Source organism: Lolium rigidum, chromosome 3 (assembly GCF_022539505.1).
Source record: "Lolium rigidum isolate FL_2022 chromosome 3, APGP_CSIRO_Lrig_0.1, whole genome shotgun sequence".
NCBI lineage: Eukaryota > Viridiplantae > Streptophyta > Magnoliopsida > Poales > Poaceae > Lolium > Lolium rigidum.
Window position 1 is genome coordinate 304,492,245 of NC_061510.1, and position 72,089 is coordinate 304,564,333.

A 72,089-nucleotide genomic window follows, 5' to 3' on the forward strand; every position below is an offset into this window, starting at 1 on the left:
ATACATTCCTTGCCAGAAGTGTGTATGAAGGATGTATACTAGATACAACCAAGAGTTTTTGCTAGTCCGTGGAATACTAGATAGGTATACAAACTTCAATTGGATGAAGTGAGTATCACGGAGTTGGAATCTTCACCGAATGAAATAGTCAAAGAGTTTTTGATTTCATTAGAAACGATGAAGATGCTTGCATTTGCAAGAAATTAAGTGGGAGCGTTGAGACATATTTATAATACTTTATGTAGATGACATATCGTTGATTATAAATAATGTAATTATATAAATGATTAAAAAAGGTTTCATTGAGAATTAATTTCAATGAAAGGATATGGACTGAAACATATTTAGTGTCAAGATCTATGAAGATAGATTGAAACACATAATAAATTTAAGTCGAAGTACATAGAATGAATATTGAAGTAGTTCAATATAAAAATGTTAAGAAGGTGTTCTTTTCCATGTGAAGGTTTAACAAGACTTGAGTGTATTTGACACTCAATGAGTAAAAACACATGAGTGATTTTCGATCATGAATAATATGTACAAAGACAGATGTCCTGTGCTCTAAAGTGTTACGAGCATATACCAGAATGATTCATGTAATGATCATTGGACAACGAGTAAGAATATCCTTGAGTGCTTTAGAAGAACCAAGGATATATATATTTTTATATGGGTAATGACAAACAAATCGCTGTAAAGTGTTGCACCGATATTAGTTTGGTCACATATAAAAGTAAAATTTCAATCTCAAATAGGCTAAGTGTTGTTTAAAAGGTAGCACAATGAGCTAGAAGAAGTCTATGCTAGATTTAGATCAGTTCTAAATATTGTGACGGATTCTACAAACGAAGGCAGAGTATGTCATTGTTTTGACAATGACTGAGGATGTTAAGTCGAGGAGTTCTTTGAGAACTTGGTGCAGTTCCGATAGTGTCCGAACTTTGAAGCTATATTGTGTATGACAATATTAGTGACTTATTTTCAGACCGCGGAATTAAGGTTCCACCGGAGGACTAAGCATATATGCCGACTCATTTGGAAAATGAGTGATGCGTTGAGACGCAAATGAATTGCACAATACATACGTTTACGAACAGTCGGATCCATTGACTAAAACCTCTCCCGTGAGCAAAACATGATAAGCACCCGAAGGCCAAGGTGTTATATCTTTATAAATGTAAACTAGATTATTGACTCTAGTGCAAGTGGGAGACTGTTGGAGATATGCCCAAGAGGCAATAATAAATTAGTTATTGTTATATCTTAGTGTTCATGATAAATGTTTACATCCCATGCTATAATTGTATCAACCGAAACATTGGTACATGTGTGTTATGTAAACAACAAGGAGTCCCTAGTAAGCCTCTTATATAACTAGCTTGTTGATTAATGGATGATCATGGTTTCGTGATCATGAACATTGGATGTTATTAATAACAAGGTTATGTCATTAGTTGAATGATATAATGGACATACACCCAAATGAGCGTAGCATAAGATCAAGTCATTAAGTTTCATTTTCTATAAGCTTTCGATACATAGTTGCCTAAGTCCTTCGACCATGAGATCATGTAAATCACTTACACCGGAAGGGTACTTTGATTACATCAAACGCCATTGCGTAAATGGGTGGTTATAAAGATGGGATTAAGTATTTGGAAAGTGTGAGTTGAGGCATATGGATCAATAGTGGGATTTGTCCATCCCGATGACGGATAGATATACTCTGGGCCCTCTCGGTGGAATGTCGTCCGATTAGCTTGCAAGCATATGATTGGATCATAAGAGATGACATACCACGGTACGAGTAAAGAGTACTTGTCGGTAACGAGGTTGAACAAGGTATGGAGATACCGATGATCGAACCTCGGACAAGTAAAATATCGCGAGACAAAGGGAATCGGCATCGTATGTAAATGGTTCAATCGATCACTAAGTCATCGTTGAATATGTGGGAGCCATTATGGATCTCCAGATCCCGCTATTGGTTATTGCTCGGAGAGGAGTCTCGACCATGTCTGCATAGTTCGCGAACCGTAGGGTGACACGCTTAAGGTTCGATGTCGCATAAGTAGATTCGGAATGTGAGATGGAGACCGAAGTTTGTTCGGAGTCTCGGATGAGATCCAGGACATCACGAGGAGGTACGGAATGGTCCGGAGAATAAGATTCATATATGGGAAGTTATTTTCCGGGGTTCGGAAAAAGTTTCGGTGTTTGACCGAAGCTTCTAGAAGGTTCTAGAGGGCCACCGGTGGGCCCACCACCCCGGGAGGGACCACATGGGCCAAGGGAGTGCAGCCTGGCCTAATGGGCCAGGGGCACCTAGCCCTCAAGGCCCAGCCGGCCAGCCCCCTAGGGATAAGATCAAATCCCGGAGGATAAGATCAAATCCCCAAAATCGAGGGAGCAATTTTGGAAGGGGAAGCAAACTTGGAAGGGGATGATTTCTGATCCCCCTTTCCTTCGTGCGCTGGTGGGGCCCAAGGGGCTGCCTTGGCCGCCCCTCCCTCTATAAATAGAGGAGAGGGGCAGCCGGCCACTTGCCCCTACACACCAAAGTCCGCCGCCCCCTCTCTCCTCCACCGCAAGTCTGCTCCGGCTTGGCGAAGCCCTGCAGCTTTTCTCCTCCACCACCACCACCACGCCGTCGTGCTGCTGGGATTCCGAGGGGATCTACCACACCTCCGCTGCCCGCTGGAACGGGGAGAGGACGGGCTTCATCGACACCGTACGCACGACCGAGTACGGAAGTGCTTGCCGGATTGCGGCACGGAACGATCGTCTACACCAACAACGAGATTAATCTCGTAGGCTTTGGAATCTTCGAGGGTTAGTCTCATCTCCATCTCGTTGCTTCGATCTTGTAGATTAGATCTTGGGTGTTCCATAGATTAGATCTATTGGTTTTATTCGTCTTGCGGTAGGAAATTTTTTGTTTTCTATGCTACGAACTCCATCAAGTTATGCTTCAGTTTAGATTGTTTTATTCTTACGATTTCTCTATGAACTTTTCCTCTTAGTAAATATTCGGATCGTGTTGATGCTTGATGCACGTGGTTCAGATGATTAATGGTTTTTTCTTCTGTATGCAGAGAAGGAAAAGGATAAAGGACATGCTCTGGCCTTATAGAATCTGGTATCCAACCAAGGTATTTTACCTATCCCGATAAGAAGCCCGACGTGGAAAATTGGTATTGTCTGTAACCTCAATTGTTAAAAATTGAGCCAGCGTACGAAGACTGGAGAGCCTAAGCAAGAGGACCAAGAGGTATATTTCCTGAAGCCCGCACTTGCATTTGTTTTTTCAAGCATTATGTATAAGCTAGAGTTTTTTGGGCTCATGTGCCTGTATGCAGAAATTTATCCTTGTTATTTTGCCGGCCAGTGTCTGAGACGCTCCATGCTTTTGGCTGCACAGATAGTTAGGAGATTCCTATACTGATGTCGCGTTTCTATGCCCTGGCATCAAAATTGAAAATAATGCATTTGCCTTTTGTAAATTTTACGGCACAGGATGTTGTGGAAGATGAGCTGCTGAAGGCATCATTAGTGCGAACGACGATCGATGGATCTCGAGACAGAAGCCAACAAAGCTGGTACTGACGAGGGCATGCAGGTTGCACCTGAACCATATTTACTTATTAACAGTCTCTACTGCTATTTAGTAGATTAACATTGTATTGTACCATTTAGTTGTTAATCACACACATTGTTAGTGGATGTTGTCTAAAAATAGTTCCAGGGAATATTGAATTAGCTATTTTTTATATCCATGTGCAGTGGTGGTATCTCGTGTGGCTTGAACTCTCAGTATATGTATTTACCAATTTTATGCATTTCTATGTGTTTCTAGGCTCTGTGCAATAGGCTCCGCTGAAATCTCATTGTCATAGTCATTCTAATGTACAAGTACCTATAGTTGACTGGACTAAAACTGATTGCAATGAGCAGAAGTGGTACTGACACAGATTCTGTAAGAATATGAATTTTCATTTCTATGTATTTAGTCATTTACTCATGGTTAATACACTCTACTAATATACCATCTAATTGGTTCAGTTGTGTTATTTGATTTAATCTCCTGTGAACAAGTATTCAAAAAATATTTATGCGTAGTTTTGCTATGTTTGTAATTTAGCTAATTGTTTTGGCAATCATCAGTAAGCAATTTTTATGTGGTGGCTTGTTGGTGCTAATTAATTCGTTTGATCTTACCAGCAGGAACCGTGTTTCGCTACATCATATCTTGCTTGATGGAACTTTGCATGCACACTGACCATGGAACTCACTCATGGTAAGTGGGAACTGGATACCGTGCATTCAAAAGGTTATTGTGTGGTTATATTTAGATATATTTTATAAATTTCATGTTGGCTTGTGCTAATATGTATTATATTGAGTTATTGGCATTCTAATATGATTTTCAGATATTTTGAGTCATGCTAATATGCTAATTGGATCTTTGGTTGTATTCAATATGGTTGTTGACTTGTTACAATATTTCAGAGATCTAGCAGTGTAAAATAAAGTATATGGAAATCTGAAGTCGCAGATTTTTGGTAGTTGCAGTGCGGATATTTGGAGACCTCTTGATTTGTGTTTTGAACCCGACCCTGATTAAAAAATCTGGTCCAAAATTATGTGGTGTACGATATTTCAATTTATTATGAGGGTGCTTAAATTAAATAGTTTGCAGCTATCTATTTTTCTGTTCTATGATAAAAACATTTGTGAATTATGTTCTATGATATGTAGGCCAGTATATAGACGCTTAGCACACTATCTAATTAGTTTTGAGTTATCTGTTTTCCTCTCTATGCTTTGTAGACCAGTATACAAGTGCTTAATACTACATATAACCATGTGGTAAACTAATTGTTCCTCCACCAAAATGTGGTTGATTCTAACTATATATTAACCTAAAGTTTTTTTAATGTGGACTCCATCCGATTAAACAGTAGATTGTTTTTGCATGATTGTCAGATAACCCATGGTGGAAGTTAAATGTGTGCATATGATGTCTATATACATCGAAAGCTCCAGGGTCCACCTTCAGTCATTATCTTTTCCCTGAATTTCAGTTTCTGGACATCTTCAAAAAGTAAGCATATAGTCCAGAGCTTCTTGACTCTTGTCTTTCATAGTTTTACTCAAGCCTGAACATATAATACAACTTATGAATGCAAATATGTGCAGTTTTAAATATACAGTATATATATAGTGCAGATGCTCCTCTTTCCATTTTTATCCTTCATGTGTAATATCGTGATTTTTTGTTCATCTTTGAACCTTACTAGAGATCTATCAAGAACTACAGATTCATACTCGCACTTTGCGATTTTGTTCTTTTTTTCTTAGGATGTCATTTCCTTTGCTAATTCTGGGTGTAGTAGTACAGGTTTACTCACTATCCCCGTCTCACCTCTCTTTATGTCTATTTTGTTCAGATGCGTGAAGGCTTGGTTGCAACAGATTTCTTTTTTCAAATTTGATTGTCAAACTCATGGATTTTGCTGTGATCGTGAAACCTGTAGGAATTGGCATCGAGATGGCTTGTGCCGTGATCTACGACTTGCTGCCTGCTCCCATTGGTCAAGTGCTTATGTACTATATCTAAGTTAATGCTTTAGTTACTATATCTACCATACAAATTTACAAGTGGAAATTTCCTACTATTCAGGTGGAAGTGCCATACTCACATGACACCTGAAGATGCTGCACCACATCTAGAGATAAGCTATGCCCATTTTCAAGCGACGAAAGTGGTAGCAGGGAACAACCGAGTGAGGGCGGAAGCTGGATTGTAGTTCTCACCGGTTAGCACAAATATCCATCTTTGGGCTTACAATTGGACGTGCCATGGACTGTAAATATTGTTCAGAAATAACTAGGCTACAATACTCTTCTGCAAAAAATACAATTAGAAGTTGAATTAGTCAAAATTTCATTGTATGAAGGCATAGCTTGAGATATAAGAGGCGTCACAGTGGCTCAAACACAAAAACATATTGCCCAGGACAGAAAAAAGAATTGTCCACTATGAAACTGTTAAGGAACTAAATGTACTGATATGACCTTGTGCCTGCTAAAAATGTACTTGTGAAGTTAGCTTATGGCTACTAAGAATAGCACAACATGGCATAGAAGCCTGTTAGTCTGATGTGTCTGAATTAGTCTGATGCTTATTTCTACAATTACACGTGCCATGGACTGTAAATTTATATTTGTATGGTTAATTAGTCTGATGTGTCTGAATTTTGAATTTTGCAGCTACCTAGAAGATTGCTGATGGTCCCTCAAGCAAGGACTGGAGAGGTGGAAGTGCTGCTAGCTTCAACATCAGTCTCAGCAGGACTATAGCTGCAAAGATTAGTATAATCCAGTTTGTCTTTTCTTTTATTGTTGTACATCATAATTTGCAATCTGGCTACTTCAGGGTACATAGGCACTCTTTAAAGGTTCTAATAGGAACCAGGCAAGTTATTTTAGTCTGGTTGGAAGGTGAGAATAACTCTTGCTCGTGACTCAGTTTTGTATATACACAATTAATTTATCTTAAACAAGACATAATTATTGGTTTTGATTTGAGGATGTTAAAGATATTGGGTGCTTTATATTCAGATTCAACCCAACAATCCATCTTTATGTTGGATTCCTAAACCAAATCATGGGATAATTACCTGAGAAAATGTGCAAAATCACACGGACTACTATAGTTCCTCGTGGATATTAAAGAGGAAAATTGGGACCTAATGTTGATAGTGGTTATTGGTGATGAGGGAAATGAAAGAAGGCTGCAATGGAGTTTGTAGTAGGTATCCCAATCATTGCCTATACAGATTGATGTGGGTGTGCAGCTTGGTCAAAATATTTTATTCCCTTAATGAAGCAAGTTTCCTCGAAAAATAATGATTCATCGCTTTGCCTCTTATGGTACATTTTTTAATATTTGGATATTGTATGATCAGAGTGAAACAGACCTGCAGTTCAGTTATAGCTACTCTGTAAAATGTAATGTGTGTGTTAAAATGTTTATACTTCAGCTTGGGTAAGATCTAGCAATTTATTGCCTCTCAAATGTTTATGGTCTTGAAGTACTTATCTAATTGTGTTTGAACACTACAAGAATGTCACATAGTTATGTCTTTTCATTCATTAGTCTTCAACCATCGAGCAAAAATTCAAACTTTGCTAGGCCTTCTAGGGCGAGCTTACCTCTAACTTCATGTCCTATCAATCATCTTGGTGGAGTGAATCTGCAAGGCACCTATTATGAAATATATCGAATTATATGAATTATCAGCAGCAAAAAATGATACGTTACATGTAGGCTTTCTTGGTGAATACCTTAGTTTAACTGATGTGTTACTTCTTATAATTTTCAGTAGCAAGTGTGTCACGTATTTGCATATGCCATTATGAGTCATCTTTTCCATTTGACTTCTTACTTTTTATGAATCTTCTACTATGTGTCTGCATTTAAGACTGGCCATAACACTTACATGTGTGCAGTTATGCCATTCTGATACCGCCTTTTCTTTGCTTAATGCTCCAGCGCATTGTCTCTGTATTGCAGAAATAGTTTGATTGTTATAGGCTAATTCAATATGGTCTGACCTAACGGTTGACCATAATTAATTTATCTCAATCCTTTGTTTCTAGGTAGATATAAATCACGACATTGATCATGTGATGAGTTCATGTTTGTCTTGCATGAGAAGAACAAGCTGATTGTTGCATTATAAACATATAATTTATTTGCCTTCTCTAAAATATTTACTTTGCTTTGTAAAGTTTCAGTCCAGAAATATAACAGTTAATGTCAGTAATGTACATAATAAAATCCAATATTTGCCAGATTTTAGTTATCCTGTTTTATAGTTCTGTCATACTCTTGATTCTGTGTTGTCCATTGCTTTAACTTGTTTCTCATAAAAGATTATTCAGCCTTCTGTGGAAACTGCAGTGGATGCTGCTACAACCTCCATTTGTCTTAGGACCAGCACTGCTGCCAAGAAACCAAAGCAGTGGCTGGTCTGCATGCATAAGGTACAACCTAATTACTTTGTGTATAGGCGTTTCTGCTCTCTCATACTGCTGTTGTCTTGCAATAGTTTTGTTCCTATATCGTTCCTTTCTTTAACATGACTCTTTTTGTTTTCTGATATAGTAACTTCAGCCATTTCTCTATCATACCAGTACATTATAATGATATTTTGTTCTTTTTACTGTTTAGCAGGCCATTTTCTGTACAACTTTATCTTCATGGATGGTTCTTGTTACGGGCTTGGCTCACAGGCCCAGGTGAAGAGCTTATCAGTATTTTAATAATGCTCGCTACCTCAACATTTGCTGGTATTCAGCGCGCCTTCCTTACTACATCGTTGAGATGATCTCACCACCTTGACGCATGCTACTACTTCATGTGGGTTCTCTGCTAAGCTGTCAAGCTGATGTGATGCCTTTACTACCTACCTATAAACTGCTGTTGGACTTGTATTCTCTGCTGCAGCAGCGACCTGATGTGTAGCTGTGTAAATAGCTATGTAGAAAGCTATTTTGTGTAAGTGCACGCTGCTCTATAAGCATGCTTTTATAAGTAGATCCTTTGTGACCATCGTTCAGCCAGATCCTATGCCCAGAATATGGGCTGAACTTCATCTGCACTTTGTCAACTTCTATGGATGGCATGAATTATTGCCCAGGAAGACTTTGTGTCGATATGCTTTGATTTCCATCAGTTTCTCCTCTACAATAGTGGTATTGCTTATTTTGGTATTTTGTAGTAATTGTGATAAATCATACATGTCCTAGGCTTACATTTTGGACATGTGCCTTGCTGCTAGAACATGCTTATTTATTTGTAGAACCTTGCCCATGTATGGGGTGCACATGGTATGGGATATACAGTCGGTTTCAGAGTTCTAATAATATGCTAATATCATTAGAATTTGTATTTGTGCTTTTTTTGCCATGGAATCTGAACTGTAAGAAGAGAAAAGGGAATCATCAGAAGCATGCTTCCCTGTAACAACGCAAACTCATTAATCCACAGATGCGTACAATGTTTCATGAGATTTCTCAAGGCCTCTATGGCATGCTTCAACCCACCTGATACAATAAAAATTGATTGGTATGTGGAACTCGAGAGACAGATTGTAATTTACTGAAAAGAAATTATGCTGCCCGTTAATTGTCAGTGGAAGCGATCCTGTGTAACCTACTTCGAGTCTAAAATAGAATTACAAAAATACCAGATTAAACAAACATCCCAAGTAGAACGAGTCGTAATAAAAACGGCAAGAAACTATTTAGGTAACGTGTCTTCCACGATCATTGTTACATGTAAGAATTATGACAACCTAATTACATACACCTATAGATTCTTGGCATACTATCTCTTGGACTGCTTCGTCGAGGGTCTTTCGTGTCGTAAATGAAACACTGCCAAGAAAGGTTAATATCAGAATTCAAGTGTTGGTGCTTTTTCGGTATGTTTAAGGTTACCATTTAGGAACATCAACCGACATCAAGAAGTATGAGCGTTATATCGACTGGCAAAATAGGAGTGTTCCATCGATTATTATCATGTATACAACATGAACATTTTGTGAAACTGCAATGGATCCGGAGGAAGGAAAAATTATGCCAGTCAGAGTGATGGACTGCTATAACTGGAAGCACGCGATTAGAAAATTTCCACGAAATCATTAGAGAGCTTTCAACCATTCCTAATATACATGATAATAATAGTCTTAGATGAACCTATACCTATTTCTATCTATCTATGTTGGAATTTATGTTATGGGTAGCTAACCAGGGACCAATCATGAGAATCACGGTATAAAGTCAATAAATCTCAATCCAACATTTACAATTATAATATTGTCTCGCTTTTGACTTGCGTCGGGGCGCAACGAAATGAAGCGCAAAGGTTCTTTGCAATTTTCAAAAAAAAAAAAGAACAGAATCCTGTAAACCATGTGATGTATGATTGGATGTAGTATAGTGACGTATATTGAAATGTAAAGTTCACTTTTCATAGATTGTATAGATGTCTGCAAGATATTAAAGCAGTTAAATTTTGGGCAAATTCTTAATACTAAAATAGGCTAAAATTTATTTTTAAATTCTGACTTGATTCTGTCATTTGCGCGATAGCGCAACAGGTCATCTAGTCTCTTAAAGAAGCCAAAAAGCGCCATGTGAGAGGAGATCTTCCAGGATTTTTTTTTTTTTTTTTGAAACGGGCAAAAAAGCTTTTGCCTTATATTAATATAGGAGAAGTAAACAAGGGGTGGCCGAGGCCAAAAGAAAAAGAGAGCAAAACAGGGGGTAACACAAAACCCCCCCTAAGAAGGCCACATAAAAGAAGGATCAGTCTAAGAGAACTGCAAGGCCTTTTGCGCCGGCGAGGACCCAATCCTTGCCCTCCTCCCTTATTTTGTGCATGATCACCGAGGGTAAGGAGGATTTGTTGTTGAAAACTCGCTCATTCCGCTCCTTCCAAATCTCCCAGGAGATGAGCATGGAGACTACTCCTCTAGTGTTGAGCCTATATCATTCGGGTAAAGCCAAGCGAAGGGCCAACTTAGGGGTCTATAGCGCGGTATTAGCACCAGTGTGCTGAAAAACAATAGTGAGTAGTATTTAGTACTTCGTGTAGGTGTAGGAGGCGCCGGGAAAATGAGAGTCTCGAGCTTGTGCCGATACGCTGACCACTAGCGTAGGAGGTGTTTCCCTAGGTGTACTGCCAGGATCCACTGAATAATATTGTGGAAATGGAACCAAGGCATTTTTACTTCATTTAGGCCTTTGTCAAGCCGGTGAGTGCATCACACCATATTTGCGGACAAAATGTTCACATATACCCGTGCACCAACAACGTCTTGACTTGATGGATCACAAACAGCAATTAACGCATTAGCTGGAAACAATGGAGTCCGAGAAAAGACCACAAAAGAAACGGGCATTTGCTCGTCGACGGCTTGTTGCTTCACCAGAGATTGTCCGGCCGCCCGGTCATGAGGAAGTATAAGCTTTGCTTGTTTAGTCATGTCTGTGCGTCATTCATCATGGGCCTTCTCTGAACAAACTGCATTCACCATCATTGGATGTAAAATAAACTCTGTTTCATCTCGAGGCCTTTTACGGTATGGGACCCGAAAACATTGATCGTTCGGTCAACAGATCCAGTGGTCCAGTACTACGATCAATACTATAGTTGATTTGAGAAATAGTATTTTTTCAACCAAGGGCAGAGTCGGCATACACAAAAGCACGGACCCATCTAACAAAGGAAACCTTCCTTTCCTTAACATTTTTTGTAATAGCTACTTTATTTTATCCTTTTACAGACAGTTCATATCGTGGGAACATAAATTTTCATTGGTCACGGTAAGAGCTTTAACTAGAGCTGATTCTAATCATACTCCAATACTTATTGATTCAGTGGTGAAAGCACACCTGGGTAACCAAGCAAAATTCTCTTTTTAGCTACATTGAATGCGACAAGAGGGTTTTTTTTTTACATGATAGTAAAGGAGTGGAATTCAGTTATAGGTGGAGCTATCCCCATGGAGATTTGGTTAAATAAATTAAGACACTTAAGAAGATTCCTTAAGGATTGGGCAAAAAATCAAAGTGGTACGTACAAAAGAGAAAAAGAGAGACTTTTAAATATCATTGAAAGGCTTGACTTGAAAGCGGAAACTACTTTGCTGAATACAAATGAAAAGAAGGAATTAAAAAAGACCAACGATATTTTGAATAAATTAAGAAGAGAAGAGAGTCTAAATGGGCCCAAAGGGCGAAAGTTAAACATATTTAAGAAGGGGAAAATAATACAAGGTATGTCTACCTAATAGCAAATGGTAAACACCGAAAAAAGAAAATATTTCAATTAGAACAGCAAGAGGGAACTATTGTTGGGGAAGATAATTTGAAGGTGTATATTACTGAATTCTACAAGAAATTATTTGGCGCACCGGCACCAACCAACATTTCTCTAGTTGTAGAGGAATTTCAGGATATTACACAGATTTCACCATTGGAGAATGAGATCTTGGCAGCGCCTTTTACTGAAAAGGAGGTGTTCAAGGCAATTTCTCAGATGGAACTGAATAAAGCTCCTGGACCATATGGTTTTCCAGCTGAGTTTTATCAAAAAATTTGGGAAGTAATAAAGAAGGATTTGATGGCCTTGTTTTCTCAGTTCAGTAATGGGGACTTGCCCCTTTACAAACTAAATTTTGGTGTTATTACTTTACTACCCAAGAAGGAGAATGATGTTCAAATTCAACAATACAGATCTATATGTTTGCTAAATGTTTGTTTTAAGATATTTACTAAAGTTGGCACGAATCGCATCTCGGGGATTGCCCCAAGAGTCATTAAACCAACCCAATCTGCTTTTATGCCAGGTAGAAGGGGTAATTGTACTCCATGAAACAATCCATGAGCTCCATACTAAAAAAATGGATGGAGTATTATTTAAAATCGATTTTGAAAAAGCCTATGATAAGATTAAATGGCCTTTTTTTTGCAACAAACTCTGAGGATGAAGGGCTTTGCTCCAGAATGGGGAAGATGAGTGCAACAGTTTGTCCAAGGGGGTAGTGTTGGTGTAAAGGTGAATGATGATATTGGTCATTATTTTCAGACAAAGAAAGTTCTAAGGCAAGGGGACCCTTTATCCCCAATGATTTTTAATATTGTAGTGGATATGCTTGCCATCTTAATTGAAAGAGCAAAAGAGGATGGTCAAGTTGGGGGGTTAATTCCGCATTTAGTTGAGGGAGGACTCTCTATATTACAATATGCAGATGATACTATCCTATTCCTGGAACATGACTTTGATAAAGCGGTTAATATGAAATTAATTTTATGCCTTTTTGAAGAGTTATCGGGGCTTAAGATTAATTTTCATAAGAGTGAGATTTTTTGTTTTGGAAAGACGGAAGAGGCTCAGTATAAGCACATCTTTGGATGTGATGCTGGACAAAAAAAAACTCAAGACTTAGATTGGTATCTGGTAGAAACACGGTTTGAGAGTAAATTAGGATGCTGGAAAGGGAAGTTACTATCCTATGGTGATAGGTTAGTTCTTATTAATTCAGTGTTAACTAGCTTACCGATGTTTATGCTGTCTTTCCTACAAATACCTGTTGGGGTAAGAAAACGTTTGGACTTCTATAGATCCAGATTCTTTTGGCAGTCCAATGAAAAAAAAATGCCTTACAAAATGGAATATTGTGTGCCGACCCAAAGATCAAGGGGGTTTAGCTATAGAGGTACTCGAAATCAAAAACAGATGCTTATTTTGTAAATGGCTCTTTAAACTTCTTAACAAATGGTTCTTGAGTAATAAATTTTTGTTAACTAAAGATAATCTAGCTAAACGTCATTGGAATGGGTGTACAAAATGTGTTTTCTGTGGGCAACAGGAGACCATTCAACACCTTTTTATTGAATGTCCGTTAGCTAAACTCTTATGGCGTACGGTTAATTTCACTTATGATCTTCCACCTCCCACCAATATTACCAATATGTTTGGTAATTGGTTAAATGGAGTAGATAGACAATCTAAGGCGTTTATCCGGATTGGGGTTTCTGCTTTATGTTGATCTATTTGGAGGGTCAGAAATGATATAATTTTTAATAAAAAAGTCTCTTTTCATTTCTTGCAGGTTATTCACATGGTGTCCCATTGGGTCCAGCTTTGGGCTCTACTTTCCCCGGAGGGACTGCGGGATACCATGGCTTCTGGATGCACACGGCTCCTGATGGTCGCTTGATACGTCTCCAACGTATCGATAATTTCTTGTGTTCCATGCCACATTATTGATGTTATCTACATGTTTTATGCACACTTTATGTCATATTCGTGCATTTTCTGGAACTAACCTATTAACAAGATGCCGAAGTGCCGATTCTTGTTTTACTGCTGTTTTTGGTTTCAGAAATCCTAGTAAAGAAATATTCTCGGAATTGGACGAAATAAAAGCCCAGAGGCCTATTTTCTCACGAAGCTTCCAGAAGACCGAAGACGAGACGAAGAGGGGCCACGGGGGAGCCAAACCCTAGGGCGGCGCGGCCCCCCCCTTGGCCGCGCGGCCCTATGGTGTGGGCCCCCCGTGCTGCCTCTCGACTTGCCCTTCCGCCTACAAATAGCCTCCGTGACGAAACCCCCAGTACCGAGAGCCACGATACGGAAAACATTGCGAGACGCCGTCGCCGCCGATCCCATCTCGGGGGATCCAGGAGATCGCCTCCGGCACCCTGCCGGAGAGGGGAATCATCTCCCGGAGGACTCTACGCCGCCATGGTCGCCTCCGGTGTGATGTGTGAGTAGTCTACCCCTGGACTATGGGTCCATAGCAGTAGCTAGATGGTTGTCTTCTCCCCATTGTGCTATCATTGTCGGATCTTGTGAGCTGCCTATCATGATCAAGATCATCTATATGTAATTCTATATGTTGCGTTTGTTGGGATCCGATGAATAGAGAATACTTGTTATGTTGATTATCAAAGTTATGCTTATGTGTTGTTTATGATCTTGCATGCTCTCCGTTACTAGTAGATGCTCCGGCCAAGTAGATGCTTGTAACTCCAAGAGGGAGTACTTATGCTCGATAGTGGGTTCATGCCGCATTGACACACGGGACGGTGACAGAAAGTTCTAAGGTTGTGTTGTGCTTGTTGCCACTAGGGATAAAACATTGATGCTATGTCTAAGGATGTAGTTGTTGATTACATTACGCACAATACTTAATGCAATTGTCTGTTGCTTGCAACTTAATGCTGGAGGGGTTCGGATGATAACTTTGAAGGTGGACTTTTTAGGCATAGATGCGGTTGGATGGCGGTCTATGTACTTTGTCGTAATGCCCAATTAAATCTCACTATACTCATCATGATATGTATGTGCATTGTCATGCTCTCTTTATTTGTCAATTGCCCAAGCTGTAATTTGTTCACCCAACATGCTGTTCGTCTTATGGGAGAGACACCTCTAGTGAGCTGTGGACCCCGGTCCAATTCTCTTTACTGAAATACAATCTACTCGCAATACTTGTTCTACTTGTTTTCTCGCAAACAATCATCTTCCACACAATACGGTTAATCCTTTGTTACAGCAAGCCGGTGAGATTGACAACCTCCTCTGTTTCGTTGGGGCAAAGTAGTTTGGTTGTGTTGTGCGGGTTCCACGTTGGCGCCGGAATCCCGGTGTTGCGCCGCACTACATCCCGCCGCCATCAACCTTCAACGTGCTTCTTGGCTCCTCCTGGTTCGATAAACCTTGGTTTCTTTCCGAGGAAAAACTTGCTGCTGTGCGCATCATACCTTCCTCTTGGGGTTGCCCAACGAACGTGTGAAATACACGCCATCAAGCTCTTTTACGGCGCCGTTGCTGGGGAGATCAAGACACGCTGCAAGGGGAGTCTCCACTTCTCAATCTCTTTACTTTGTTTTTGTCTTGCTTTATTTTATTTACTACTTTGTTTGCTGCACTTATATCAAAATACAAAAAAAATTAGTTGCTAGTTTTACTTTATTTGCTATCTTGTTTGCTATATCGAAAACACAAAAAAATTAGTTTACTTGCATTTACTTTATCTAGTTTGCTTTATTTACTATTGCTAAAATGGCCAACCCTGAAAATACTAAGCTGTGTGACTTCACAACCACAAATAATAATGATTTCTTATGCACACCTATTGCTCCACCTGCTACTACAGCAGAATTCTTTGAAATTAAACCTGCTTTACTTGAATCTTGTCATGAAAGATCAATTTTCCGGAATTAGTTCGATGATGCTTGCTGCCCATCTTAATAATTTTGTTGAACTATGCGAAATGCAAAAATATAAAGATGTAGATGGTGATATTATTAAACTAAAATTGTTCCCTTTCTCATTAAGAGGAAGAGCTAAAGATTGGTTGCTATCTCTGCCTACGAATAGTATTGATTCATGGACTAAATGCAAGGATGCTTTTATTGGTAGATATTATCCCCCTGCTAAAATTATATCTTTGAGGAGTAGCATAATGAATTTTAAACAATTAGATACTGAACATGTTGCTCAAGCTTGGGAAAGAATGAAATCTCTCGGTTAAAAATTGCCCAACCCATGGACTGACTACTTGGATGATCATCCAAACCTTCTATGCAGGACTAAATTTTTCTTCACGGAATTTATTGGATTCAGCTGCTGGAGGTACCTTCATGTCCATCACTCTTGGTGAAGCAACAAGGCTTCTTGATAATATGATGATCAACTACTCTGAATGGCACACGGAAAGAGCTCCACAAGGTAAGAAGGTAAATTCTGTCGAAGAAACCTCTTCCTTGAGTGATAAGGTTGATGCTATTATGTCTATGCTTGCGAGTGGTAGGCCTAATGTTAATTATAATAATGTTCCGTTAGCATCATTGGCTGCTCAAAAAGAATATGTTGATGTGAATTTCATTAAAAATAACAATTACAATGATTCTAGGCCATATCCTGCCAATGGTAATTCTCATGGTAGATATGTTTCACCTAATGAAGAGAAGATATTAGAAATTGAAAGATCCACTAAGAGCTTTATGCAATCACAATATGAGCAAAATAAGTTGTTTACTAAAACATTGAATGAGCAATCTACCTTGTTGAAGAATATAGGGAATCAACTTGAAAATCTGAATAGGGAGATCTCGGGGTTGCAAACTAAACTTGCTAATGCTGAGAACCGAATTTCATACATGTCCGCATCACAATCTTCTTTAATTAATAAAATGGCTGCTAAACCTGAGGATTTAGATGATAAAATTACTACTACAGCAAATGCCATTCAAGTTAGAATTAATGAGAATATAAGATTAATGGCTGAACTGCGTGCTAGGTGGGATAGAGAAGAAAATGAAAAACTAGCTAAAGAGAAGAATATAGCTAAAGTTTGGACTATTACCACCACTAGTAATGCTAATGCTACACATGTTGCTGCACCTCCTACTCATACTAATAAAAGAATTGGTGTTAGCAATGTTTCCACTTCTAATGCAAAGCGCGAAAAACTGCTGAAAGCTGCTAAAACTGCTGAAATTGCACTGTGATAAAGCTGCTGAAATTTTTTCCAACATTGGGGATGATGATCCCATTGCTTTAGATTATAATGGTTTGAATTTTGATGATTGCCACATCTCTGAAGTTATAAAGTTCTTGCAAAAACTTGCTAAAAGTCCTAATGCTAGTGCTATAAATTTGGCTTTCACGCATCATATTACAAATGCTCTCATAAAAGCTAGAGAAGAGAAACTAGAGCGCGAAGCCTCTATTCCTAAAAAGCTAGAAGATGGTTGGGAGCCCATCATTAAGATGAAGGTTAAAGATTTTGATTGTAATGCTTTATGTGATCTTGGTGCAAGTATTTCTGTTATGCCGAAGAAAATTTATAATATGCTTGACTTGCCACCGCTGAAAAATTGTTATTTGGATGTTAATCTTGCTGATCATTCTACAAAGAAACCTTTGGGTAAAGTTGATAATGTTCGCATTACCGTTAACAATAACCTTGTTCCCGTTGATTTTGTTGTCTTGGATATTGAATGCAATGCATCTTGTCCAATTATATTGGGAAGACCTTTTCTTCGAACTGTTGGTGCTATTATTGATATGAGGGAAGGAAATATAAAATATCAATTTCCTCTCAAGAAAGGTATGGAACACTTCCCTAGAAAGAGAATGAAGGTACCTTATGATTCTATTATTAGAACAAATTATGATGTTGATGCTTCATCTCTCGATGTTACTTGATACACACTTTCTGCGCCTAGCTGAAAGGCGTTAAAGAAAAGCGCTTATGGGAGACAACCCATGTTTTTACCTACAGTACTTTGTTTTTATTTTGTGTCTTGGAAGTTGTTTACTACTGTAGCAACCTCTCCTTATCTTAGTTTTGAGTTTTGTTGTGCCAAGTTAAGCCGTTGATAGAAAAGTAAGTACTAGATTTGGATTACTGCGCAGTTCCAGATTTCTTTGCTGTCACGAATCTGAGCCCACTGCCCTGCAGGAAGCTCAGAAAATTATGCCAATTTACGTGCATGATCCTCAGATATGTACGCAACTTTCATTCAATTTGAGAATTTTCATTTGAGCAAGTCTGGTGCCATTTTAAAATTCGTCAATACGAACTGTTCTGTTTTGACAGATTCTGCCTTTTATTTCGCATTGCCTCTTTCGCTATGTTGGATGAATTTCTTTGATCCACTAATGTCCAGTAGCATTATGCAATGTCCAGAAGTGTTAAGAATGATTGTGTCACCTCTGAATATGTCAATTTATATTGTGCACTAACCCTCTAATGAGTTGTTTCGAGTTTGGTGTGGAGGAAGTTTTCAAGGATCAAGAGAGGAGTATGATGCAACATGATCAAGGAGAGTGAAAGCTCTAAGCTTGGGGATGCACCCGGTGGTTCACCCCTGCATATATCAAGAAGACTCAAGCGTCTAAGCTTGGGGATGCCCAAGGCATCCCCTTCTTCATCGACAACATTATCAGGTTCCTCCCCTGAAACTATATTTTTATTCCATCACATCTTATGTGCTTTTTCTTGGAGCGTCGGTTTGTTTTTGTTTTTGTTTTGTTTGAATAAAATGGATCCTAGCATTCACTTTATGGGAGAGATACACGCTCCGCTGTAGCATATGGACAAGTATGTCCTTGGTTTCTACTCATAGTATTCATGGCGAAGTTTCTCCTTCGTTAAATTGTTATATGGTTGGAATTGGAAAATGATACATGTAGTAATTGCTATAAATGTCTTGGGTAATGTGATACTTGGCAATTGTTGTGCTCATGCTTAAGCTCTTGCATCATATGCTTTGCACCCATTAATGAAGAAATACATAGAGCATGCTAAAATTTGGTTTGCATAATTGGTTTCTCTAAGGTCTAGATAATTTCTAGTATTGAGTTTGAACAACAAGGAAGACGGTGTAGAGTTTTATAATGTTTTCAATATGTCTTTTATGTGAGTTTTGCTGCACCGGTTCATCCTTGTGTTTGTTTCTAACAAGCCTTGCTAGCCTAAACCTTGTATCGAGAGGGAATACTTCTCATGCATCCAAAATACTTGAGCCAACCACTATGCCATTTGTGTCCACCATACCTACCTACTACATGGTATTTTCCAGCCATTCCAAAGTAAATTGCTTGAGTGCTACCTTTAAAATTCCATCATTCACCTTTGCAATATATAGCTCATGGGACAAATAGCTTAAAAACTATTGTGGTATTGAATATGTAATTATGCACTTTATCTCTTATTAAGTTGCTTGTTGTGCGATAACCATGTTTACTGGGGAACACCATCAACTCATTGTTGAATTTCATGTGAGTTGCTATGCATGTTCGTCTTGTCGGAAGTAAGGGCGATCTACACTGAGTTGAATGGTTTGAGCATGCATATTGTGAGAGAAGAACATTGGGCCGCTAACTAAAGCCATGTTCCATGGTGGAAGTTTCAGTTTTGGACAAACATCCTCAAATCTCTAATGAGAAAAGAATTAATTGTTGTTGAATGCTTAAAGCATTAAAAGAGGAGTCCATTATCTGTTGTCTATGTTGTCCCGGTATGGATGTCTAAGTTGAGAATAATCAAAAGCGAGAAATCCAAATGCGAGCTTTCTCCTTAGACCTTTGTACGAGGCGGCATAGAGGTACCCCTTTGTGATACTTGGTTAAAGCATATGTATTGCGGTGATAATCCAGGTAGTCCAAGCTAATTAGGACAAGGTGCGGGCACTATTAGTACACTATGCATGAGGCTTGCAACTTATAAGATATAATTTACATGATGCATATGCTTTATTACTACCGTTGACAAAATTGTTTCATGTTTTCAAAATCAAAGCTCTAGCACAAATATAGCAATCGATGCTTTTCCTCTATGAGGACCATTCTTTTACTTTCAATGTTGAGTCGGTTCACCTATTTCTCTCCACCTCAAGAAGCAAACACTTGTGTGAACTGTGCATTGATTCCTACATATTCGCTTATTGCACTTATTATATTACTCTATGTTGACAATATCCATGAGATATACATGTTACAAGTTGAAAGCAACCGCTGAAACTTAATCTTCTTTTGTGTTGCTTCAATACCTTTACTTTGAATTATTGCTTTATGAGTTAACTCTTATGCAAGACTTATTGATGCTTGTCTTGAAGTGCTATTCATGAAAAGTCTTTGCTTTATGATTCACTTGTTTACTCATGTCATACACATTGTTTTGATCGCTGCACTCACTACATATGCTTTACAATTAGTATGATCAAGATTATGATGGCATGTCACTCCAGAAATTATCTGTGTTATCGTTTTACTCGCTCGGGACGAGCAGAACTAAGCTTGGGGATGCTGATACGTCTCCAACGTATCGATAATTTCTTGTGTTCCATGCCACATTATTGATGTTATCTACATGTTTTATGCACACTTTATGTCATATTCGTGCATTTTCCGGAACTAACCTATTAACAAGATGCCGAAGTGCCGATTCTTTGTTTTCTGCTGTTTTTGGTTTCAGAAATCCTAGTAAAGAAATATTCTCGGAATTGGACGAAATAAAAGCCCGGAGGCCTATTTTCTCACGAAGCTTCCGGAAGACCGAAGACGAGACGAAGAGGGGCCACGGGGGAGCCAAACCCTAGGGCGGCGCGGCCCCCCTTGGCCGCGCGGCCCGTGGTGTGGGCCCCCGTGCTGCCTCTCGACTTGCCCTTCCGCCTACAAATAGCCTCCGTGACGAAACCCCCGCACCGAGAGCCACGATACGGAAAACATTACTGAGACGCCGTCGCCGCCGATCCCATCTCGGGGGATCCAGGAGATCGCCTCCGGCACCCTGCCGGAGAGGGGAATCATCTCCCGGAGGAATCTACGCCGCCATGGTCGCCTCCGGTGTGATGTGTGAGTAGTCTACCCCTGGACTATGGGTCCATAGCAGTAGCTAGATGGTTGTCTTCTCCCCATTGTGCTATCATTGTCGGATCTTGTGAGCTGCCTATCATGATCAAGATCATCTATATGTAATTCTATATGTTGCGTTTGTTGGGATCCGATGAATAGAGAATACTTGTTATGTTGATTATCAAAGTTATGCTTATGTGTTGTTTATGATCTTGCATGCTCTCCGTTACTAGTAGATGCTCGGCCAAGTAGATGCTTGTAACTCCAAGAGGGAGTACTTATGCTCGATAGTGGGTTCATGCCTGCATTGACACCGGGACGATGACAGAAAGTTCTAAGGTTGTGTTGTGCTGTTGCCACTAGGGATAAAACATTGATGCTATGTCTAAGGATGTAGTTGTTGATTACATTACGCACAATACTTAATGCAATTGTCTGTTGCTTGCAACTTAATACTGGAGGGGGTTCGGATGATAACCTGAAGGTGGACTTTTTAGGCATAGATGCAGTTGGATGGCGGTCTATGTACTTTGTCGTAATGCCCAATTAAATCTCACTATACTCATCATGATATGTATGTGCATTGTCATGCTCTCTTTATTTGTCAATTGCCCAACCGTAATTTGTTCACCCAACATGCTGTTCGTCTTATGGGAGAGACACCTCTAGTGAACTGTGGACCCCGGTCCAATTCTCTTTACTGAAATACAATCTACTGCAATACTTGTTCTCATTGTTTTCTCGCAAACAATCATCTTCCACACAATACGGTTAATCCTTTGTTACAGCAAGCCGGTGAGATTGACAACCTAACTGTTTCGTTGGGGCAAAGTAGTTTGGTTGTGTTGTGCAGGTTCCACGTTGGCGCCGGAATCCCTGGTGTTGCGCCGCACTACATCCCGCCGCCATCAACCTTCAACGTGCTTCTTGGCTCCTCCTGGTTCGATAAACCTTGGTTTCTTTCTGAGGGAAAACTTGCTGCTGTGCGCATCATACCTTCCTCTTGGGGTTGCCCAACGAACGTGTGAAATACACGCCATCATCGCTCAGGATATTTTGTCCCAGGCTGGTTGGCGGCATACTAGAAGACTATGTTGAGTTGTAGTCGTAGTATGTCTTGTTTTCGATGGTTGATCTTGTATCAATCCTCGGTCATGCGTGAGTTGTAAACAATACTTTTTGAAACCTTTCTTAATAAAGGGCCGTGTGCATCGTCATGATGCAGAAGCCGGGGTACACCCCCATTTCGAAAAAAACAAACAATCCATATAATGTGGCCGGAGAATATAGATCAGCTCTTTACCCTCATAGAGAAAAAATATTACTTACAAGAATTAATCGATCGATCGCTGCATTCTCTCCCTTGCCTCGGACCTGTGGCCGGCCGACAAGAGGATCTCCGGGGAGGAGAACCGGGGTTTGGAGCTCACCTTTACTCCTGACGAGCTTGATGAAGTGCTTGCGGGCATGAAACCTGACTCGGCCCCGGGTCCGGATGGATTACCGGTCCTCTTTTTCAAGAAATTCTGGGACATCCTTAGATCACCCATTCTCCAGATTCTTAACGACTTTGCCCTAGGGAGGGTTGACATTGCGCGCCTCAATTTTGGAGTCATATCCCTTATTCCGAAAATCCAGGGTGCGGACACCATCAAGCATTTTAGACCGATCGCTCTCATTAATGTCATTTTTAAATTCGTTGCTAAGGCCTACGCTACCCGCCTCGCACCTATTGCGCATAGGACTATTGACCGTATCCAATCGGCTTTCATCAGGGGCAGGGGCTTGCACGAGGGAGTGCTTGCCTTGCATGAGATCGCCCATGAGTTGAGGGTCAAGAAACTTAAGGGCCTTCTCCTCAAACTAGACTTCGAGAAAGCCTTCGATCGGGTAAGCTGGGACTTCCTGAAAGAAGTGCTGTTGCGGAAGGGTTTCTCCCCCATGATCGTGCACCGCTTGATGCAACTGGTCTCGGGTGGCTAGACGGCAGTCAATGTTAACAGTGTCATCGGGGAGAACTTTAGGAACGCTAAGGGTGTGAGGCAAGGTGACCCTCTATCCCCGATCCTGTTTGACTTTATGGTGGATTCCCTAGCGGCTATCATTGCCAGGGCCACCGATGCTGGGCACCTCAAGGGTGTGGTGCCTCACCTCAAGGGTGTGGTGCCTCACCTCATCCCGGGCGGAATCACTCACCTCCAATACGCAGACGACACCCTTATTCTGCTGGAGCCCTCTGCGGTTGGGATTGCTAATCTCAAGCTCCTTCTTCTCTGCTTTGAGAATATGTCGGGGCTTAAGATTAACTTTGCGAAGAGAGAAGTGGTTGTGACAGGGGTCACGGACCTGGAGCATCAGAGGGTGGCTGACTCTCTGAACTGCAAGCTCGGGAGCTTGCCGTTTCATTACCTTGGCTTACCTGTCAGCGACCGCCCCCTCTCAGTCGTGGACTGGAACTTCCTCACGGAGAAGGTCGGGCACAGGGTCGAGCCTTGGCAGGGCCTCTTCTTGGCATCCGCTGGGAGACTTGAACTCACCAACTCCTATCTCTCTAGCCTCCCGCTGTTTGCCATGGGCTTATATCTGCTTCATGACACGACTCATGCGGCGATGGACAAGCACCGGTCCCGCTTCTTCTGGGAGGGAGTGGGGCCCAAACGCAAGTACCATATGGTTGACTGGGCAACTGTTTGCAAGCCTCGGGTGTTTGGTGGGTTGGGAATCCTAAACACCAAGTCCATGAACATCGCCTTAATGGTAAAGTGGATCTGGAAGATCTACCAGAACGAGGAAGGCCTATGGGCAGACCTTCTTAGGGCCAAGTACCTTGGGGACCATGACTTATTCTCCCCGGCGGTTCCCACCAAAGGATCGCAATTCTGGAATGCCATCCAGAAGATAAAATGGTACTTTAAACTGGGAGCCAAGCACCAGATTCATAATGGGCGTAGGACCTACTTCTGGTTGGACTGGTGGACGGGCGTTGGGCCCCTCCGTTTCACCTTTCCACGGCTGTTCGCTTGCTGCGACAACCACTTTGCTACTGTCCAGGGGGCCAGGACCAACGCGGGCTGGAGGATAAGGTTCCGTCGCACCTTCGACATAGCTGAGAGGGTTGAATGGGACAACCTCTGCAGGATCTTTGATCTCTCGCCCGCTTATGAGGGCGACGATGTGGTTCGTTGGGCTCTTGAGCCTTCCGGGGAGTACTCCACCAGCTCGATGTACTCCAAGTTGTCCCGAGGGGGGACGGTTACCCACTTTAAGGAGATTTGGCGCACGAGGGTACCGCCAAAGATCCGGGTCTTCCTCTGGCAACTTCTCCGGGGTAGATTGCCCTCCGGGGACTAGTTGCTCAAGCGGAATGGACCATCGAATGGGCGATGTGCTCTCTGTGGAGAATGGGAAACATGTGACCATATTTTCTTCACCTGCCACATCGCCAAATTTATGTGGGCAGGGATTAGGGAACTCCTTGCCTGCTCTTGGGACCCAGCAGGGGCTGCGGACTTTGTGGCCATTGCCAACGGCTTGTCGGGTAGACTTCGTAGGATAGCGTGGTTCACCTTCGCCGCTCAGTGTTGGGCGCTTTGGAACATCCACAACAAGCTAGCTATTGAGGGCTCCCTGATCTCCAGCCCGGCTGATGCTATCTTCAAAATGTCTATCTATATGCAGAGCTGGAGGATTCTGGTCAGACCGAGGGACCGACCACTGCTGGACGTGGCGCTGGACGAGGTTAGGAGGCTGCACGCGAGGATCCGGGCCGGAGGACAATGACGTCATCGACATCCTGGTTGGAGTGACAAGTATAAGCTGCCTCTCCTGCTACCTCGACGCGGCTCCACGCTTGCCCTTTGTTGTTTTACTTTCGGTCTCAGACTTTATATTTGTATGGAGGCACTAAACTGTTGGAGTTACCTGTTATGTGGTGTGTGTTGTATCGCTACTACTGTTCACCATGTGGGCCTTTATATATAAAGCTGGGCCAAGGGTCTTATGTTTAAATTCTCAGGCCTTGCGTAGCGCCATGCGAGCGAATGGCTCTCTGCTGGTGGGCCGGTCTGCGGGCCAACGTGCATGTCGTTGAGCGTTGGAGAACGGTGCCATCGAGGCGCACTACACAGACCCATCCACCTCTCTTCTCTACCCCTTTCTTCCTCCCGAGAGGCAGATCCGCAGATGCCGCATGCTAGGGTTACTGGCGGCTGCCCCGACTAGCTGCCTTGACGCCCCGTCCTCCTCCCAAGAGCCACAGCCTCCGTCGCCGTCCTACTGCCCCGAGATGCTGCGACCTCTCTCTCTCAATCCCGAGCCCTATCTTCTCCTCCCATCTCACACCTCCCTGACGGCGTCGGCGTGTAGGGCCTGTTGGAGCATCGGGCGGAGGCGGCAGCGAAAACCAGGTCTCGGAGCACGACGAGGGAAGGCTAGGACGTCCTCTCTCTCTCTCCCTTCCTCCCTCCTCTCTCTCTCTCTCTCTCTCTCGGTGGGGACGACGAGAGATCGCGGCGCGGAACAGCGAGCAGGTAGTGCAAGGGAAAGGCGACGACATAAGCCTACGTTCCGCTCTCTCCCAGGGCTCCCATCTTTCTGCTAAGATATCCAATACATATTTGTATCATGTCTGATGATGCTATCTAGATGCAGGCTAAAGGAAATCTTCTTCTTTCTGAGTAAAAACATTAGTTTCACTTTGATTTGGATTCTGGAGAATATATGAATGTTTCAGTTTGAAGTGATCATCAATTTGTGTCGCACAAAAATGGTATGTGTAACCACTAATGTTTGTATTTTTTTTTCCTTTCCTGCTCATATGAAGGGTTGTTTAGTTCGTTTTGGTTTACATCAAAGTCGTGAAGAACATGGAATACCTTATTTGTGACAACAATTGTTGTTGTGTTTCCAGAATTCCAAAGCCTGCTCTCGATGTTGGCCCTCAGTCAAACGCGCACACTCGCTGTTGGTCCACCCCAGCAACGCCGAAGTCATCGCAGCCTTGCTGGGGATGGTGTTGACAGCGTGGGACAGTGTCAGCACATGATCTTTATGTTTCAGGCGGCTTTAGTTACATGTATCTGTTTCTCTAATACTGCTATGAGATTCAGTGGAGGAAGAGCACTGATTTAGTTCCATATGGTATGCACATGCAGTTGTAATCTATCGAACTATATGTTGGCAAAATCTACTTGCTCGGTAATTTAAAGTAGTGTACAAGATACCCACTATAGTAATATTGAGTTAGCATTCGACAGATGTGTTTGATGGATGACAAAGGCTGTTGCATGTTGTTGTGATTTTTTTTTGTCATGAGTCCGGCCGGCGTAAGAAAGATATATGAGCTTAGGTATGTCAAATGTCCCTTTTGTTACCTTTTAAAGCATGGTACATGATCAGGATAGCGGCAATTGAAAAAAATAGTATAGCACATGTATCTTCTCAAGAAGACTCAGAGGTTGATATGTTTTCAGGACCTTTTTGTGCCTAGTGGTGTGCCACATTTCTTAGTCTGCTGCTAAGACTTTAATCCTGGAGGTTTTTATTATCAATATATTGTCGTACTTGTTTTGTTTCCTACCTATTATGCTAATTCTTTGTTCTTCTATTTTTTCTTCGAAATGGGGGAAATATCACCTCAGCTTCTGCATCCAAGGGATGCACACGTTTTTTATTAGATTATTCACAACACCTTACAAGGCTCTTACATCACCGATGTGGGGGGGGGGGGTCAATGAACAGAGCCAACACCCTGACATCACACCAACGCGCATCATCAAAAAACCTAAGGCCTCGACAAGTCGCCCAATGGCGAGCAGGTGACACAACCGGTCCGGCAGACCCTCGGCGCGTACCATCATACACGCTCCAGAAGTCCTCGCCGCCACCGTCTTCCGCATACCCATCTTCAGGAGAGATCAATGCAATGACCTTGCAAGGCCTGCCACCAACGCTACCACGACGCTAGACAGCTCCACCACCCTGCGCATGTCGAACATGGCGTATCCGACGATGCTACCCTGCTGCACCACGCCGCCGAGATTCGTCGTCTTCAACATGAAAGAAAAACGTCGCTCCACCTCAGGACCCTCCAACTTACATCTGCTCCATAGACGATGCCCCTAGGGGGGAGAATGACGCCGTATGCCGCCATCGCCCGACCCGGGATCGGATCTAGGATTTCTCCTGGAGCAGCACGAGTAAGAAGTCGTAGACTGCGACGACGATGCCTTCAAGAAGGTAACGACACGTGACTTCGCCATCGTCCGCCATGACCAACGTCAGAGCACGGTTTTCACCGGCAGCTACGCTCCCCAACTCGTTATTGGGAAAGCGCCGCAGCAGCAGGGAGGATCGAGGGCGGACGCACGAGCCCGCCTAGGCCCATCTGGGCCCAGATCGGAGACCTGCCGTTGAACCCGGCCGAACCGCCACCACGGCGCGCCGCCCCTGGCCGTCGCTGCCCCGCCGTCGCCGTCGATGAAGTGGAAGGAACCGGTGGAGGCCGCAGCCGATTCCTCCTGTCGCTGATGGAGGTAAAGGCCGCCGCCACGCCACCGGGGCTTTGCCCAGCAGCGCAGAGGGTGGCGGCGGGAGAGGGGACTTGAGGAGGGGACGGGGAGAGGGCCGCCGGCTGCCTCCCAGGCGCGGCGCGGCGCCGCCGCGCGGGGAGGGTTAGGTCGTGTGGGGAGGGTTAGGCTTCTATTTATACGCTGCTCTCCATATTGGTATATTTGCCATTGGTTCAACCATTATTTGAGCATCTTTCTGTATCTCTGAATCTCTGATTTACTAAGCAAAAAGTATGAGAGAACTAGGTTTGGTATGATAATGCATCGGCTACAAAGTGTTTTATTAATTATCGTACTGTTTAGTTTTTTGCTTGCTGTCAAAGAGAGGAAGAATGATTACATCATAAGTTGTTATACTTAGATATTGAGGAGTAAGCGTGATGTGGGATTTGTATGATGGCCAACACTACCACACTTGAAGGTATGTGGGTATATAAGTATCCTTAAGAAGATGCATCCCGATGATTTTAGGGCAGGTTTCACTAAATCCAATAGTAAAGGAACAAGCCCTGAATTGTGTGTGTGTGTGTGTGTGCACACGCACGTATGCGCGTGCGCGTGGGCGTGTGCGTTTGTGTGTGACTTCTAAAACTTCCAATCTTGATACTCGTTGAAAATTCCAGGCTCAATAGTTGGTGTTGCTAGAAGTGGGCGTTGGTGAACCTTTTCAATGATGCGATCGCCAGATGGGCCTTGCTAGAAGTGGTAAGAACGGGTGCTGCCTACACTTGGACTAATAAGCAAACAAACCCGGTGAGGAGTGTCCTGGACCGTGCGTTTGTCTCCCCAGAGTGGGAACTTCGTTTCCCTTTGGCACGCCTAACCGCCGAAACCAGGATCGGTTCGGACCATACGCCGCTGATTCTGGATTCAGGGGAGAATGCGCCTCGCAGGACGGCCATGTTTGCATTTGAGAACGGCTGGCTCGCGGTGCCAGGTTTTTCGGAGAAGGTGAAGCTGTGGTGGGCGGAGTTGCTCGCCACCAATACGAATCCTAGGGATCCTATCGACATGTGGCATGGGCAGGCCAGTGGGCTGCGCCAGGCGTTGAAGGGCTGGAGTGCCAACCTGGGAAAGGAGCGAAGGGTGATCAAGGAGGAGGTCCTAGCCCGCATTCAAAGTTTGGATAGAATTGCTGACGAGCAGGGTTTGGATGAAGGGGGTTGGGCGTTGCGTTACCACTTGGAGGACCAACTGATCCAGTTTTTCAGTGAGGAAGAGGAATATTGGAGACAAAGGGGGAAATTGAGATGGACCCTCCAAGGGGATGCAAATACCAAATATTTCCATGCTGTGGCCAACGGCAGAAGGCGCCGGTGCCACATCTCTAGCCTGAGAACAGAGGATGGAGTTATTACTGATCAGCAGGCGATCACGCAACACGTGTATGACTTCTACCGAGCTTTGATGGGGGCTGAGGAGCCAAAAATGCTGTGTCTACGGCAAGATTTCTGGGCAGCAGGGACCAGGGTCACGGAGCAGGAGAATGAGGCGTTGCTTCGTTCCTTTTCCATGGAGGAACTGGAACAAGTGCTCAAGGACACCAAAACTGACACAGCCCCAGGCCCAGATGGCTTCTCCGTGAGCTTCTTCAAACACTTCGGCTCTGGACTCGGAGGGTTGGTCCTACGGATTGTTAACGGTTTTGCCACAGGGAACGGTGGATGTTGCCAGATTGAATTATGGAGTTCTGTCTCTTATCCCAAAGGTAGTGGGAGCAGACTCGATTAAGCAGTACCGCCCGATTGCGCTGATCAATGTAATCTTCAAGCTTGTGGCGAAGGCGTATGCTACAAGACTCTCTCCTGTAGCGCACAGGATTGTATCCCAAACCCAGACTGCGTTCATTAAAGGAAGATTCATTCATGATGGAGCCCTTGCGCTCCATGAGATCCTTCATGAGATCACCAGCAAGAATTTGCAGGCTATAGTGCTTAAACTGGACTTCGAGAAGGCCTACGATAGGGTGAACTGGGACTTCCTGAAGGAAGTGCTCCTTAGGAAAGGCTGTAGTGGGGCCTACATGCATAGAATCTTGCAGCTGGTTAGTGGTGGCCAGACTGCCATTTCGATTAATGGAGAGATTGGCCATTCTTTCGTAATAAGCGTGGAGTAAGGCAGGGGGACCCAATTTCCCCGTTACTCTTTGATCTGGTGGCAGATGCGCTTGATGGAATGCTCACCAGGGCAAAGGAAGCTGGTCACTTTGCAGGGGTTGTTCCTCATCTGATTGAGGGGGGAGTGTCCCACCTCCGATGCGCGGATGACACCATCATCCTCATTCAGAACACGCCGTTGGGCATCACGAACCTGAAATTCCTTCTCATCTGCTTTGAGCTGCTCTCTGGCATGAAGATTAACTTTCACAAGAGTGAAGTACTGGTGCTGGGGGCGCCACATGCTGAACAGGCCAGGGTGGCCAACCTGCTGAATTGTACACAGGGCACCCTTCCCTTCAAATACCTCGGCTTCCCGCTGTGTGATCGCAGAGTTACTATGGCTGAGATGGAGCCATTGGTGAACGCAGTGGCTCTTAAGATGGAACCCTGGCAGGGCAGGTTTTTGTCGTCCGCCGCCCGCCTAACCCTAATCAACGCTTGTCTGTCAAACCTCCCTCCTGCTTTCGGATGGTACACATGATGGTTTTGACAGACAAAGATGCAGATTTTTCTGGGAAGGACAAGGAAACAAGAGGAAATACCACATGGTGGTCTGGGAGGACATCTGTAAACCCAAGGCCCAAGGCGGACTTGGCGTTATAAACACTAAACTTTTGAATCTCGCCCTTATGACAAAATGGATCTGGAGAATGCTCACAGAAGATGACAGCAAACTGCTCTGGCTGCAGCTGCTTAAGGCCAAATACCCCGTGGACCAGTTCTTCTCGTCTTCAGCGGTGGGAGGTTCGCCCTTCTGGCACAGTTTACACAAACTTAAGGCTGTCTTCAAACAGGGTGCGAGATTCTTCCCTGGTAGCAACTCTGATGTCCGGTTCTGGACTGATCACTGGACTGGGGAAGACGCCCTCAGTGTGAGGTACCCTAGGCTGTTCCAAATTTGTGCGGATCCAGAGATCACAATTGAGCGTGCCTATGAAGGTGACGGTTGGCGCATCTTCTTTAGGCGCTCTTTTGGTCAGGAAGAAACCACCCTTTGGTTACAACTCGGTTCGAGGAATTAGAGGACGTGGTTCCATCGGAAGGAGGAGACAAAGTGCTCGGAAGCCGGAAGCCGCTGGCCGTTTCTCGGTCAAGTCCCTCTACAACTCTTTGGTGCAGGGTCCGAGTGTCGCCGTTGAGCTTGGCGATTTGGAAAGACAGGATTCCCACAAAAATTAAAATTTTCCTGTGGCGAGTTGTCCGGAGGCCGCCTACCCTCCAATGACCGGATCCTTAAGCGCAGAGGTCCCTCCGATGGGCTGTGTGCTCTGTGTGGGCTCCCCGAAAACGTTAATCACATCTTTTTCCAATGCGTCTTGGCGCAATTTGTCTGGGCTGGAGTTAGGGACATGCTCGGAGTGACATGGAACCCCTCCTGTGTTACCAGGAGTTAGGGAAAGCTGTATTCAAAACTTGAATAGCAAGTCTAAACGCATTCTGCAAGTTCTTTTCGCGGCAATCTGCTGGGCGCTTTGGAAAATCCGAAATAAATTCACAATCGAAGCTGTTTTTCCCAAACAACCAGCAAACTGTTTTTTTCTAACCAGACTTAACTTGCAGCTATGGCGACCTCTCCAAAGGGACAAGGACGAACCACTGTTGACCCAGCTGGAGGCAATGCTTAAAGCTCTCTTTGATCAGACCTGTGCTCCACCTCCACCTCAACCTCGCCAGCCAAGCAGGCCTACTTAGCTGTTCGCTTTTTATCGTCCTGGGTTGTAATCTGCTACTTTCGTGGCCAGTGTGGCCTAAATCTTCCGTCCTATGTGTTTTGTGGGGTGTACCCTAAACTTTGTACCTGTTTGCGCCTCAGGGCTTTATTAATTTAAAGTCGGGCACTTTGTGCCTTCGGTCTAAAAAAAATAGTTGGTGTTGCTTTGTTAAGGAATTGAAGTTTCAACATACCTAGATTTTCTCTTTATGTCAAACCTTTAATCTTTAAATGTCAATAAATTTTACCATGCACATTGTAGGTTCATGGAATCCCTCTTTTGGTTGGTACCTGACATGTCCAACTATCATTGAAATAATAATTTAATAGGGATTTCAATCTCTATTTGGACCACTAGAGCTCTGTATCTTAATTGTTTTATTCGACATTCTTTAGGCAGTTTCCTAGCTCACCATTTCAAACTTTTGATACACAGAAATGAACTTTATGCATTATTGGATATTTTATAGATTTGTGTGCTGTGGTGTTGGTGCTATATTTTTCCCACTTTAGAATATGCCATAATAGAGTTTCATTGTTTCTTTTTGTAGGTTATGTATGGTTGCTTTGGCCTTTGAGTGGTGAAAAATCAAAACAGAAGTTTCAGGTATGCTTATATGGCAAAACTGATCCAGTGCACAATCTAATTGCACTAAGCAAATCAATTTTGGTCATACTTGCAATCCTGCACTTTATAAAAAGCATAATTTGGAACTTTTATTTCGTTTTTTTCTTAACTATATTATGTAAATTGGTTTTTTTACTTCTCCATGTGTTTTGTAAGGCTTGGGGAGGTTAGATAATTTGCTGCCATGTTCTTTGCAATGCATTGTGCTCTTATGTATCATGTAGCATAAGATTCTAGAATGTTGGGTTTGGTCCTTTATCAACTATACGTTGAAGTTGAAAATTGTAACCGCACAGTTGGCTATTATTTTGTCTATTAGATTACCATGTAACCAGTTTTTCACACTTTTAACCATTTGTACAACGAGGGTATCAATATAAGTTGTGGTCTTCATTTAGTCTGTAAATATTAGTGCTCAGTAAGGTACCCAATACGGGCACAAATATTATTTTGTTTCCTAGATAGAAAATCAAGTAGACTGACACCATTCATTTATTTAGCTATTATGCAAGGAAATTAGCTAGACAGAGAGATCCATTGAGCTATTGATAGGTTAACTCTGGCTTGTGCACTAAGCTGCATCTGTTGGCCACCTACTAATTGCACGGTGTTTGTTCATAAATAAGTGTATCTTTTTTGAGTATTCGTGTTCATAAATATTAGTGCTCTCTAAGGTACCCAATACGACCACAAATATTCTTTTGTTTCCTAGATAGAAAATCAGATAGACTGACACCATTCAGTTATTTAGCTATTATGCAAGAAAATTAGCTAGACAGAGAGATCCATTGAGCTATTGATAGGCTAACTCTGGCGTTTGTTCATAAATAAGTGCATCTTTTTTGAGTATTCGTGTTTATTACAGGTTTATGCAAAGCCACCTTAGTTACTTTTAGTTCGGGTTCCACTATAATGTTGACATGCCACGAGAATTGACTAGGTTAGAGATGAAATCTGTTAGTAATACAACTTCTTATGTGATTAATAAGGTGTTGATTGGGATTCCTTACATGTGGCCCAGCAAATGCGCTGATGCAGGGGTTCACATCTCCATCAGGTTATCTGCTAAGGGAGTGTACAACGTCATATATGTGCCTGATTTATTTTTGCGAATGATACATGTACCTGATATGAAGTTGTAAATAAAGTTCTGCTCCATCTCTGGCAAAAGCAGTTCATTAAGCACCTATAATTCATTATGTTTGGCTTCAAGTTTACACGAGTTTGTATGTATCTACTGTTTTTCTGAGTACATTGAGCTAGGGAGTACTATTTAACCGACTCATCTGAGACTTTTGTTCTATTTATTGATATCATTGCGTTTTTATGGGATTTTGTATTTCAGAATTACTTGCTGGCTCAAATAGATTCTTGTGAAGACATAGGCATGTGTAATTCTTCCTGTCGACTGGGAGCACATTTCAGTTTGTCTTTTGAGGAACTGTGGAAGATATGCTAGGTTGCAAAGACAACAGAGACATAATTCAACCAGATTTTACCTTATCAGTTGAAAAAAGTGTCCTTTGTTTGATACAAAGATGCACAATTGGCGTTTCCATTTGTATTTTTGAGTTAGATATATAATGCTACTTGCGTACACATCTCCTGCTGGAAGTCTCTCGCATCATAGTCTATTTATCTATGGTCATCTTTCTTTTCTCCTTTTCAAGTTTAGTTGAATTTCTGTTGGACTTGACCATACACGCCTGAATTAACCTGACGCAGCATTATTTTGGCAATCAGCTCAAGAGATTTCTGAGTATATATTGATATGGATCACTCTAATGATTCTACAAAATGTAGTTTCAGATCTGAATGCATTTCACTTCAACTGACTAGGACAATCATTAGAAAAATATGTTGATCCGTAAATATGTATGCACATTATTCTTTGATGGTGTCAATTCCAACGAATATTTCCCTCATATGTAATTTGTATTTCTTTCTTCCTATAATAACTTTGTATGTTTTTCCTGTCACGAAAAAAACATGTATACGTGTTATCCACAAACAAAAAAATCATGTACTCGGACAACCATGAATACGAGGGTTCCCTGTTTACTTAACTAAAATAAAATAAAAACTCAATCGTTTCAGAAGGTCACAACAATATGACAAGCATGCATCAGCACGGATGACACAGAGATGACAAAAGTATTGTAGCCTCCATCTAGTAGTATATATTGCTAGGAGTACTTTGGTTATCTCCAACGAATGGGAGTGAAGGAAAAAAAATAAAAGGAGTGCCAAATCTCAAGTGAGAACTTGCTCAGCTTTACAAAATTATTCATACCCATCTAAAAATTAATCAGAATGATAATAATTTTCTCACGTACAATTCATATCCGTCTAATTAATCAGAATGATAATAATTTTATCACGTAGTGAAACAATGTACTGCTTTTTTAAGTGTGAATATTTGCACAGATCTTAACATGGTTTTTTGGTTTTGGCGGTTATCGATGTCCATCGACTGTTGAGCTTGACTGTGTTGAGCGCATCTCCACTGCCCCAAAAGGCGTATGACAATCCTTTTGGGAGCGCCAGCAAAAAGCTGCTATGAATTTGGGGCAGCTACCAACACCGGCACACCCTAAATAATTTTGTAAAATTAATAAATAATAAATTAAAACAGAACACACAGGTTTCATTCAAACATTTAGTATATTTTATAAAGGTTTTAACGAAATTTAGCCAATAATAAACCTTGATCTACTCCTGGTGGTTGAAGGGGCTACAGTCGAGGCCGATGTCCGCCACATCGCTGCCATCGTCACTGCTGTCAACGTCCTCGTCCCAGAAGGAGGACGAGAAACTCCTGGAATCATCATCGTTAACCTCGATGACAACATTTCTATCTTGCGCTGACTACCACTTTGTGAATTCTTCTTTCGCCACCGACACATCGTTGGCAGTGATGGCGTGTAACTCACACGTTCGTTGGGAACCCCAAGAGGAAGGTATGATGCGCACAGCAGCAAGTTTTCCCTCAGAAAGAAACCAAGGTTTATTGAACCAGGAGGAGCCAAGAAGCACGTTGAAGGTTGATGGCGGCGGGATGTAGTGCGGCGCAACACCAGAGATTCCGGCGCCAACGTGGAACCTGCACAACACAACCAAAGTAATTTGCCCCAACGAAACAGTGAGGTTGTCAATCTCACCGGCTTGCTGTAACAAAGGATTAACCGTATTGTGTGGAAGATGATTGTTTGCAGAAAACAGTAAAGAACAAGTATTGCAGCAGATTTGTATTTCGGTATAAAAGAATGGACCGGGGTCCACAGTTCACTAGAGGTGTCTCTCCCATAAGATAAAAGCATGTTGGGTGAACAAATTACAGTCGGGCATTTGACAAATAGAGAGGGCATAACAATGCACATACATGTCATGATAAGTACAGTGAGATTTAATTGGGCATTACGACAAAGTACATAGACCGCCATCCAGCTGCATCTATTCCTAAAAAGTCCACCTTCAGGTTATCATCCGAACCCCTTCCAGTATTAAGTTGCAAAGCAACAGATAATTGCATTAAGTATGGTGCGTAATGTAATCAACAACTACATCCTTAGACATAGCATCAATGTTTTATCCCTAGTGGCAACAGCACATCCACAACCTTAGAACTTTACGTCATCTGTACGATACGTCTCCGACGTATCGATAATTTCTTATGTTCTATGCCATATTATTGATGATACCTACATGTTTTATGCACACTTTATGTCATATTCGTGCATTTTACGGAACTAACCAATTAACAAGATGCCGAAGTGCCGGTTCCTGTTTCTGCTGTTTTTGGTTTCAGAAATCCTAGTAACGAAATATTCTCGGAATTGGACGAAACAAAGACCCGGGGGCCTATTTTTCCACGGAGCTTCCGGAAGACCGAAGAACATACGAAGTGGGGCCACGAGGTGGCGACACCACAAGGCGGCGCGGCCCGGGGGGGCCCGCGCCGCCCTATGGTGTGGCCCCTCGTCCGGCCCCCGACTCGCCCTTCCGCCTACTTAAAGCCTCGGTCGCGAAACCCCCGATGCGAAAAACAATGATACGGAAAACCTTGCGAGACGCCGCCGCCGCCGATCCCATCTCGGGGGATTACGGAGATCTCCTCCGGCACCCTGCCGGAGAGGGATTCATCTCTCGGAGGACTCTACACCGCCATGGTCGCCTCCGGAGTGATGAGTGAGTAGTTCACCCCTGGACTATGGGTCCATAGCGGTAGCTAGATGGTTGTCTTCTCCTCATTGTGCTTCATTGTTGGATCTTGTGAGCTGCCTAACATGATCAAGATCATCTATACTGTAATACTCTATGTTGTGTTTGTCGGGATCCGATGGATAGAGAATACCATGTCATGTTAATTATCAAGTTATTACATATGTGTTGTTTATGATCTTGCATGCTCTCCGTTATTAGTAGAGGCTCTGGCCAAGTTTTTACTCTTAACTCCAAGAGGGAGTACTTATGCTCGATAGTGGGTTCATGCCTGCATTGACACCTGGACGAGTGACGAGAAAGTTCTAAGGTTGTGTTGTGTTGTTGCCACGAGGGATAAAACATTGGCGCTATGTCCGGGGATGTAGTTGTTTATTACATTACGCACCATACTTAATGCAATTGTACGTTGCTTTGCAACTTAATGCTGGAGGGGTTCGGATGATAACTCTGAAGGTGGACTTTTTAGGCATAGATGCGGTTGGATGGCGGTCTATGTACTTTGTCGTAATGCCCAATTAAATCTCACTATACTTATCATGTCATGTATGTGCATTGTTATGCCCTCTCTATTTGTCAATTGCCCGACTGTAATTTGTTCACCCAACATGCTTTTATCTTATGGGAGAGACACCTCTAGTGAGCTGTGGACCCGGTCCATTCTTTAATACTTGAAATACAAATCTGTTTGCAATACTTGTTTTACTATTTTCTCTGCAAACAATCATCTTCCACACAATACGGTTAATCCTTTGTTACAGCAAGCCGGTGAGATTGACAACCTCAACTGTTTCGTTGGGGCAAAGTACTTTGGTTGTGTTGTGCGGGTTCCACGTTGGCGCCGGAATCTACGGTGTTGCGCCGCACTACATCCCGCCGCCATCAACCTTCAACGTGCTTCTTGGCTCCTCCTGGTTCGATAAACCTTGGTTTCTTTACGAGGGAAAACTTGCTGCTGTGCGCATCATACCTTCCTCTTGGGGTTGCCCAACGAACGTGTGAAATACACGCCATCAAGCTCTTTTTACGGCGCCGTTGCTGGGGAGATCAAGACACGCTGCAAGGGAGTCTCCACTTCCCAATCTCTTTACTTTGTTTTTGTCTTGCTTTATTTTATTTACTACTTTGTTTGCTGCATTATATCAAAACACAAAAAAATTAGTTGCTAGCTTTACTTTATTTGCTGTCTTGTTTGCTATATCAAAAACACAAAAAAATTAGTTACTTGCATTTACTTTACTTACTTCATCATGTTTCCTTTTAATTTTACCACAAAGAACATACCGGTAGGACAAGGGTCTATAATTGGGAGGAGCAATATAGAAGAATTTTTCACCCATGTTAGTACCGTTGAAGATTTTGAAGATAGACACTTGGTAGACCTTGCTCCCACTTATGAAATTGCTGCTGCTTCTTTAGTTACTTTGTTGGAAACTAAATTTGTTAATCTAAATCCTATAATCCAACACATGTTTCTTACACTTGGTGATATGGAAGAAGGGGAAAAGAAAGATTTTGTTTTAGAAACCCTTCTTAGAGAATTTGGTGGTCTAGCAAGAGAGGCTAGAAAGGTCTTTGCTAAATTTAATATGCTTGGTTCTCATACTAACTTTGTTGGTCTTCTTGAAAAAATGGATATGGATAGAATAAGGTACACTAATAATGCTAATGATGGTGGGGAGATCAAAGCACCAATACCATGTAAACTCCTAGCTATGAATGATGCACTAGAACATAACTATGCTTGGCTTGTTCCTGAAAATTTGTTCGATGAGAGTAGCAAGCCCAAGACTAATGAGAAGGGAGACGCTGAAACTTATGTATCCAATATACTATGCATGGTTGAGAAAACTCCAAACCCCGCTGTAGGTGCACCACCCTTCGATAACACTTGAGATACACTTTGCGCCTAGCTGAAAGGCGTTAAAGAAAAGTGCTTATGGGAGACAACCCATGTTTTTACTCCAGTATTTTTGTTTTATATTTGTGTCTTGGAAGTTGTTTACTACTGTAGCAACCTCTCCTTATCTTAGTTTTATGTTTTGTTGTGCCAAGTAAAGTCTTTGATAGAAAAGTAAGTACTAGATTTGGATTACTGCGCAGTTCCAGATTTCTTTGCTGTCACGAATCTGGGTCTATCTCCCTGTAGGTAGCTCGAGAAAATTACGCCAATTTACGAGCATGATCCTCAGATATGTACGCAACTTTCATTCAATTTTAGCATTTTCGTTTGAGCAAGTCTGGTGGCCTAATAAAATCCATCTTTACGGACTGTTCTGTTTTGACAGATTCTGTCTTTTATTTCGCGTTGCCTCTTTTGCTATGTTGGATGAATTTCTTTGATCCACCAATGTCCAGTAGCTTTATGCAATGTCCAGAAGTGTTAAGAATGATTGTGTCACCTCTGAACATGTGAGTTTTTATTATGCACTAACCCTCTAATGAGTTGTTTCGAGTTTGGTGTGGAGGAAGTTTTCAAGGATCAAGAGAGGAGTATGATGCAATATGATCAAGGTGAGTGAAAGCTCTAAGCTTGGGGATGCCCCGGTGGTTCACCCCTGCATATTCTAAGAAGACTCAAGCGTCTAAGCTTGGGGATGCCCAAGGCATCCCCTTCTTCATCGACAACATTATCGGGTTCCTCCCCGAAACTATATTTTTATTCCGTCACATCTTATGCACTTTGCTTGGAGCGTCGGTTTGTTTTTGTTTTTTGTTTTGTTTGAATAAAATGGATCCTAGCATTCACTTTATGGGAGAGAGACACGCTCCGTTGTTGCATATGGACAAATATGTCCTTAGGCTCTACTCATAGTATTCATGGCGAAGTTTCTTCTTCGTTAAATTGTTATATGGTTGGAATTGGAAAATACTACATGTAGTAACTCTAAAATGTCTTGGATAATTTGATACTTGGCAATTGTTGTGCTGATGTTTAAGCTTTTGCATCATATACTTTGCACCCATTAATGAATAAATACTTAGAGCTTGCTAATTTGGTTTGCATATTTGGTTTCTCTAGAGTCTAGATAACATCTAGTATTGAGTTTTGAACAACAAGGAAGACGGTATGGAGTCCTATAATGTTTACAATATGTCTTTTATGTGAGTTTTGCTGTACCGTTCATCCTTGTGTTTGTTTCAAATAACCTTGCTAGCCTAAACCTTGTATCGAGAGGGAATACTTCTCATGCATCCAAAATCCTTGAGCCAACCACTATGCCATTCGTGTCCACCATACCTACCTACTACATGGTATTTATCCGCCATTCCAAAGTAAATTGCTTGAGTGCTACCTTTAAAATTCCATCATTCACCTTTGCAATATATAGCTCATGGGACAAATAGCTTAAAAACTATTGTGGTATTGAATATGTACTTATGCATTTTATCTCTTATTAAGTTGCTTGTTGTGCGATAACCATGCTTACGGGACGCCATCAACTATTCTTTGTTGAATATCATGTGAGTTGCTATGCATGTCCGTCTTGTACGAAGCAAGAGAGATCTACCACCTTTATGGTTGGAGCATGCATATTGTTAGAGAAGAGCATTGGGCCGCTAACTAAAGCCATGATTCATGGTGGAAGTTTCAGTTTTGGACACATATCCTCAATCTCATATGAGAATAATAATTGTTGCCACATGCTTATGCATTAAAGAGGAGTCCATTATCTGTTGTCCATGTTGTCCCGGTATGGATGTCTAAGTTGAGAATAATCAAAAGCGAGAAATCCAAAATGCGAGCTTTCTCCTTAGACCTTTGTACAGGCGGCATGGAGGTACCCCATTGTGACACTTGGTTAAAACATGTGCATTGCAAAGATCCGGTAGTCCAAGTTAATTAGGACAAGGTGCGGGCACTATTAGTATACTATGCAGGAGACTTGCAACTTGTAAGATATAACTTTCATAACTCATATGCTTTATTACTACCGTTGACAAAATTGTTTCATGTTTTCAAAATAAAAGCTCTAGCACAAATATAGCAATCGATGCTTTCCTCTTTGAAGGACCATTCTCTTTACTTTTATGTTGAGTCGAGTTCACCTATTTCTCTCCACCTCAAGAAGCAAACACTTGTGTGAGCTGTGCATTGATTCCTACATACTTGCATATTGTACTTGTTATATTACTCTATGTTGACAATTATCCATGAGATATACATGTTACAAGTTGAAAGCAACCGCTGAAACTTAATCTTCCTTTGTGTTGCTTCAATACCTTTACTTTGATTTATTGCTTTATGAGTTAACTCTTATGCAAGACTTATTAATACTTGTCTTGAAGTACTATTCATGAAAAGTCTTTGCTTTATGATTCACTTGTTTACTCATGTCATTACCATTGTTTTGATCGCTGCATCCACTACATATGTTTACAAATAGTATGATCAAGGTTATGATGGCATATCACTTCAGAAATTATCTTTGTTATCGTTTTACTGCTCGGGACGAGCGAGAACTAAGCTTGGGGATGCTTGATACGTCTCCGACGTATCGATAATTTCTTATGTTCTATGCCATATTATTGATGATACCTACATGTTTTATGCACACTTTATGTCATATTCGTGCATTTTACGGAACTAACCTATTAACAAGATGCCGAAGTGCCGGTTCCTGTTTTCTGCTGTTTTTGGTTTCAGAAATCCTAGTAACGAAATATTCTCGGAATTGGACGAAACAAAGACCCGGGGGCCTATTTTTCCACGGAGCTTCCGAGAAGACCGAAGAACATACGAAGTGGGGCCACGAGGTGGCGACACCACAAGGCGGCGCGGCCCAGGGGGGCCCGCGCCGCCTATGGTGTGGCCCCTCGTCGGCCCCCGACTCTGCCCTTCCGCCTACTTAAAGCCTCGGTCGCGAAACCCACGATGCGAAAAACCACGATACGGAAAACCTTGCGAGACGCCGCCGCCGCCGATCCCATCTCGGGGGATTCACGGAGATCTCCTCCGGCACCCTGCCGGAGAGGGATTCATCTCTCGGAGGACTCTACACCGCCATGGTCGCCTCCGGAGTGATGAGTGAGTAGTTCACCCCTGGACTATGGGTCCATAGCGGTAGCTAGATGGTTGTCTTCTCCTCATTGTGCTTCATTGTTGGATCTTGTGAGCTGCCTAACATGATCAAGATCATCTATCCGTAATACTCTATGTTGTGTTTGTCGGGATCCGATGGATAGAGAATACCATGTCATGTTAATTATCAAGTTATTACATATGTGTTGTTTATGATCTTGCATGCTCTCCGTTATTAGTAGAGGCTCGGCCAAGTTTTTACTCTTAACTCCAAGAGGGAGTACTTATGCTCGATAGTGGGTTCATGCTGCATTGACACACAGGACGGTGACAGAAAGTTCTAAGGTTGTGTTGTGTTGTTGCCACTAGGGATAAAACATTGGCGCTATGTCCGGGGATGTAGTTGTTGATTACATTACGCACCATACTTAATGCAATTGTACATTGCTTTGCAACTTAATACTTGGAGGGGTTCGGATGATAACTTTGAAGGTGGACTTTTTAGGCATAGATGCGGTTGGATGGCGGTCTATGTACTTTGTCGTAATGCCCAATTAAATCTCACTATACTTATCATGTCATGTATGTGCATTGTTATGCCCTCTCTATTTGTCAATTGCCCGACTGTAATTTGTTCACCCAACATGCTTTTATCTTATGGGAGAGACACCTCTAGTGAGCTGTGGACCCCGGTCCATTCTTTAATCTTGAAATACAAATCTGCTGCAATACTTGTTTTACTATTTTCTCTGCAAACAATCATCTTCCACACAATACGGTTAATCCTTTGTTACGGCAAGCCGGTGAGATTGACAACCTCAACTGTTTCGTTGGGGCAAAGTACTTTGGTTGTGTTGTGCGGGTTCCACGTTGGCGCCGGAATCTGCGGTGTTGCGCCGCACTACATCCCGCCGCCATCAACCTTCAACGTGCTTCTTGGCTCCTCCTGGTTCGATAAACCTTGGTTTCTTTACGAGGAAAACTTGCTGCTGTGCGCATCATACCTTCCTCTTGGGGTTGCCCAACGAACGTGTGAAATACACGCCATCAAGCTCTTTTTAAGGCGCCGTTGCCGGGGAGATCAAGACACGCTGCAAGGGGAGTCTCCACTTCCCAATCTCTTTACTTTGTTTTTGTCTTGCTTTATTTTATTTACTACTTTGTTTGCTGCATTATATCAAAACACAAAAAAATTAGTTGCTAGCTTTACTTTATTTCTTTGTCTTGTTTGCTATATCAAAAACACAAAAAAATTAGTTACTTGCATTTACTTTACTTACTTCATCATGTTTCCTTTTAATTTTACCACAAAGAACATACCGGTAGGACAAGGGTCTATAATTGGGAGGAACAATATAGAAGAATTTTTCACCCATGTTAGTACCGTTGAAGATTTTGAAGATAGACACTTGGTAGACCTTGCTCCCACTTATGAAATTGCTGCTGCTTCTTTAGTTCGCCTGTTGGAAACTAAATTTGTTAATCTAAATCCTATAATCCAACACATGTTTCTTACACTTGGTGATATGGAAGAAGGGGAAAAGAAAGATTTTGTTTTAGAAACCCTTCTTAGAGAATTTGGTGGTCTAGCAAGAGAGGCTAGAAAGGTCTTTGCTAAATTTAATATGCTTGGTTCTCATACTAATTTTGTTGGTCTTCTTGAAAAAATGGATATGGATAGAATAAGGTACACTAATAATGCTAATGATGGTGGGGAGATCAAAGCACCAATACCATGTAAACTCCTAGCTATGAATGATGCACTAGAACATAACTATGCTTGGCTTGTTCCTGAAAATTTGTTCGATGAGAGTAGCAAGCCCAAGACTAATGAGAAGGGAGACGCTGAAACTTATGTATCCAATATACTATGCATGGTTGAGAAAACTCCAAACCCCGCTGTAGGTGCACCACCCTTCGATAACACTTGAGATACACTTTACGCGCCTAGGCTGAAGGCGTTAAAAAAGCGCTTATGGGAGACAACCCATGTTTTTACTCCAGTATTTTTGTTTTATATTTGTGTCTTGGAAGTTGTTTACTACTGTAGCAACCTCTCCTTATCTTAGTTTTATGTTTTGTTGTGCCAAGTAAAGTCTTTGATAGAAAAGTAAGTACTAGATTTGGATTACTGCGCAGTTCCAGATTTCTTTGTCTGTCACGAATCTGGGTCTATCTCCCTGTAGGTAGCTCAGAAAATTACGCCAATTTACGAGCATGATCCTCAGATATGTACGCAACTTTCATTCAATTTGAGCATTTTCGTTTGAGCAAGTCTGGTGGCCTAATAAAATCCATCTTTACGGACTGTTCTGTTTTGACAGATTCTGTCTTTTATTTCGCATTGCCTCTTTTGCTATGTTGGATGAATTTCTTTGATCCACTAATGTCCAGTAGCTTTATGCAATGTCCAGAAGTGTTAAGAATGATTGTGTCACCTCTGAACATGTGAATTTTTATTATGCACTAACCCTCTAATGAGTTGTTTCGAGTTTGGTGTGGAGGAAGTTTTCAAGGATCAAGAGAGGAGTATGATGCAATATGATCAAGGAGAGTGAAAGCTCTAAGCTTGGGGATGCCCCGGTGGTTCACCCCTGCATATTCTAAGAAGACTCAAGCGTCTAAGCTTGGGGATGCCCAAGGCATCCCCTTCTTCATCGACAACATTATCGGGTTCCTCCCCTGAAACTATATTTTTATTCCGTCACATCTTATGCACTTTGCTTGGAGCGTCGGTTTGTTTTTGTTTTTTGTTTTGTTTGAATAAAATGGATCCTAGCATTCACTTTATGGGAGAGAGACACGCTCCGCTGTTGCATATGGACAAATATGTCCTTAGGCTCTACTCATAGTATTCATGGCGAAGTTTCTTCTTCGTTAAATTGTTATATGGTTGGAATTGGAAAATGCTACATGTAGTAACTCTAAAATGTCTTGGATAATTTGATACTTGGCAATTGTTGTGCTCGATGTTTAAGCTCTTGCATCATATACTTTGCACCCATTAATGAATAAATACTTAGAGCTTGCTAATTTGGTTTGCATATTTGGTTTCTCTAGAGTCTAGATAACATCTAGTATTGAGTTTTGAACAACAAGGAAGACGGTATGGAGTCCTATAATGTTTACAATATGTCTTTTATGTGAGTTTTGTTGTACCGTTCATCCTTGTGTTTGTTTCAAATAACCTTGCTAGCCTAAACCTTGTATCGAGAGGGAATACTTCTCATGCATCCAAAATCCTTGAGCCAACCACTATGCCATTCGTGTCCACCATACCTACCTACTACATGGTATTTATCCGCCATTCCAAAGTAAATTGCTTGAGTGCTACCTTTAAAATTCCATCATTCACCTTTGCAATATATAGCTCATGGGACAAATAGCTTAAAAACTATTGTGGTATTGAATATGTACTTATGCACTTTATCTCTTATTAAGTTGCTTGTTGTGCGATAACCATGCTTCAGGGGACGCCATCAACTATTCTTTGTTGAATATCATGTGAGTTGCTATGCATGTCCGTCTTGTACGAAGCAAGAGAGATCTACCACCTTTATGGTTGGAGCATGCATATTGTTAGAGAAGAACATTGGGCCGCTAACTAAAGCCATGATTCATGGTGGAAGTTTCAGTTTTGGACACATATCCTCAATCTCATATGAGAATAATAATTGTTGCCACATGCTTATGCATTAAAGAGGAGTCCATTATCTGTTGTCCATGTTGTCCCGGTATGGATGTCTAAGTTGAGAATAATCAAAAGCGAGAAATCCAAAATGCGAGCTTTCTCCTTAGACCTTTGTACAGGCGGCATGGAGGTACCCCATTGTGACACTTGGTTAAAACATGTGCATTGCAAAGATCCGGTAGTCCAAGTTAATTAGGACAAGGTGCGGGCACTATTAGTATACTATGCAGGAGACTTGCAACTTGTAAGATATAACTTTCATAACTCATATGCTTTATTACTACCGTTGACAAAATTGTTTCATGTTTTCAAAATAAAAGCTCTAGCACAAATATAGCAATCGATGCTTTCCTCTTTGAAGGACCATTCTCTTTACTTTTATGTTGAGTCGGTTCACCTATTTCTCTCCACCTCAAGAAGCAAACACTTGTGTGAAGCTGTGCATTGATTCCTACATACTTGCATATTGTACTTGTTATATTACTCTATGTTGACAATTATCCATGAGATATACATGTTACAAGTTGAAAGCAACCGCTGAAACTTAATCTTCCTTTGTGTTGCTTCAATACCTTTACTTTGATTTATTGCTTTATGAGTTAACTCTTATGCAAGACTTATTAATACTTGTCTTGAAGTACTATTCATGAAAAGTCTTTGCTTTATGATTCACTTGTTTACTCATGTCATTACCATTGTTTTGATCGCTGCATCCACTACATATGTTTACAAATAGTATGATCAAGGTTATGATGGCATATCACTTCAGAAATTATCTTTGTTATCGTTTTACCTGCTCGGGACGAGCAGAACTAAGCTTGGGGATGCTTGATACGTCTCCAGACGTATCGATAATTTCTTATGTTCTATGCCATATTATTGATGATACCTACATGTTTTATGCACACTTTATGTCATATTCGTGCATTTTACGGAACTAACCTATTAACAAGATGCCGAAGTGCCGGTTCTCGTTTTACTGCTGTTTTTGGTTTCGAAATCCTAGTAACGAAATATTCTCGGAATTGGACGAAACAAAGACCCGGGGGCCTATTTTTCCACGGAGCTTCCGGAAGACCGAAGAACATACGAAGTGGGGCCACGAGGTGGCGACACCACAAGGCGGCGCGGCCCGGGGGGCCCGCGTCGCCCTATGGTGTGGCCCCCTCGTCGGCCCCCGACTCTGCCCTTCCGCCTACTTAAAGCCTCCGTCGCGAAACCCACGATGCGAAAAACCACGATACGGAAAACCTTGCGAGACGCCGCCGCCGCCGATCCCATCTCGGGGGATTGCGGAGATCTCCTCCGGCACCCTGCCGGAGAGGGGATTCATCTCCCGGAGGACTCTACACCGCCATGGTCGCCTCCGGAGTGATGAGTGAGTAGTTCACCCCTGGACTATGGGTCCATAGCGGTAGCTAGATGGTTGTCTTCTCCTCATTGTGCTTCATTGTTGGATCTTGTGAGCTGCCTAACATGATCAAGATCATCTATCTGTAATACTCTATGTTGTGTTTGTCGGGATCCGATGGATAGAGAATACCATGTCATGTTAATTATCAAGTTATTACATATGTGTTGTTTATGATCTTGCATGCTCTCCGTTATTAGTAGAGGCTCTGGCCAAGTTTTTACTCTTAACTCCAAGAGGGAGTATTTATGCTCGATAGTGGGTTCATGCCCGCATTGACACCAGGACGATGTGACGAAAGTTCTAAGGTTGTGTTGTGCTTGTTGCCACTAGGGATAAAACATTGGCTTTATGTCCGAGGATGTAGTTGTTGATTACATTACGCACCATACTTAATGCAATTGTACATTGCTTTGCAACTTAATACTTGGAGGGGTTCGGATGATAACCCGAAGGTGGACTTTTTAGGCATAGATGCGAGTTGGATGGCGGTCTATGTACTTTGTCGTAATGCCCAATTAAATCTCACTATACTTATCATGTCATGTATGTGCATTGTTATGCCCTCTCTATTTGTCAATTGCCCGACTGTAATTTGTTCACCCAACATGCTTTTATCTTATGGGAGAGACACCTCTAGTGAACTGTGGACCCCGGTCCATTCTTTAATACTAAAATACAAATCTGCTTGCAATACTTGTTTTACTATTTTCTCTGCAAACAATCATCTTCCACACAATACGGTTAATCCTTTGTTACAGCAAGCCGGTGAGATTGACAACCTCACTCGTTTCGTTGGGGCAAAGTACTTTGGTTGTGTTGTGCAGGTTCCACGTTGGCGCCGGAATCTCCGGTGTTGCGCCGCACTACATCCCGCCTCCATCAACCTTCAACGTGCTTCTTGGCTCCTCCTGGTTCGATAAACCTTGGTTTCTTTACGAGGGAAAACTTGCTGCTGTGCGCATCATACCTTCCTCTTGGGGTTGCCCAACGAACGTGTGAAATACACGCCATCACCGTCCCGGATATCAATGGAGGCATGAACCCACTATCGAGCATAAATACTCCCTCTTGGAGTTAAGAGCAAAAACTTGGCCGAGCCTCTACTAATAACGGAGAGCATGCAAGATCATAAACAACACATAGGTAATAACTTGATAATTAACATAACATAGTATTCTTTATCCATCGGATCCCGACAAACACAGCATATAGTATTACAGATAGATGATCTTGATCATGTTAGGCAGCTCACAAGATCCAACAATGAAGCACAATGAGGAGAAGACAACCATCTAGCTACTGCTATGGACCCATAGTCCGAGGGTGAACTACTCACTCATCACTCCGGAGGCGACCATGGCGGTGAAGAGTCCTCCGGGAGATGAATCCCCTCTCCGGCAGGGTGCCGGAGGAGATCTCCGAATCCCCGAGACGGGATTGGCGGCGGCGGCGTCTCCGTAAGGTTTTCCGTATCGTGGCTCTCGCATGTGGGGGTTTCACGACGGAGGCTTTAAGTAGGCGGAAGGGCAACGTGGGGGGCCACACGAGGGCCCCACACCCTAGGTCGGCGCGGCCAGGGCCTGGGCCGCGCCGCCCTAGTGTGGCGGCGCCTCGTGGCCCCACTTCGACTCCTCTTCGGTCTTCTGGAAGCTTCGTGGCAAAATAGGACCCCGGGCGTTGATTTCGTCCAATTCCGAGAATATTTCGTTACTAGGATTTCTGAAACCAAAAACAGCAGTAAAACATCAACCGGCTCTTCGGCATCTTGTTAATAGGTTAGTTCCGGAAAATGCACGAATATGACATAAAGTGTGCATAAAACATGTAGATATCATCAATAATGTGGCATGGAACACAAGAAATTATCGATACGTCGGAGACGTATCAGCATCCCCAAGCTTAGTTCTGCTCGTCCCGAGCAGGTAAAACGATAACAAAGATAATTTCTGAAGTGACATGCCATCATAACCTTGATCATACTATTTATAAACATATGTAATGAATGCAGCGATCAAAACAATGGTAATGACATGAGTAAACAAGTGAATCATAAAGCAAAGACTTTTCATGAATAGTACTTCAAGACAAGCATCAATAAGTCTTGCATAAGAGTTAACTCATAAAGCAATAAATCAAAGTAAAGGTATTGAAGCAACACAAAGGAAGATTAAGTTTCAGCGGTTGCTTTCAACTTGTAACATGTATATCTCATGGATAATTGTCAACATAGAGTAATATAACAAGTGCAATATGCAAGTATGTAGGAATCAATGCACAGTTCACACAAGTGTTTGCTTCTTGAGGTGGAGAGAGATAGGTGAACTGACTCAACATAAAAGTAAAAAGAATGGTCCTTCAAAGAGGAAAGCATCGATTGCTATATTTGTGCTAGAGCTTTTATTTTGAAAACATGAAACAATTTTGTCAACGGTAGTAATAAAGCAAATGAGTTATGAAAATTATATCTTACAAGTTGCAAGCCTCATGCATAGTATACTAATAGTGCCCGCACCTTGTCCTAATTAGCTTGGACTACCGGATCATTGCAATACACATGTTTTAACCAAGTGTCACAATGGGGTACCTCCATGCCGCTCTGTACAAAGGTCTAAGGAGAAAGCTCGCATTTTGGATTTCTCGCTTTTGATTATTCTCAACTTAGACATCCATACCGGGACAACATGGACAACAGATAATGGACTCCTCTTTAATGCATAAGCATGTGGCAACAATTATTATTCTCATATGAGATTGAGGATATATGTCCAAAACTGAAACTTCCACCATGAATCATGGCTTTAGTTAGCGGCCCAATGTTCTTCTCTAACAATATGCATGCTCCAACCATAAAGGTGGTAGATCTCTCTTACTTCGGACAAGACGGACGTGCATAGCAACTCACATGATATTCAACAAAGAATAGTTGATGGCGTCCCCGAGAAAACATGGTTATCGCACAACAAGCAACTTAATAAGAGATAAAGTGCATAAGTACATATTCAATACCACAATAGTTTTTAAGCTATTTGTCCCATGAGCTACAAATTGCAAAGGTGAATGATGGAATTTTAAAGGTAGCACTCAAGCAATTTACTTTGGAATGGCGGATAAATACCATGTAGTAGGTAGGTATGGTGGACACAAATGGCATAGTGGTTGGCTCAAGGATTTTGGATGCATGAGAAGTATTCCCTCTCGATACAAGGTTTAGGCTAGAAAGGTTATTTGAAACAAACACAAGGATGAACGGTGCAGCAAAACTCACATAAAAGACATATTGTAAACATTATAAGACTCTATACCGTCTTCCTTGTTGTTCAAAACTCAATACTAGATATTATCTAGACTCTAGAGAAACCAAATATGCAAACCAAATTAGCAAGCTCTAAGTGTTTCTTCATTAATGGGTGCAAAGTATATGATGCAAGAGCTTAAACATGAGCACAACAATTGCCAAGTATCAAATTATCCAAGACATTTTAGAATTACTACATGTAGCATTTTCCAATTCCAACCATATAACAATTTAACGAAGAAGAAACTTCGCCATGAATACTATGAGTAGAGCCTAAGGACATACTTGTCCATATGCTACAGCGGAGCGTGTCTCTCTCCCATACAGTGAATGCTAGGATCCATTTTATTCAAACAAAACAAAAAACAAAAACAATCCGACGCTCCAAGCAAAGTACATAAGATGTGGCCGAATAAAAATATAGTTTCAGGGGAGGAACCTGATAATGTTGTCGATGAAGAAGGGGATGCCTTGGGCATCCCCAAGCTTAAACGCTTGAGTCTTCTTAGAATATGCAGGGGTGAACCACCGGGGCATCCCCAAGCTTAGAGCTTTCACTCTCCTTGATCATATTGTATCATACTCCTCTCTTGATCCTTGAAAACTTCCTCCACACCAAACTCGAAACAACTCATTAGAGGGTTAGTGCATAATAAAAATTAACATGTTCAGAGGTGACACAATCATTCTTAACACTTCTGGACATTGCATAAAGCTACTGGACATTAATGGATCAAAGAAATTCATCCAACATAGCAAAAGAGGCAATGCGAAATAAAAGGCAGAATCTGTCAAAACAGAACAGTCGTAAAGATGGATTTTATTGGGGCACCAGACTTGCTCAAATGAAAATGCCCAAATTGAATGAAAGTTGCGTACATATCTGAGGATCACTCACGTAAATTGGCATAATTTTCTGAGTTACCTACGGAGAATTATACCCAGATTCGTGACAGCAAAGAAATCTGTTTCTGCGCAGTAATCCAAATCTAGTATTCACTTTATTATCAAAGACTTTACTTGGCACAACAAAACATAAAACTAAGATAAGGAGAGGTTGCTACAGTAGTAAACAACTTCCAAGACTCAAATATAAAACAAAATACTGTAGTAAAAACATGGGTTGTCTCCCATAAGAGCTTTTTTTTAACGCCTTTCAGCTAGGCGCAGAAAGTGTATATGAAGTGTTATCAAGAGATGGAGAATCATAGGCTCCCCCATCTGTAGTGGTACTAGGGGCTTTGTCAATTTTAGGCCTATAATAATATTTCTTTGGTTTAGGCACTTTAGAGACATACATAAACTTTTGCTCCTTTCCCACATAAGCTTTCTCTCTAAACTGTAAAGATGAAAAGATTGAACCCAAGGTTCCCATAGCTTTTTCGAGTTTGCCAATCCTATTAATTTGATTATCATGGTCAACACAAGTTCCTAGGACACTAATTCTTTCATCAATTCCTCCTAAGGATTTATCAAGTTCATCAGTTTTATCAAGTAACATCTCCTACTTAGTTTCAACACTCGGAAAATTTTTCTCTATGGTTTCCAATTTTTTCATAACATCCTCAAGGGAGGTTTCAATTTTAGTTTCATTAACATGTGGTGTTCCAAATAAACTCTCAATAATGCAACTAGCTTCTAAAGCGGGAGCGCCTAGGAAGTTACCTCCCGCGAGACAATCAAGAACATATCTATTCCAGCTAGAGATACCAACATAAAAATTCCTGAGTAGGATAGTGGTGGAGTGTTTCTTAGCGCACCTATTATGGGCATCACTAATTCTATACCAAGCATCTTTTAAACATTCTCCCCCTTGTTGCTTAAATGAACGAACTTCAACTTCAGGATTACTCATTTTAACAGTAGTAAATAAAGCAAACTAGATAAAGTAAATGCAAGTAACTAATTTTTTGTGTGTTTTTGATATAGAGTGCAAGACAGTAAATAAAGTAAAGCTAGCAACTAATTTTTTTGTGTTTTGATATAATGCACAACACAACCAAAGTACTTTGCCCCAACGAAACAGTGAGGTTGTCAATCTCACCGGCTTGCTGTAACAAAGGATTAACCGTATTGTGTGGAAGATGATTGTTTGCAGAAAACAGTAAAGAACAAGTATTGCAGCAGATTTGTATTTCGAGTATAAAAGAATGGACCGGGGTCCACAGTTCACTAGAGGTGTCTCTCCCATAAGATAAAAGCATGTTGGGTGAACAAATTACAGTCGGGCAATTGACAAATAGAGAGGGCATAACAATGCACATACATGTCATGATAAGTACAATGAGATTTAATTGGGCATTACGACAAAGTACATAGACCGCCATCCAGCTGCATCTATGCCTAAAAAGTCCACCTTCAGGTTATCATCCGATCCCCTTCCAGTATTAAGTTGCAAAGCAACATACAATTGCATTAAGTATGGTGCGTAATGTAATCAACAACTACATCCTTAGACATAGCATCAATGTTTTATCCCTAGTGGCAACAGCACATCCACAACCTTAGAACTTTCTGTCACCTGTCCCCGATATCAATGGAGGCATGAACCCACTATCGAGCATAAATACTCCCTCTTGGAGTTAAGAGCAAAAACTTGGCCGAGCCTCTACTAATAACGGAGAGCATGCAAGATCATAAACAACACATAGGTAATAACTTGATAATTAACATAACATAGTATTCTTTATCCATCGGATCCCGACAAACACAGCATATAGTATTACAGATAGATGATCTTGATCATGTTAGGCAGCTCACAAGATCCAACAATGAAGCACAATGAGGAGAAGACAACCATCTAGCTACTGCTATGGACCCATAGTCCAGGGGTGAACTACTCACTCATCACTCCGGAGGCGACCATGGCGGTGAAGAGTCCTCCGGGAGATGAATCCCCTCTCCGGCAGGGTGCCGGAGGAGATCTCCGAATCCCCCGAGATGGGATTGGCGGCGGCGGCGTCTCAGTAAGGTTTTCCGTATCGTGGCTCTCGGTACTGGGGGTTTCGCGACGGAGGCTTTAAGTAGGCGGAAGGGCAACGTGGGGGGCCACACGAGGGCCCCACACCCTAGGTCGGCGCGGCCAGGGCCTGGGCCGCGCCGCCCTAGTGTGGCGGCGCCTCGTGGCCCCACTTCGACTCCACTTCGGTCTTCCGGAAGCTTCGTGGCAAAATAGGACCCTGGGCGTTGATTTCGTCCAATTCCGAGAATATTTCGTTACTAGGATTTCTGAAACCAAAAACAGCAGAAAACAACAATTGGCTCTTCGGCATCTTGTTAATAGGTTAGTTCCAGAAAATGCACGAATATGACATAAAGTGTGCATAAAACATGTAGATATCATCAATAATGTGGCATGGAACATAAGAAATTATCGATACGTCGGAGACGTATCAGGCAGGTTCAGCCAAAGCCATGCTAGGCCTATCGAGTCAGCTAGCTAGCTCGTCGGGTGTGCCGTGAGACGTCTACTAGCAGAGATACTCCACGACGCTCTGCAGGTTCTCCATCTTGTTCGGTGGCGACAAAACCCTCTTCTTGTCGAGGTGTCATAAAAAGAGACACCCTCTAGGGAGCACCGGATCCTTCTCCTTCCTCGGTTGAGGAGCCCCGGCCTAGCCTTCGAGATGACCGTTGTCGTCCATAAGAGGACATCGGTGGAGCCGCATGGACTCCAGCTAGGGCTCTCGCAGCATCATTGCATCGGAGGAGCCGCTGCCCGATGATGAAGAGCGTGGCGTGAAAGACCTCGACCTTTGACATGTTGGTCGAGCGCCGAGGTGGCGTCTGCATGACAAAGGGGCGCTCCCTGGCGAAGTGATGTCTGCAAGGTTATAGATCACACGTAGCTAGTTTTCAAAAGTAAGAGCATTGAATCCATGGTGAAGCTGATTGGTAATTGTTTTATTGCCTCTTGTTAGCTTCACTTAAAAGTACTTGTAAGTTATCTTTAAATCCAAAGAAAGAATAGCAGTAATTGCTTTTGAGAAGTTCTGGACAAAGTAAATAAATAAACTAATCTAAAAGAGACTATGCGAAGGATAATAAAGTGACTGAAACTCAATAGGGGTAAAGCAATGGGAATTACAACGAGATGACAAATGGTTATGATGGCGACAATGAAGATCATTGCTTTAGCCTCCAATGATCCAAGCAGCGGCGGTGATTGATCCCTCTCCGCAAGTTCCCCCTCTGAATTCCTCACGGAGGTCAGGTTTCAATGTTTTCTGGTGGCTCTGTGACTCGCTTCTCGGATCCATCTTCACGGGGCGACTTTGTTTGACGAGGCGGTGTCAACGACGGGTGGTACGATGAGGCGGTACGGATGGGCCTGACTGTTCCACTGGTTGTTAAGTCTTCTGTGAACGCCACTTCGCGAATATTTGCCTTGACTCGGTGTTTTGAGGGATCTATTTGGTGCATTTTTTTTTTACCAAAACCATAAAAACATTTAAAACTGTTTTTTTTTTTGCAGTTGTGCGGGATCTACTACAGATGCTCTTAGGACCTTCTTTTGGCCATTCTTTTAGTTTCGTGCACTAGCAGAAACTGCTATATTCTCAGGTCAGTTTTGTGATCCTTGTGGAAATATGGCGTTTGTTCTGAACTTGTGATACACCCATACTATTGCGGAATGATTTATTGTCCTATACCCTATAAACTATTTCACCTTAAAAGGTGAAGGGGATGATCTGTACAATTTTTTAAGGGAAACAACTGTTATGCAGTTATATACTCTCTCCGTACCACATCAAAATTTCTAAATTTGGATGTACCGGAACTTCCAGGAGCCTAGACTAGAATTAATAACAGTGAAAAATAAGTACGCTCTTTTCTTACTCCAGATGTCTCGTGCAGCTAAAATGAAGAGGCCCAGAAGGGCCATGTGAAAGGAGATCTTCAAGAATCAAAGTGCAGATGGCACAGATGTAGTCATTGGTGACATGAAAATTGTGCCTATATAATTTAGAAGCCAAGCAAAGGCTAACTTAGAGGAGCCAAATCAACATGATAGTGGTAAGAGCGTCAAAGTGATGAAAATCCGAAGTGTAGTTCTTCCCGTAGGAGTAGGTGGCACGGGGAAAATAATGATCTCTAGGTTATCACAGTATCCATATCACTAGCCTATGGGGCACTGTCCCAAGATTAATCAATGTCGCGAGTTCACTCCAAGGAGTCGCTTAACAATAGTCAAGGTTGTGCTTTTGCAGATGTTGTGGAAATAGGGCCAGTGGGTGGGGTTGATAATGCTATGGATAGTAAGCCAAGGCATCTTAATTTCTCCAAGCCTTTGACGAACCAGTCAGTGGATTACATCATACCTGCAAACAAAAATGATCAACCAACCAACCACTCGATGGATAAGCCGGCCAGTTGTAGCTGTAGGCGATGACGAGTGTCGAGTCAACCAGGATGGAAAGGAATGTACGCATTACATCATAGAACGAGTTCTCAATAATGTTGCCTTGACTTCTTGACTTGTCCTACAAAAGACCAGTGAGGAAACGGCCATTCGAGTACTAGCAGTAGTATTAGCGAGAGACCAACGAGTCCTACAATGTCTATGCGTATGAACATCTTAGTGATCTGATAAAAGTAGCATATACTACAAGGCTATGAAGTACATTTCAATTGGGCAGTTTCTACTGCTGCTCACAGATTGTAGTGCTGCACAGTCGTCATCGGCTCCACCTCTAGGGAAGAAGCAGACCAGCTTTCGCTGCGTGAATTCAAGGAGTCTATCCTTATTGACCCACACCTCTTCATTAAATACTAGATTTAGATGTGTGCCTTGGCGCACGACCCCGTAGAGCTCATGCCAATGTTCATTCTGTATAACGACGATAAAATTTAACCGTCACTATGATAGTATATTTCTTAGGTTTTACAAAACGATATTGTTATGATACATCACAAGAAACTACAAACGGAGCAACAAACACTTAGATATAACCAAGAAAATAGAGAAATACATTATAGTAACAACAAAATAAACATCTACAAAAGTTGCCTATGGACCTTGTTAGCGTTCCTGCTGAACCATCATAGCCATGGGGCGTCAACCGGAATCCCGAGCCAGGCGCACATCCCCGGCCTTGTAAACCACAATATTAAGTATTTATAGAAATTGATAACAAGCAAGCAACATCAAGCGTGGCTTAAACAGTCCAATAGAAAATGGTTGCCATCGATTGGAAATGATGTAAACGGTGATGTTCAAATCTTTAGAAAGGCCAATGTATGGTGAATTCTAAGAAATTGTACATAATCAAAGAAATTAACATGCGATAGTCCCAATAAAACACTTAGAATTCACCAAATAGCCTAAAATGAATATGAAAAGCATTCCTTTTCCACATAGTGTGGTTCAGAACCAAGGGGAACTGATCATCTTCTTGGATTCGGACTCCAATTTGTATGGATATATACTGACCGTATGGATCTCCTTAGCTGCTTTAACGGTGAACTGCCACATGTGAGAGTTAGCGCTGTTAGTTCAATAAGCACGACCTGATGTTGCATTTCAGACCGGCCTCTCATATAGGGTATCTTGAATAATCTTCCGAATCCAATCAACATGCTTGCATACATTGTGTATGAAAGTATTCCTGGTCTTGCTAAATCGGTTTATCTGCTTGCCTTTGTTAGTCACCTGTTGCAGACACTGATCAGAGTTCTCAGCTCTGTATCTCCAACTTCTCGCTAAGTTGTTTAATTTGTTCATCCCTGTGATCCATTATGCACTTGCTGGTAGGAGAAGAACAAAATAGCAAGAAGGAAACAAACACAAAACAGGTAAGAAAGAACCAAGAGGGTACACTTATCAGAAACAAAGCATGTAAATGCAATGAAGAATAACATATATATAGGCTACGGATAAATACATGGCGGTACAAGGGGAAGAAAGGAAAATACCTGACAAAGAAACTATCTCAGCGATGGCCAGCAGTATATATAGAGCTATGCTAAGAAATATGATATAGCCAAATGAAACATCTACACTACTTAAAAATCTACACTACTTAAAAAGGAGAAAGGTGTTCCCTATTCTGCCCAGCTTCACTACGACCAAGGTTTGGTCGTCAACCAATACATCGTCTGCCCGACTCCCGTCGCTGTGCATTTTGCACTTTGGTCCCTTGCAAATTGGGAAATTAACCCACACAGCATCCCCCCGACGCTTGTTCTCTCGATGCAGAGAGGCGAACAGAGCTAGGGTTTCGCCGCCAGCAATCCCTTACTCTTACCCGGGCGGCCGCCGCCAGCCTCCATCTCTACACCACGTGCGCCGGCGCCGCCACCCGACATCGTGGTCGTCTCCCGCACGGACTGGGGCAAGGAGTCTCGGCAGTGTTAAGAGATGGTTGGCTATCCGCAACTCACGTGTGCTGCTGCCGCCTCATCTGCTCCTCCCCTCGTGCTTCCCCTCCTCACACTCAACGTCACCGACGCCGCTGCTCCACCAGCCTCGCTCGTCTCCTCCCGGCACCACCTCTTTAACCGTCGCCCTCACCTCGTCTATATCGCGCCTCGGCGTCATAGAGCGGGGCACTCGCCACCGGCCTCCCATGGTTGAAGGTCCAGCGGCTGAAGCGGCTGCGGGAGGGGGGACGAAGACGACCAGGCTCCTTCCTACTGGCGGCGGGGAGCAACATGGCCATCCATGAGGCACCGGACCTAGCAGGTTTGTGCCATGCCCACCATATGTTTGTTGAAATGCGCCCATGCAGGGATAGCTGCAGAAAGAATTTAGGAATTAGGACTAAAAATGAATTGCATATTATGGAAAAAGGGAATACACCGCTTTTGTGAAGGTGATGCATTGAAGCCGATCTGTTCGTTGGAGAATGGCTCCCTGCATCACAGCGATCGCTTGTATTGGGCGCCGACGCTGCTATGAGTGGCAACATCTGTCTTGCGTGTGTAGTCACGACTCACGAGGTGCAAGCGTGCAGCTGTGGCCATTCGGGGAGCTTGGTTCCTCGCAACCGTGGAGATGCCTCATCTGCATCTCTGACCATGTCTGACCCTGTAAGTCTCTCACACACACTGGTTTTAGGGAGACTGTTGGTCTGGTTCATGTCTGTTAATATGTAGTCATGTCTGTTAACCATGAAAATATTATCATGCATTCACATTAGAAATCAGAGGGTATAATTGTGCGTGATAGGGAGACTGTTGGTCTGGTTCATTTGGCTTGCTGAATGGCAAATTTAATCTACAACTCGTGTGAGAATCATGGCCTTTGCGCATCCTCAAATGACTTCTTTCTTGATTTGGTGAGGGACGATCTCATTTGGTACATAACTGAATACGAGCACCCATGTTGCTTCTTGATTTAAAACTCCAAAAGTTTGAGTTTTCATCGATTATTGCTTCTTCTTTTGAGGAATTAATTTAAGATCGAAATGGCTTATAAGATACTCCACAGTAGGAGGCTCCAGGCTAATTGGTATGTTTACTCTTTTCTAGGTTCCCTCTTAGATGACAGTTGCATTGTCACACGATTATTTGGTATGCTACAAATATGGTCGGCTGGTTTAGTTGAATTAGCGGCGACATTCAGTTTTTTGCTTGTACAGTTGCCACAGTTGCAGTATAGCAGACCACTAAAAGAATTAGATTATTTGATTTATTTTGTTCTGATTCATGTAGTATTGCAAGACAATAAATGAAAAGCTGAGTTTTACATATCCCCAACCAATTTAACTTTCTGCAGACTATAATCTTTTTCCAGTGCAAGTTTACCATGTCATCCTGTTGCCCCTGAAATTCATGATGGTTGAACTATTCTGAAATGTTTTCATCTTGCTTCTGCAGGTTATTCTGAAATGCCAGTAGGAAACTCTGAAACTGATGTAGTAGGACTGTCTTATTCACAACCGAGAGATTAACTTTCTTTCCTGAGCTAAAAATGATTGTGACTTCTGAGTATGCAGATCTAAAGCTGACATTTGAATTGCATGACAAGTTACTGCAAATAGCAAGGAAAATGTCATGTTCATACTATTTTGCTTTTTTTGGTGATAATTGCAGCAGGTTATGTTCTTATGAAGGTAATTTTAGTTAACACCAATGTTGAGATAGTCCATTGATCTTTCAGTTACACAATAGATTTATAAACTGAAGTTACATGCTATTATGTACTTGTATCATTGAATTGTTTGTTTAGTCGTGTATAGGGATTGGAGGATCCGACAAGGAGGAAATATAAACCTTTCTTAAGTGGTTCGTTGATTCTTTTGATCCCTTCTGAACTGCCGATGGAGTTTTCTATAGCAGTTAATACATCTTCAATGACTTCAGTACGACGTGGCAGTTTTCGCAGAACCTATCTATCTACACTACTTAAAAAGAACGAAGCTGTTCCATACTACTGAACTCTCAGCTCTAGAATATTTCTTGCTTTCGTAGGATATAATCTTACCCATTTTTTCTCCTTTGTCTTGATTTTATATCTACATGTGTGTGTGAAATTTCTGCATATATAAGATGCTAATTTTTTTCCATTCCTGATGTGCTGCAGGTAGTTCACCTGCAACAGATCTTCATGTAGAATCCAGGGAGTGCTATTGTGTTCTGTTCTCTTTGACGCCTTCTATGGCAAGGAAGTTGCCGAACAATCCGATGTGCAAGTACTCTCGACGGTGGGATAGTCATATCTGCCCAAAGAACTCAAAATGGCTCCAAAAGAATACCAGGTAATAAATGTTGCGTTCATATGGTCATAATATTATTATTTAGACCTTTGTATGCATTATCTGGAAAGCATCAGCCAAATATTATATACTTGGCATGAATGTTAGCATGAGTTCTCTATCCATTTAAGTTGGAAACAGGTGTATGGTGGAATCATGAACGATAATTATACTGTATTTTGCATTGGCTGTGGTTACTGTTCAAACCCAACCATTTTCTCTGTGACCATGTTAACATTAGTTGCAACTATATTAGTAGTGATTTGTGTATTTTCAAAGATGTAAATGTGTGGAATGCTTTGATGATAAGGTGCAGATTTAATTGAAAGCTCTGGCTGGCATAATGTTGGGTACTGATAAAAATTCAAGGCTCCATGCACAACCTTTAACATGAGTTAGGCTAGATTCGGCAAAGCCGAAGATTCTTGATGGTTTGTAAAGCAACATAAGCCTAGAAGCAGCAAAGTGTATGGCTCCAGGAACGTTACAAGACTGCATGCATTTTTTTTATGGACTGAGTAGTGAAATAAGCGGAATTTCTCATCATTAATGGACCATACGAGGAGAAATTCATCTTAGGTGATGCATTTGATTTTCTGGGGTCAGATTGCCGCAGGATACAATTGCAATCTTTGGTAGATAAGAGCACCAAAATGCAGGTCGCTGTTGAGGAACCAAAGCATCTTGCAGAGCAAGGTAAAAAACAGACGGTTTCTCACTTACGATTTTATATAAATTTTGCATCTTCACTCCAGGTTTTCTTGCTGATGTCTTTTTCTAGAATATCGTTTTGTAATGACCACTGAACATGCTAACCGCAAATGTTCAGGGGCATTCATCTAGGACAAGCATGTTCAGTGAGCATTGTTGGTTGGCTTTGACCACATCCAGGGCAAGAGAAAGCCATAGCAGTTCTCCATTCATACTTGAATTAAGCTTTTTTTACACAATAGTTAATCTTAGGCCTTGAGTGGAACACGATATATAGATGAACATTTCAGTTTACATCATTCATGGTAGAATCATAGCATACCAGAAGATTTGATGGCCACAAGAGAATGCACTCAGCCTCAGTTTTCATCTTTGTCTCCGTGTTATGTTCCTAGCAGCAAACCATAATCGAGAGAGGGTGCTAGGGGAGGGGAAAATTAGCACCCAATAGAACAACACATTGAATTTGGGATTTGGGTTCGGTGAGAGGCCGTGCAATTTTTTCTTCTCTGCTTCCTTGTTTTGTTGTTCATCTTAGGCAGAGAGGTACCAGGTACGTATGAATTGTATGATGTCCTATTTTCTGTTCGGATTATATGGTAACCATCATATATCTTCAACTCATGCTGCAGCAATCTTGCATTTTTTTGGCTGAATTAGTGGCTTGATCTGTTCAATGTTTTCTTCAGTGTACTGATACGTAACTCTGCTCTGATACCTATTCCTCCAGCTATCTGTCCTGATTGCATGTCACACAACAAAGGCTGGTCGTTTCATCGGGAGACTGGAGGTGGAACTGCCGGGCAGGCTGAGGTGCCCACATCGTGACCATCGAGGGGCTCCCGACCACTGCGCAATGACGTCGGCTTGTTTCTGGCAGAACAACCAGGGAACACCCAGTAAACTGTTATGTCACCTAAAAAGTGAGCTATTTTTTTCTCTGGTTACTTGGATAGTGGTATCAAATTAAGCGCTACAACTACCTTAAATGTCTTGAATAAATTTATATCTAGCACGATTTGATGATTGTAATTTATCTGATTGCACTTGTGTTCACGGTGGAAGAATACAGTGATGATAAGAGAGAGAGAGAGCCCATCTCCTATTATTTACTACTTGTGATTGGCCTAATTGGGAGTCTCGAAAATTTGAGTTTTCATAAAAAAATGTGTGCTAATATCAGCTTCATGTTGGATTTTGTCTATGGTTTGTCAGCATGACATGCCATTTTGTATAGTTTAATTTCACCGTGATCAGAGCATGAGTTCTTCTTTAGCTGTGTAACTAAAAGGCCAAATGTATGCATTATTGTTATAGGTTATTGCAGTATCAGTTCATTGCCCTGGGACCAAGCACGGTGTGTGACCACTCTGCCGACGGCGGCGGCATGGACTGAGTAATTCAACAACCATCTGTTCATGCAAACTTAATTAACCTTCTCTCCTTTTTTTGATGTTGGTAGTCAACCATAGTTGGTGCGGTTGTGTAGGCAAAAAGGTCTTTGGATTGACTGTCTAATGGACTCACCTTGTATTCCCCATTACACAGACAGACAGATTGCAACTTTGTTTAACACTTTCTTTCACCACTTCATATATTTGCGATTATTCATCAGTTTGAATGCAACTCAGCGTAATAGAACATTTGAATGTAAATCAGCATAATAGAAAGCAGTATGCTAGCTCTGTGTTCAATAAGTGAAACTTTTCCTTTTGTTTCCAAAATTAGAGGCTGTAGTTTAGTGATTTTAGTGTGACAGAATCACGGAACACATGAGTTTCTACTTATTTTGCTTTAAGGCCCCCATGTCTATTTTGTGCATTGCATGTGTTGAGCAAGTTTGTTCTATCCTCTCATGAAGCTCTCATAATCTGAATGTACAGTCAGTTTTGATCACTAGGAAGGCTTAACCTTGCCTATCTTTGATTTTAGTGTTGTTAGCTTCTCAGCGCTGATAGATTGGAAAGAAATATCCCTAAACAATGCGATGCAACAGAGGTTTTAATAACGGATATCGCGGGCATAAAAATCAAGGTTGGGCCGCCGTCAAAGAGGGTAACCGTATTGGCGGGGAGTTAGAGGAATGGCACGGCGGAGGGTGGCCGCGGGGGATGGTTGCCTTTCGCTTCTGCTTTGCCGGGCAGCGGACCCTCATGCCTTTGATTTCGCCTCACCTAGGAAGCCATCTTGGCCGGTCATGGTTTAAACTGATGCATTATGTTCGTTTGTTAAAAAAATTAAAAAAGTTAGCTTTCAATAATCAGTCATGGTGAATATCAAAATTTTAATATTACAAAAATAAATCGTGCATTAGAAAAAAAAATTCATGTTGTCCAACAATCGTTCACGGAACATCCAAAAAAATGTTCATTGTTTAATAAAAATATTCTATTTTGGAAAAAGATTCACCAGTGCTAAAAATAAAATTCATGCATTTCAGGAAAATGTATGTTTGTTATGAATTATATATGTGCATTGAGAAAAAAAATTGAGTACCCGTGGCAACGCACGGGCATTTGTACTAGTCACAGTAAAAAGCACAAAAGACATGCAAGATAGGCTGACAATAAAGAGACAAAAATGGCGCCTAAAAATGGAAGATAGATGATACGGCATGCAATGGAATGAACCCAGGCCAGCTAAGCAACAATAACACAAACCAAAAAAAAACAGATCTTCCATTAACTCCTATCCTTTCCAATAAACAGAAACACAAGGATGTAGGATAAAATTGTGTCCCAATGAGAGGACGACACGTTGCACAAACAGAAATATGGACAGTGTGATCTTACTAAATTATGATGCACTATATCCAAAGCCACATAAACTGATAAACCAAGTATAGTAGTACAACAGTGAGAACAAACCGTCCCACTAACCATCGGGCAGTAATATAATGCATTACTTCAATGGCAAACCTAGTTTGCTCTGGTAGCAAAACAATATGCACTGACCATTTATTTATATAGTATATTTTTTCCTGCTCTCATCTAACAGTGTTCTTATATCACTGACTATGTGAAACAACCTGCATGGAACCAAGTGCATCGTTGCGTTAAAGTTATGCAATCCTTCACACAGATCAAGAAACAGAACTCGTTAGCGTTTAGACGCTAATGCTGTACAAGTCGGACCAAGCCGTCCAACCAAATCTCACAATTGCGACCAAGCCATCCAACCAAATCTCACAATTTGATACTCCATGGAAATCCTGAAACATGTTCTACATCTTACATTTAGAGACTAATTCGAAATCGTGGACATTAAGCATCAAGTACATTTAGAGACTAATCAATAACTCAGGATTTGTGTCAAAGTTCAGTGTCCTAAGGCATCAAGTACAATGGAACGTGCCGCTCTGTGGAGCGCCAAACCAAGAATCAAAATAATAACTACTGGAGAAAATAGAACGTGCCAAGTACCTAAAAATGATAATGTAGTGTACATCAAATTTTACAGAGAAAAGTGTGTTTTCCCTCCTCAAGTCTGGAGAATATAAGAATCCCCAAGACATACATTTTATAAAATTCCTGGAGGGTCGTATAGAATTTATGACAAAAGAGACAAAATGCAATTGGTTCTTGAACCACCACATGACCTCACGTGGCGACAATTTTTCTACCAAATTTTAACATTGCAAACTTGTATTATTTTCTAAATATAATTTAATAGATAATACTTCCACGGATTGTATATGCCAACACTTTAGTGGCACAATTTGATTGTGTCCTTTTCGAGTTTCCTAAACCTGCTCACAATACGTCAAAGGTTGACTAATGAATAACGAAAAGTAATAAGTTGCTTGGCTTATATTGAATTTGGCTAGAAGAGACAGAAATGATTTTTTTTCAATCCCCACACTACTTGATTTGGTGGCAATTTTTCCGTCAGATTCCTATGTACAGAAAAGGTGCACTCCCCAAATATTAGTGAATAAAGCTTTCGGTCTCTTATGATTGATTACCCATTGGAAGCTAAACAATTATTACTTGGATTACTGCTTTCCAAAGAAACAAATATATTAAACATGAGATATTATTTATCACCTCAAGTTGATTGGGACTTTGCATATATACTTCAGTTAGGAGATCCAACAACAGTTTCAGTTGCCTTTAGATCCGAATTATGCAAGGAAATCACATACTCAAAAAGTAACTAAGATGGGAGTTCAACCTTTAAATCTTTACCTTACAAATGAGGTGCATGTCCGGAGCTGAGACTGAGAGCAGATCAATTTGATGTTTCCCATGAACCTGCATTTTCATGTTTTTGCTAATGCAATCAGATACAAAATCTGCAGTATAGGAGATAACTATTCCATGAGTAATTCATGTTTTTTTTTGCATCGGCATACAGAATTCTTTCGTTTAGTACCAGATGAATCTGTACCACGTAGGAAAATAATGAAATGCAAGAATATAGATACAAGCAAATTTCAGTGGAAAAAGGAAAGATCCCATTTTGCACTATTGTTCAAATCATAAGTACAGAGTTACCAGCCTGGACCCTGGAGAGACCAATCTTCTATTCCACTTCCAAATGCTAGACTGGTTGCCAAAGAAACTAATACTGAATATTTAGCATACTTAGCTACCGTTATTTGAGCTACACAACCAGAATGTTAAATCATAACTACTGGTGATCTGCTGCTGCACGATTACAAATAAATCTAATTCAGGCGAGATGAGTTATTACTACTTGCTGATGTTACGATCATAATTCCAGAACATTGTGACAACCAGGAGTCATGCTTCCATGAGTACTCAAGTGGCCATGAGGTGGTTAAAAATAAGATAGCACAGTTGAGAAGCTAATAAAGCGTATAAAACTATTAACTACATGATTCATTTCCTATGAAATTTAGAAGGCACTGTAGAAAAAAATTATACCTACCATCTGATAATGTTCACCCTCCATCCATAAACAGTTAGTTCATGGTTCAGATCAATCTACACCTGCACGAACATCACAAAGCTAACATACATGAGCCCATAGTAGTAAAACTGAAGAACTATATTTAACTTCTAGGCAGAAGATTCATATGATACCTTCAGTCCATTTTAGAGGAGAACAAAGCTCTCACATATAAACAGGAAATTTATACTCCTTAGAACCACACCCATTTTCTCTTTCACCAGGAGCTATTTGGGGGCAGACGGACTGTGATCTGTATGGAAAAATGGGCATTGGTAAGATGAATAATGGGTATTGCAAAGAGCATGGACAGAAGGTGATAAAATATTGAAAAACATATAGCAACAAATCTTGCAGTAGTCAATTTGCAAATACAGTGATGGAACATTACACTTAACTGAATCTTGACAACAAGCAATTTTAAAACTGAGAAATCAGACAGTATTAGAACAGATCTGTACAGTAGCCACGGAAAAATCATTAGATTTCTCATTGGATTTAAATCATAGAACTATAAAAAAATTAAATTGGGAAGAGAAAGAAAGAGGTGGTAGCATGTACAGCAGCAGAGGCATGACCAGATGCGGCGTCCACCAACACCCCTTGTCATGGACGCCTAGTCCTCAGGCTCCAAAGCGCCAACCTCTGCCGAGGCTTGCTGCTCCAGAGAGAGAGAGAGAGAGAGAGAGAGAGAGAGAGAGAGATCAGACTCACCAACAAAGTGGGATATTATTCAACAACTCCTATCATCTTGGGTAATCTGCACCACTCAGGTGTTTTGACATGTCAATTTTTGTTCTTATAGGTTGTTCAAAGATATTTCAGGGAAGTGTCAGTTCAAAATTCAAATTTTAAGATCATAATAAGTGGACTAACAGGACTGATCATCCGGATGTGGTTGATAAAAGCTAAAGCAGGAATATAAGATGCAATATTTATACACAAGTAGCAACACCTTGATACCTAGGTTCTGGACCATATATAAACTGGGATATGTACTTACTCTATGGGGCATCTCTGAGAGTTAGTATGGTGATTATTTATAAAAACTCTCCAGAATGAAGGGAGTGTCAGTAAAATAGAGAAAGCTTATAATAGCTATTTACCTGAATTAAATCAGAGAGAACAGAGGATGAAGTAGTGATGTTGAGATCTGCAATGAACCAAATCCACACAGGATTGTTAGATAATCTTGCTGATAGTCAAATTACTTTCAAAATTTGACATAGTGAAATGTTTCAGTCCCACAGAATACTGAAAACCAACACCTACCCTATAAAAGAATTAGTGGACCTACTCAAACACTCTTTAAATTGAAATAATAGGACGATCCATACAGCTGGATGTATGGGAACAAAGAAGAAATACAGCCCGAGGGGTTTATCATTCCCGGGTGCGAGCGGAGAAACAATGTGATATGCTTCGGAGAGATCTATGTAATGAGCGCAGGATCAAACCGAGAAACAAAAAATCAATCAAATAAAAAAAAGGATTGAGAGCATGACCATCTCTGTAGTTTTCCTATCCTAGAAAAAGGCAGAGAGCGAAACCAGAACTTATTTAGATCACGGCACAAGAATAATCAAAATCATAAAGCATTTCTAAAAACAAAGGAGAATACTGAAGAATGATAAATATACTAAGTAACCCCAATTGTAGTCTTTTGCCCAAAGTCACCCGGTCCGCTGGACAAGATCACCAAGGCTGAAGACAAATCCTATAAGCATTGGCAAGGTACCAGAAGTGTTATCTGGTTGGTGTAAATTGATATGCTCGAGTGATTTACTTTTCATCTTACCGATAGAAACTTGTACCTCATAACCAAGAAAAACCAAAGCTGATTTTCATATCAGGGAAATCCAACCTTTGAACAAAGAACAGTAAACTGTAAGATCACAATTGATATGCATGAGAGATGGATTTAATTTTAATTTAATGCACGTCCAAATTGGGAAAATGATGCAATGATAACTCAGTTTCTAAAGAAAAGTAGCTCGGAATTTTTATTTAGCAAGGAAGCACCAACATGTCAGCACTATAATGGTCCCTACATATAGGATAATGACACCAATTATATTTGTTAGAAGAATCAAGTGTATACCATACAGATGAACCCTGTATACCGCAAAGAAAAAGAAAGACATAGAATATAATTAGCATAAAGAAGTATGTCAGATTAATAGGCCATCTAATACCGAAGTATAATTGGCCTGACTAACTATTGTACTCAGCTAAAAGCTGCAGAATAGACTAAAGGAGGGTAAATTCCAAAACTGAACTGGCATTTGGGTGTCTAGGAATTGTACACAGTTGTCAATTTAGTCAAAATTGCAGGATTGTCTCAAGCTGGCACTTGGTAGAGCAGCGTACTTTCCGCCTTCATGAAAAGGAAGTTCAAGAGTTCAGAAATAAAACAACATCTGAGACCAGAAATAAATACACCTAACCACTGAGCCGGAGAGATAAAGTATTGTAAATGTGGGAAATTAAACACAAGAAAGGCAGAAGTTGTTTTGTACGTAGAATTATTCCAAATGTCTCTTCTCATTTGCTTCCAAGAAAAAATAGAAACCAAGATCAGCAGTACAGAATTCCATGCTCATATTCTTCTACCTAGCAATCATTAATCCTTTTACCAATTACAGACTTCACCTTGATGTAAAAAAAAGATGATACTGATACAGATGCGGTAGCACAATTTAATTATTTGGTTTCTAGGATGGACATGCTAACAAAATTGAAAGCGCTAACAAAATTGAAAGCCATGATAAGGTTAAGATACGACTATTTCATATTACCCTACAACTTGGATGGTTGGGATATTGTAATGTACCAGCTATTTTTCTTTCTAAAACTACGGATCCTTCACATACGTTAATTGCAACACAGACTGCAGGATGTGCACTACCATCAAGCAGAGATAATGTATATTTAGAGAACTAATAAACCCATTCCTTGATATCCTTTCTGGTGCAATTTCTGCTCCAAGTAGCTCCAAGCAGCTCGAACAGCTCCCTTGCTATGAACAGCATACATACATTAAAAGACCAGGGCCTCCCTTGCTAATGAGCAATGAATGTTTTAGACGCTGCAGTGCACAAGCATGGAGAAGGCCATGAAAGTTGCAGCCAGCTAGAATGCGGTGCAAGACATGAGAACAGTGACATCTAGTGGCAGAAATATAACAAGGATCACATTCAGAAACTTACAACATGGTGAGCCTCTCAAAGCAACTTGCCTAAATGAAGTTCTTTAACTAAATATAAAACCCGAGTTTGCAGTATGGTTCAAAGCATGAAGGTCACACCTTTAGCTGCTCAAAGAGCAAGATTTAGTGATTCAAGTAAGAAGTGATATACTCCCTCCGTTCCTTTTTAATTGACTCAGATTTAGTACAAATTTGTACTAAATTCGAGTCAATTAAAAAAGAACGGAGGGAGTAGTGAATAATTAGCAGAATCAGCACCTGCAAAACTCTAGATGCCGATTCATAATTATTGCAGATCATTTGTGTACTTATTATCTTCCCTTAGGTTGCACATATTAAGTGCAGAGGCCATGGAATCTGCAAGATGTGAAGAAAAAATTGCAGAGTGGGGGGCTCAATTTCGTGTGCAGGTTGAGTTACTCGAAGACAGGCTTGAAGAATATGGTTTTCATATTGCAAAAGTAAGCACCTCTGTGGGCCTCTTCCTCCACCTCCATCACCCTTTGTTCTTCCCCTTCCCATCTCCCTCGTTATGAGCAGCCAATCACCCAAACAAGAACTGGATGCACATGCAAAAAGGTAAGAGAAAATTGCCTCAAAATCTAGGGAAAATTGTGGCAAAAAAATTAATCTGGAAAGGAAATACCACACAATCATCACCTTCTCCAGCATTCAGCGGCCGTGCTTCTCTTTATGGAGCAGATCTGTGTTCTTTCTCTGTGTCCTCTTCCATCTCCAATCACCCTTTCTTTTCCCCTTTCCCATCTCACTCACTAGCAACAAAAAATCACCCAAACAACTGGATTCACAAGGAGAAAAAGCAAGAGAGGGAGAGACAGGGATAGAAAGGGAGATGTGGAGAAACCTGGCTGACCTTGTCTCACTCTGATAGGGTTTGGTACCGGATCGTTTTCCTCCCATTGAGCACGAAGATGAGGAAGAGAGTGGTGCTGCTCTTTAGGCCTACTCGTGGTCTCCGCCCCACCGCTGCACCTCGATCTGCAGCCAATGCAAGGCCACGACCAAGACGAGGACCGCATCACGACGATGGAGGTGCGGAGCGTAGCCAGCGATGGTGGCTGCGGCTGCAGGTATGGCTAGACGGCCGGCACTCCACTGGCGGCGCCATGCCGCTACCCCGCGCGCTCGCCCCGTTCTTGCGCTCCATCGGCGGCGCCGCTCCCGCGCTCTCGCTGAGGGCTAGCCGCTGCGCTGCGCTGTTCGCCGGCAGCTCGCACTCCACCGGTGGTGCCGCTCCAGCGGAGTGGACTGGGACGGAGAGAGGAGAGAGGAGAGACGCAAGAGGATTGGGTGGTGGGCTGGTGGCTGCTAAGATTTGGGAGGAAAAATCATGGGAGAGTGAGGAGATTGGGGGAGGACGAGCAGGGATGGGGATTGGGTGAGGACGCTCGCGAGTGGGGATTGGGGGAGGCAATCGACCAAATCCCACCCGCAGTGACTGACGTGCGGGCCTGGATGAAGGTGGGACCCACTTGCAGTCGCAGGCGAGTAAAAAACGGCCATTACATGGGGTTAGCTAGTGAGAGGAGGGCTAAAATAAACGGTTCAGATGCAGCTTATGGGGAGATTGGACGGTCCAGAATCGAGGATCGTTGTAAGACCCCCTATGGGGGGCATCTATTATACCTTTAGACTAGATTTAAATGTGCGCCTTGGCGCACGACCCCGTGGAGCTCATGCCGATGTAACGATAAAATTTACTACTAATATGATAATACATTTCTTAGATTTTACAAAAGTTGTTGCTAGAACTAAATTAGGACAAATCAGAGCAACAAATTGTTAAAAGTGATAATTATTAAATAGGAGTTGTGGAGAAAATTTGAAGAGCCCCATTTACAAAAAAAAAAACAGTTTCAAGCTAACTAAATTACGATACGGCCATCTATTCAATTTCATGGTAGCATAAGATTGTTTCAGAGCACTATATTGATACCAACAGTAATCTCCTAAGCAAAATACAGTATTTGTGATGGCCAAAGTAAATAAGGTAGATGGTCTTACTCATACAGGAAATTAAAACCTGGAAATAATTAACCTCTGCGTTATTGCCTTGTGTCTATATTAAGGCGGAAGTCTGAAATTATGGCATGAAAAAGATACAATATTAAATAAAATGTAATACATGCAGCCATACTGATTATATCCCCATATTACTCCTGTATCCTTTTGTACCCATTTTCTAATTCTAAAACTTACCACATTGCAGAATATATCAAAGCATACACCTAAAGCCTTGTAGTATCTATAATGGGAACTTTCTTATTCATAAACTAAAAAAACCACGATAAGTAGAAAGTGTGCTCTGAAGCAAGAAACAAAAATGACAATCACGCAGTAAATTAGCGCAAGCTAGGTAGTACAAAATAAGTAGACAACCAGTATTAATCAAGCTCAGAGAATAGGCTACAGAAGAATTCAGCAGCAAAGTAAAGCGAGATAATATATATAAGGTGCAACTTGTACACTGAGATTGTCTTAAACATAATAACTTGAACCAGTATGAAATTCACACATATTAGTCCAATCTATTAGAGACTGGGGCGAGAAAACATGGTGGTGTCAAAAGGAACCAGATTTCTCTGGTGAAGCTCCCATCTGAAGTAGCAATGCAAAGTCATTCCCTGAATCTGGAACAGGGTCTTCCCTAGCACCCATCAGGTGAAATTTTCCAAAACACCAATTCAAATTACTCCGATCCAATAAAGAGCATAACAGAGAAGAAATAAAGAGCATTTTCGATCCAATATCTTCAAATGGAGCATCATCGCACACCCTCGAATGTGCTAGTAAACAACAACAAATCCTAAAAGAGTCTATCAAAGTTATAAAGAGGAGAAACAGTTTTCAAGAGGGATCTCGAAAAAACTGCCATGAGCCGCACTGATTGAACTACTCGACTGTAAATTTGGTGCTATTTACCAAAATGGAAATTTGCAGATCATGCATGTGAAAAAATATATGCAGGGAACACATGCAAACCTGTTCAGCTACAATATTCTACAACGTCGCCAAAAGAATTGACTACCATATCTGAATGCTAGCAGAAGAACTACATCCATGTGCAGAAACTACATTATAATTCTGCAATATGAATATGAGTTCTGTATAAGTTGGCTTTGCAAACCAGTGAATATTCTGGCCCATATATTATACAACCTTGTCCAACAAATATATACTCCAGATTGGCAATTACTAATAACCCACTAATACCAGAGTACAATGACACACTTAAATATCAGAAGCAACCAACTTTGGTATGTTGCTTCACCTGAGGCAACATTCTTTAGATGACACATGACCAAGTTGCTTGTAAGCTTTAACACAAAAACACATGTGAAGAAGCAAGTTTGCCTTCTGGCTCAACTTGCCTTTGGCACTATAGAAGACAATATTTAACAAATGACTGATTCTTTTTGTAATCTTTACAGAAAAATATGCCAAAAATCAGATATTCTGAAATGAAATGCTAACAAAATATATGAGGATGTGAACCAAATTAGCGAGCTCTCTTCCTCCGGTGTATTAAAAAGTATCCTACAATCTTGACATAAACTACTAAACACCAAAGAATGGCCTATGATCACCAAGCGAAAATTGATAATTTCCCTATAATCGCTTTTCCATTCCCTCGCAACGACGACAGAGGCATGCCATAGGACCAATAATCACAGTACGACCAGATCGCAAAACATCCTGGGTAAGACACAGAAGGGACACAACGTAAAGTGAGAATAAAGCAGGATCAAAGTTGAAGAATATCAGAAGGAAAACTACAAGAAGATATAGTAATCTACAAAGGCACTGGGAACATAATTAACAAAACTGAAAACAGTGAATGCTCTCTTCAGTGTACCGCAGACTGGACAA

At 41.7% G+C, this 72,089-nt stretch overlaps 1 long non-coding RNA gene across 1 annotated transcript; it reads left to right on the forward strand.

The window, feature by feature from the left end:
• Positions 1 to 25,481: 25,481 nt before the first annotated feature.
• On the forward strand, positions 25,482 to 33,122 carry LOC124699783. The gene is made up of 4 exons (XR_007001520.1): positions 25,482 to 25,724; positions 25,866 to 26,095; positions 31,947 to 32,002; positions 33,045 to 33,122. It is a non-coding gene; the product is annotated as an uncharacterized LOC124699783 (long non-coding RNA).
• The last annotated feature ends 38,967 nt before the right edge of the window (positions 33,123 to 72,089 follow it).